General features: G+C 42.8%; 1 pseudogene; it reads left to right on the top strand.

Moving 5' to 3' along the window:
* Positions 1-13422: 13422 nt before the first annotated feature.
* Positions 13423-69784, top strand: LOC132652391 (grainyhead-like protein 2 homolog; annotated as a pseudogene).
* The last annotated feature ends 2305 nt before the right edge of the window (positions 69785-72089 follow it).

Genomic DNA, 72089 nt, shown 5'->3' with positions numbered 1-72089 from the left:
AACCCTAACGCCATAATCCTAACCCTAACCCTAACCCTAACCCTTACCCTAACCCTAACCCTAACCCTACCCTAACCCTAACCCAAACCCTAACCCTAAACCTAACCCTAACTTGTTCCTAAAAGGAAAAAGTTTCGAGGGAAAGAACAGAAAAGCAAAGCAAAACATTTTAAACTAATTCTCATACTTGTCGCCAGTTCAATTATTATAACAGGAAACCTGAAAAGTGATATAACCCTAACCCTAACCCTAACCCCCTAAACCTAACCCTAACCCTAACCCTAACACCTAACCCTAACGCTAACCTTAACCCCTAACCCTAACCCTAACACTAACCTTAACACTAACCCTAACACTACCCTAACCCTAACCATAACCATAACCCTAACCCTAACTTGTTCCTTACAGGAACAACTTTCCAATGAAAGAACGTAAACGCAAAGAACTACTTTGTAAACTGAATCACATGTGTGTCACTTGCTCAATTAGTAATACAGGAAAAGTGAAAAGTGATATATCGCACTGTACAGCACAGGAACAAGTTTCGAATGAAAGAACAGAAAATCAAAGCACTACTTTGTAAACTAAATCAGATGTGCGTAGCTCGCTCAATTAGGAATACAGGAAAACTAAAAAGTGATATATTGCACTGTACAGCACAGGAACAAGTTTCCAACGAAAGAACAGAAAAGCATAGCCCTACATTTAAACGATTTCACATGTGTATTGCTCGCTCAATTAGGAATACAGGAAAACTGAAAAGTGATATATCGCACTGTACAGCACAGGAACAGGTTTCCAAAGAAAGAACAGAAAAGAAAAGCACTACTTTAAATAGAATCACATGTGTGTTGCTCGCTCAAATAGGAATACAAGAAAACGGAAAAGTGTTATCTCACACTGTACAGCACAGAAACAAGTTTCCATTGAAAGAATAGAAACGCAAAGCACAACTTTGTAAACTAATTCAAATACGTGTCACCTGTTCAATTATTTTATCAGGAAAACTGAAAAGTGATATAACGCACTGTAAAGCACAGGAACATGCTTCGAATGAAAGAACAGAAAAGCAAAGCACTACTTTGTAAACTAAATCATATGTGCGTAGCTCGCTCAATTAGGAATACAGGAAAACTGAAAAGTGATATATTGAACTGTACAGCACAGGAACAAGATTCCAACGAAAGAACAGAAAAGAAAAGCACTACTTTTAAACTGAATCACATGTGTGTCATTCCCTCAATTAGGAATACAGGAAAACTGAAAAGTGATTATCACACTGTAAAGCACAGAAACAAGTTTCCAACATAAGAACAGAAATGCAAAGCACTACTTTGTAAACTACATCACATGTGTGTCATTCCCTCAATTAGGAATACAGGAAAAGTGAAAAGTGTTATCTCCCACTGTACAGCACAGAAACAAGTTTCCATCGAAAGAACAGAAACGCAAAGCACAACTTGGTAAAAAAATTCACATACGTGTCGCCCATTCAATTATTATAACAGGAAAACTGAAAAGTTATATATCACACTGTACAGCACAAAAACAAGTTTCCAACAGAAGAACATAAATGCAAAGCACTACTTTGTAAACTAATTCACATACGTGTCGCCTGTTCAATTATTATAACAGGAAAACTGAACAGTGATATAACCCTAACCCTAAACCTAACCCTAACCCCTAACCCTAACCCTAACCCTAACCCTAAAGCTAACCCCTAACCCTACCCCTAACCCTAACCCTAACCCTAACCCTAACCCTAACCCTAACCCTAAACCTACCCTAACCCTAACCCTAACCCTACCCCTAAACCTAACCCTAACCTTAACTTGTTCCTAACAGGAACAAGTTTCCATCGAAAGAACGTAAACGCAAAGCACTACTTTGTAAACTGAATCACATGTGTGTCACTTGCTCAATTAGGAATACAGGAAAACTGAAAAGTGATATATCGCACTATACATCACAGGAACAAGTTACCAACGAAAGAAGAGAAAAGCAAAGCACTACTTTGTAAACTAATTCACATACGTGTCGCCTGTTCAATTATTATAACAGGAAAACTGAAAAGTGATTTAACGCACTGTAAGGCACAGAAATAAGTTTCCATCGAAAGAACAGAAACGCAAAGCACAACTTTGTAAACTAATTCACATACGTGTCGCACAATAATTATTATAACAGGAAAACTGAAAAGTGATGTATCACACTGTACAGCACAGAAACAAGTTTCCAACAGAAGAACAGAAGTGCAAAGCACTACTTTGTAAACTAAATCACATGTCTGTCCCTCGCTCAACTAGGAATACAGGAAAAATGAAAAGTGATATATCGCACTGTACAGCACAGGAACAAGTTTCAAACGAAAGAACAGAAAAGAAAAGTACTACTTTTATTTTTTTTTCTTATTTTACAAATTTATTTAGATTGTAAGTTTTCCTATGATCTTTAAAACTAGCTGGATGTGGTGGCACACATTCATAATCCCAGCTCTTGTGTACCTGACTCAAGAGGGTCACTGAAAGTTCAAAGCCAGGCTGGATTATATAGTGAGTTTCAGGATGACGTGTACAATAGAGAGGGATTACTGTCTTTTTTTTAAATAATTTTTTTTATTTTTTTTATCAGTTACATTTTATTAACTCTGTATCCCAGCCGTGTCCCCATCCCTCATTCCCTCCCAGTCCCTCCCTCCCTCCCTCATCTCCACCGTGCCCCTTTTTAAGTCCACTGATGGGGGGACCTCTTCCCCATTCATCTGATCCTGTTTTATCAGGTATCTTCAGGACTGGATGCAAAGCCCTCCTCTGTGGCCTAACAGGACTGCTCCTCCCTTCGGGCGTGGTGAGACCAAAGAGCCAATCATTGAGTTACTGTTTTAAATGGAATCACATGTGTGTCGCTCGCTCAATTAGGAATACAGGAAAACTGAAATGTGTTATCTCACACTGTACAGCACAGAAAAAAGTTTCCATCAAAAGAAATGAAATGAAAACCACAACTGTGTAAACTAATTCACATACGTGTCGCCTATTCAATTATTAAAACAGGAAAACCGAAAAGTGATTTAACGCACTGTACAGCACAGGAACAAGTTTCGAACGAAAGAACAGAAGAGCAAAGCACTACTTTGTAAACTAAGTCACATGTGTGTTGCTCGCTCAATTAGGAATACAAGAAAACTGAAAGGTGTTATCTCGCACTGTATGGCACAGAAACAAGTTTCCATGGAAAGAACAGAAACGCAAAGCACAACTTTGTAAACTAATTCACATACGTGTCGCCTGTACAATTATTATAACAGGAAAACTGAAAATTGATATAACGCACTGTACACCACAGGAACAAGTTTCTAACGAAAGAACAGAAAAGCAAAGCAGTACTTTGTAAACTAAGTCACATGTGTGTGGCTCGCTCAATTAGAAATAAAGGAAAACTGAAAAGTGATATATCGGACTGTACAGCACAGGAACAAGTTTCCAACGAAAGAACAGAAAAGAAAAGCACTACTTTTAAACTGAATCACATGTGTGTCGTTCGCTCAATTAGGAATACAGGAAAACTGAAAAGTGATTATCACACTGTACAGCACAGAAACAAGTTTCCAACAGATGAACAGAAATGCAAAGCACTACTTTGTAAACTAAATCACATGTGTGTCACTCGCTCAATTAGGAATACAGGAAAACTGAAAAGTGATAAAACCATAACCCTAACCCTAACCCTAACCCTAACCCCCTAACCGTAACCCTAACCCTATCCCTAACCCTAACCCTAACACCTAACCCTAACCCTAACCCTAACCCTAACCCTACCCTAACCCTAAGCCTAACCGTAACCCTAACCCTAACCCTAATGCTAACCCTAACTCTAACCCTAACCCTAACCCTAACTTGTTCCTAACAGGAACAAAGAAAGAACATAAAGGCAAAGCACTACTTTGTAAACTAAATCACATGTGTGTCGCTCGCTCAATTAGGAACACAGGAAAACTATAAACTGCTATATCGCACTGTACAGCACAGGAACAAGTTTCCAACAAAACAACAGAAAAGTAAAGCACTACCTTGTAAACTAATTCACTTACGTGTTGAATGTTCAATTATTATAAAAAAATAAAAGTAATATATCACATTGTACAGCACAGAAACAAGTTTCCAACAGAAGAACAGACACGCAAAGCACTACTTTGTAAACTAAATCACAGGTGTATTGCTCGCTCAATTAGGAATACAGGAAAACTGAAAAGTGATATTTCGAACTGTACAGCAAAGAAAAAAGTTTTTATTGAAAGAACAGAAACTCAAAACACAACTTGTAAACTAGTTCACATACGATTCGCCCGTTCAATTATTATAACAGGAAAACTGAAAAGTGATATAACCCTAACCCTATTGCTAACCCTAACCCTAACCCCCTAACCCTAACCCTAACCCTAATCCTAACCCTAACCTCTAACCCCTAACCCTAACCCTAACCCTAACCCTAACCCTAACCCTAACCCTAACCCTAACCCTACCCTTACCCTAACCTTAACTTGTTCCTAACAGGAACAAGTTTCCAACGAAAGAACGTAAACGCAAAGCACAACTTTGTAAACTAATTCACATACATATCACCTGTTCAACCATTATAACAGGAAAACTGAAAAGTGATATATCGCACTGTACAACACAGAAACAAGTTTCCAACAGAAGAATAGAAACGCAAAGCACTACTTTTAAATGCAATCTCATGTGTGTTGCTCACTCAATTAGGAATACAGGAAAACTGAAAAGTGTTATCTCCCACTATATGGCACAGAAACAAGTTTCAAACAAAAGAACAGAAACACAAAGCACAACTTTGTAAAGTAATTCACATACGTGTCGCACCTTCAATTATTATAACAGGAAACCTGAAAAGTGATATATCGCACTGTACAGCACAGGAACAAGTTTCCAACAAAAGAACAGAAAAGCAAAACACTCCGTTGTAAACTAATTGACATACGTGTCGCCTGTTCAATTATTATAACAGGAAAACTGAAAAGTGATATAACGCACTGTAACAGGAACAAGTTTCAAAAGAAAGAACAGAAAAGCAAAGCACTACTTTGTAAACAAAATCACAAGTGTGGCGCTCACTCAATTCGGGATACAGGAAAACTGAAAACTGATATATCGAACTGTATGGCAAAAAAAAAACAAATTTTCATGGAAAGAACGAAACGCAAAGCACAACTTTGTAAAATAATTCACATACATGACGCCTGTTCAATTATCATAACAGGAAAACTGAAAACTGAAAAGTGATAGAACCCTAACCCTAACCCTAACCCTAACACTAACCCTAACCCTAACCCTAACACCCTAACCCTAAGCCTAACCACTAACCCTAACCCTAACCCTAACCCTACCCTAACCCTAACCCTAATCCTAACTTGATCGTAAAAGGAACAAGTTTCCAACGAAAGAACATAAACGAAAAGCTCTACTTTGTAAACTAAATCATATGTGTGTCACTCGCTCAATTAGGAATACAGGAAAATTGAAAAGTGATATATCGTACTGTACAGCGCAGGAACAAGTTTCCAAAAAAAGAACAGAAAAGCAATGCACTATTCTAAATGGAATCAAATGTGTGTCGCTTTCTCAATTACGAATACAGGAAAACTGAAAAGTCTTATCGCGCACTATAAGGCATAGAAACAAGTTTCCATCTAAAGAACAGAAACACAAAGCACAACTTTGTAAACTAATTCACATACATGTCGCCTGTTCAATTATTATAACAGGAAAAATGAAAACTGATAGAACCCTAACCGTAACCCTAACACTAACAATAACCCTATCTTTAAAACCCTAACCCTAACCGTAACCCTAATCCTAACCCCTAACCCTAACCCTAACCCTAACACTAACCTTACCATAAACCTAACCCTATCCCTAATCCTAACCCTAACTTGTTCTTAACAGGAACAGGTTTCCAATGAAAGAACATAAACCCAAAGCACTACTTTTAAACGGAATCACATGTGGGTCACTTGCTCATTGAGGAATACACGAAAACTGAAAAGTGTTATCTCGCACTGTATGGCACAGAAACAAGTTTCCATCGAAAGAACAGAAAGGCAAAGCACAACTTTGTAAACAAATTCACATACGTGTCAGCCGTTATATTATTATAAGAGGAAAACTGAAAAGTGATATATCACACTGTACAGCACAGGAACAAGTTTCCAACGAAAGAACAGAAAAGCAAAGCACTACTTTGTAAACTGAATCACATGTGTGTCACTCGCTCAATTAGGAATACAGGAAAACTGAAAAGTGATATATCACACTGTACAGCACAGGAACAAGTTGCGAGTGGAAGAACAGAAATTCAAAGCACTACTTTGTAAACTAAATCACATGTGTGTCGCTCGCCCCATTAGGAATATAGAAAAACTGAAAAGTGATATATCGAACTATATGGCAAAGAAACAACTTTTCATCGAATGAACAGAAAAGCAAAGCACAACTTTGTAAAATAATTCACATACGTGTCGCCTGTTCAATAATTATAACAGGAAAACTGAAAAGTGATAGAACCCTAACCATAACCATAACCCCCTAACTCTAACCCTAACCCTAACCCTAACCCTAAATTGTTCGTAACAGGAACAACTTTCTAAACTAATTCACATACGTGTCGCCCATTCAATTATTATAACAGGAAAACTGAAAAGTGATAGAAACCTAACCGTAACCCTAACGCTAACCCTAACCATAACCCTAACCCTAACCTAAACCTAACCCTAACCCTAACCCCTAACCCTAACCCTAACTTGTTCCTAACAGGAACTAGTTTCCAATGAAAGACCATAAACCCAAAGCACTACTTTGTAAACTAAATCAAATGTGTGTCACTCGCTCAATTAGGAATACAGAAAAACTGAAAAGTGATATAACGCACTGTACAGCACAGGAGGAAGTTTTGAACAAAGGAACAGAAAAGCAAAGCATTACCTTTGTAAACTAATTCACATATGTGTCGCCTGTTCAATTATTATAACAGGAAAACTGAAAAGTGATATAACACACTGTACAGCACATGAACAAGTTTCCAACGAAAGAACAGAAAAGCAAAGCACTACCTTGTAAACTAAATCACATACGTGTCGCCTGTTCAATTATTATAACAGGAAAACTGAAAGTGATATAACGCACTGTACATCACAGGAACAAGTTTCGAATAAAAGGACAGAAAAGCAAAGCACTACTTTGTTAGCAAAATCACAGGTGTGTCTCTCACTCAATTAGGAATACAGGAAAAGTGAAAAGTGATATATCGAACTATAAGGCAAAGAAACAAGTTTTCATCGAAAGAACAGAAACGCAAAGCACAACTCTGTAAATTAATTCACATACTTGTCGCCTGTTCAATTATTATAACAGGAAACCTGAAAACTGATATATCACAGTGTACAGCACAGAAACAAGTTTCCAACAGAAGAACAGAAACGCAAAGCACTACTTTGTAAACTAAATCGATGTGTGTCACTCGCTCAATTAGGAATACAGGAAAACTGAAAAGTGATATATCCCACTGTATAGCACAGGGAAAAGTTTCCAAAGAAAGAACAGGAAAGCAAAGCACTACTTTTAAAGGGAATCACATGTATGTTGCTCGCTCAATTAGGAATAAAGGAAAACTGAAAAGTGTTAGCTCTCACTGTGTGGCAGACACAAGTTTCAAACGAAAGAACAGAAACGCAAAGCACAACTTTGTAAACTAATTCACATACATGTTGCCCGTTCAATTATTATAACAGGAAAACTGAAAAGTGGTATATCACACTGTACAACACAGAAACAATTTTCCAACAGAAGAACCGACACGCAAAGCACTACTTTGTAAACTAAATCACATGTGTGTCGCTCGCTCAATTAGGAATACAGGAAAACTGAAAAGTGATATATCCCACTGTAAGGCAAAGAAAAAAGTTTTCATCGAAAGAACAGAAACGCAAAGCACAACTCTGTAAACTAATTCACGCACGTGTCGCCTGTTCAATTATTATAAAAGGAAAACTGAAAGTGATATAACCCTCACCCTAACCCTAACCCTGACCCTAACACCCTACCCCTACCCCTAACCCTAACCCCTAACACTAACCCTAATACTAAACCTAACCCTAACCCTAACCCTAACCCTACCCTAACCCTAATCCTAACTTTTTCTAACAGGAACATGTTTCCAATGAAAGAACAAATGCAAAGCACTACATTCTAAACTAAATCACATGTGTGTCACTCGCTCAATTAGGAATACATGAAAACTGAGAAGTGATATATCGCACTCTACAGCACAGGAACAAGTTTTGAACGAAGGAACAGAAAAGCCAAGCACTACTTTTAAACGGAATCACATGAGCGTCGCTCGCTCAATTAGGAATTTAGGAAAACGGAATAGAGTTACTTCGCACAGTACGGTACAGAAACAAGTTTCCATCGAAAGAACAGGAACGCAAAGCACAACGTTGTAAACTAATTCACATACATGTCGCCCGTTCAATTATTATAACAGGAAAACTGAAAAGTGATATATCACACTGTATAGCACAGAAACAAGTTTCCGACAGAAGAACAAAAACGCAAAACACTACTTTGTAAACTAAATCACACATGTGTCGCTGGCTCAATTAGGAATAAAGGAAATTGGAAATGTGGTATATCGCACTGTACAGCACAGGAACAAGTTTCCAACGAAAGAACAGAAAAGCAAAGCACTACTTTGTAAACTAATTCACATATGTGTCACCTCTTCAATTATTATAACAGGAAAACTGAAAAGTGATATAACGCACTGTACAACACAGGAACAAGTTTCCAATGAAAGAACAGAAGGGCAAAGCACTACTTTGTAAACTATTTCACATACGTGTTGCCTGTTCAATTATTTTAACAGGAAAACTGAAAAGTGATATAATGCACTGTACAGCACAGGAACAAGTTTCGAACGAAAGAACAGAAAAGCAAAGCACTACTTTGTAAACTAGATCACATGTGTGTCGCTCGCTCAATTAGGAATACAGGAAAACTGAAAAGTGATATATTGAATTGTACTGCAAAGAAACAAGTTTTCATCAAAAGAACTGAAACACAACGCACAACTCTGTAAACTAATTCACATACGTGTCGCCTGTTCAATTATTATAACAGGAAAATTGAAAAGTGATATAACCCTCACCCTAACCCTAACCCTAAATCTAACCCCCTAAACCTAACCCTAACTTGTTCCTTACAGGAACAAGTTTCCAACGAAAGAATATAAATGCAAAGCACTACTTTGTAAACTAAATCACATGTGTGTCACTCGCTCAATTGGGAATACAGGAAAACAGAAAAGTGATATATCACACTGTATAGCACAGGAACAAGTTTCCAATGAAAGAAAAGAAAAGCAATGCAGTACTTTGTAAAGTAATTCACATGTGTGTTGCTCGCTCAATTAGGAATACAGGAAAACTGTAAAGTGATATTTCGAACTGTAAGGCAAAGAAACAAGTTTTCATCGAAAGAACAGAAACTCAAAGCACAACTCTGTAAACTAGTTCATATACGTGTCGCCTTTTCAATTATTATAACAGGAAAACTGAAAAGTGATATAACCCTCACCCTAACCTTTAACCCTAACCCTAACCACCTAACCCTTATCCTAACCCTAACCTTACCCCTAACCCTAACCCCTAACCCCTAACCCTAACCCTAACCCTAACCCTTACCCTAACCCTACCCTAACCCTAACCGTAACCCTAACTTGTTCCTAACAGGAACAACTTTCCAACGAATGAACATAAAAGCAAATCATTACTTTGTAAACTAAATCACATGTGTGTCCCTCGCTCAATTGGGAATACAGGAAAACTGAAAAGTGATATATTGCACTGTACAGCACAGGAACAAGTGTCAAAGGAAAGAATAGAAAAGCAAAGCACTACTTTGTAAACTAAATCACATTTGTGTTGCTCGCTCAAGTAGGAATACAGGAAAACTGAAAAGTGTTATTTCACACTGTACGGCACAGAAACAAGTTTTCATCGAAACAAGAGAAACGCAAAACACAACTTTGTAAAGTAATTCACATACGTGTTGCCCGTTCAATCATTATAACAGGAAAACTGAAAACTAATATATCACACTGTACAGGACAGAAAGAAGTTTTCAACAGAATTACAGAAACACAAAGCACTACTTTGTAAACTAAATCACATGTGTGTCGCTCGCTCAATTAGAAATACAGGATAACTGAAAAGTGATATATCGCACTGTTCAGAACAGGAACAAGTTTCCAAAAAAGAACAGAAAAGGGAAGCACTACTTTGTAAACTGAATCACATGTGTGTCGCTTGCTCAATTAGGAATACAGGAAAACTGAAAAGTGTTATCATGCACTGTATGGCACAGGAATAAGTTTCCAAGGAAAGAACAGAAATGCAAAGCACTACTTTGTAAACTGAATCACATGTGTGTTGCTCGCTCAATTAGGAATACAGGAAAAATGAAAAGTGTTACCTCGCACTGTACGGCACAGAAACAAGTTTCCAACAGAAGAACAGAAACGCAAAGCACAACTTTGTAAAGTAATTCACATACGTGTTGCCCGTTCAATTATTATAACAGGAAAACTGAAAACTGATATATCGCACTGTACAGCACAGAAACAAGTTTCCAATAAAAGAACAGAAAAGCAAAGCACTACTTTGTAAACTATATCCCATGTGTGTCCCTCGCTCAATTAAGAATACAAGAAAACTGAAAAATGATATATCGCACTGTACAGCACAGGAACAAGTTTCGAATGAAAGAACAGAAAAGCAAAGCACTACTTTGTATACTAAATCACATGTGTTTCCCTCGCTCAATTAGGAATACAGGAAAACTGAGAAGTGTTATCTCCCACAGTAAGGCACAGAAAAAAGTTTCCATTGAAAGAAAAGTAACGCATAGCAAAACTTTGTAAAGTAATTCACATACGTGTCGCCTGTTCAATTATTATAACAGGAAAACTGAAAAGTGACATAACCCTAACCCTAATCCTGACCCTGACCATGACCCTGACCCTGACCCTGACCTTAACCCTAACCCTAACCCTAACCCCCTAACCCCCTAACCCTAACCCTAACCCTAAACCCCTAACCCTAACCCTAACCCTAACCATACCCTAACCCTTACACTATCCCTAACCCTAACCCTAACCCTAACTTGTTCCCAGGAACAAGTTTCCAATGAAAGAACAGAAACGCAAAGCACTACTTTGTAAACTAAATCACATGTGTGTCGTTCGCTCAATTAAGAATACAGGAAAACTGAAAAGTGATATATTGCACTGTACAGCACAGGAACAAGTTTCCATCAAAAGAAAAGAAAAGCAAAGCACTACTTTTAAACGGAATCACATGTGTGTCGCTCACTCAATTAGGAATACAGGAAAACTGAAAAGTGTTATCTCACAGTGTACGGCACAGAAACAAGTTTCCATCGAAAGAACAATCAGTTCCCATCATGTAGAAGTATAAATTATCACCAATGCACAATTTTTATCTTTATTCTTTCAGAAAACACTCAAAGGTACCAGGTTCTTTTGTGTGGTCCGTAGCTTAATGTTGTAGACTAGCAACAAAATAGTTATAAATTTAAAACTCTCTGAGTCTTAGAGACCAGTGGGAAGTTTTATGTCCAGCCAAGTTTAGGTGTGTTCTTGTAATCCATGGTATATAAAAGGCTCATATGTATTTGCAGTTATATGTTTGTACACAAGATGTGAACTATCACTGATGTTCAAGTTTGCAGTAAAGATATGTGTGTATGTGTGTGTGTGTGTGTGTGTGTGTGTGTGTACTCGTGTGTGCATGCATGCATGTATGATCCAAAATCAGTCTTTCTGCTTTATATACTGCGCCCACTCTCTGGCCCCAGGACTAGAGCTTCAAATGATATTAAAAAAAAGAAAGCATGGAAGATAATAATAGTCTATAATATAACATGTTTTTTCTTTTAATATTGTTATTGTCTGAAATCTGTAACTTTGTCCTACATAGTTCCTGCCCTAAAAAATGAGACCAAACACAAGATAAACATTAGGTTTAGTGCAAAGAGAATCCTAGAAAGGATGTCATTTTCAATCATACCAGGAAGGCTATTATAATAAGTTATGGAGAGTAGATAGCAATGACATAATTGATTGCTACAGTTTAAGAACACTGGGGGGTGGGCGGAAGGGGCTGGTGTGATGGCTCAGCTGTTAAAAGCATGTCTGCTCTTCCAGAGGTCCTAAGTTCAATTCCAGCAACCACATGGTGGCTCACAACCATCTATATACTGGAATTTGATGCCTTCTTCTGGCATGCCCATATACATGCAAATAGAGCACTCATATACAATAAATAAATAAAATCTTTAAAATTTAAACTTCAGAGAGTCACTCAGTGTTGGTCACATTATATATTCATAATTTTACCCATAAACAATTTGGAGTGTGTATTGAAAAGGTGCACACTTGAAAGATTTCATGTCACAAAAAGCCAAAGGGGTTTGGATTGGTGTGTAGACAGACCTTTGTAGGTGCTGGTCACAGCTTGGCTCTTTGTCACCTAGTAAGGTGGTAGTGTTTTGGGTTGTAGGCTCATGCTTTAGAAACCCAGCCTCTGACCTCTGTGCTATTGTGTTTGAGGTAGGGATAGTTAGATGAGGTCATGAGTGCTTCTCTGATGCTGTAAGACAATAAAGCCTCTGAGCTGCCTTCTTCCCTCTGTTACCATGTGTCATCCACCCTATGATGATGTAGTAAGGAGGCTCTTACAGGCTCTTCTTTTGGGCTTCTCAGCCTTGAAAGCCGCAAGCTTTTAAGCAATGTACTAAAGCATGTGGTATTTAGTTACGCTAACAGAAAACAGACTAAGACGCACACCAAGTGGTAGAATTGGAGAGGTATGTAATGTGCTTATGTGTTTCTTACTCTGAGAGGCACGGCTTACAGACAAAGGTTTAGGGGTTTCTGCAGTATTGTGTGTATTCAACCCTGGGCCTACCTCACACATGGCTTTTAAGGGACCATGAGCAAGTGATGAAATGATTCGGTGATTGTCAAGAGCCAGCTCAAGTGTCAACATACTCAAGGACACCCAAGTTACTCATGACTTGTTAGAGTGCTCTGAAGAAGATAATGAGCTTGTTGGAAAGTTCTTACATGAGTCACACAGGCTTTCAAATGCTGCTTTTTGATTTAGAAGAACAGGGAGAAAAATCTCAACACGTTTAGAAAGGTTTGTGTTTCTTCCATCTTTTTCAAATCAGAGTTGAGTGTTGCTCAGACAAGCCCCTCTCCTTTGTGAGTTGACCTGCCCAGGCTTGCAGATGTGGCACACAGAGGTTTCAGGACAGGTGGGTCAGTATGACTGTTGTCCACAATGGAGAAGCAGCTGTACATTCTTTAGATACTGTCTCTGATGTCAGAGGTAACTCACTGAGGGTCATGGAGAAGAGGTCATATGCCCAGCTAAAAGCTTCCTTCCTGTATCTATCACCCTGAGCATGGGCCTGTTGAATCATAGCTCCCAAACATATCAACCATGCCACATTCTCACAGCGTCTGATGAAGCTGATGTGGCTGTGCACAGAATTGGCACAGTTCCCAGATTCATCTCTAGCATTCCACCTTCATTATTTCACTAGTCCAGACAGAATCTACAGCTTCTAGAAGAGTGCCATCTTCTGTATTAATTATACCATACTGTTTAATCTCCAACAATATACATATAATAATTAAAAGCGGTAGTTATAATTCTCCAAGCACATGAGGCTTAATTAAGGTGCAGGAGCCTCAGCCTTCAAAAGTCTGAATTAAAACAAGACACCCAATTAACAGACCACTGATTATCTGCAAAAGATAAAAGCAAAAGATAGCAAAAGGATTCACTCACCATCACACCTCCTTCAAAATTAAAAATAGTTGCATCCCATAATTTCTATGTGAAATATAACTTGCAAGAAATGAGTAAAGAAAGCAAATATGTGGGCATACTCATCATTTTTCCACAGCACCAGTGCCTTTGGTTTTCTTAGATGGGCTAGCTTGACCTTCTCACTCAGCCTTCTCATGCTAGCAAGTTCTAAAAATATTTTCTTGTTGAAGAAAACATTTCAGCATTCCCTGCCAAAGTACCCTATTCCTGCCTTCCTTTGTAAGTAACTTCCCACAGTCCCCAAATGCCCAGTTTCCTTTCCTCCTTCACCATACATTCCCTCAGCACCTCATAAAGCAGTTGCCATTGAAGTATGTGCTTCAATATCTGCTGATGATTTATGGTTGAAATTGCAGTTAAAAATGCGGCTGTTGGTATCAGACAGAACTGAATTCAAATCATAGTTAATTCGTTACCAGATTTTTTGACTTCCATAAACAGTTTGGCTTCTTGCTATGAGAAAACATGCTGATTGCTACCTCAGGAATTATTCCAAAAACAGACCTCATCATTGGCACAAGGCCTGTCCAGCATGAACATGTATGTTCTTAACTAGACCACAGTTATCATTCCAGGAGTCTTTGGGTCTGACTGCCAAGAGATGACAGTGGTTTTATCAGAAGGAAACAATATCTTTGAGTCCACTCTAGGTACAAGGATAGACCTCTTGGAGTGAGTCTAAGTGTTCCTGGTTAGATAAGTCCTCCGCCATTGTATAGCCTTGTGTCTGTTCATCAAGAAAAAAAAGTTGTTTTTTTTTTTTTTTTTTTGGTGGGGAAGAATAGACCATTACATGGACCTCATGAATAAAGACTAATGTATATATTTTTTTTCTTTTTACTTTTTCCCAAACAGGGTTTTTCTGTGTATCGTTGGCTGTCCTGGACTCTTTGTAGACCAGGCTGGGCTTGATCGCCTAGAGATCCACCTGCTTCTGTCTCCCTGAGTGCTGGGATTATAGGCGTGCACCACCAACTAATGTGCTTTCTAAGATCATGGTGGTGAAAACCAGAAGTACCCAAAAGATCCATTCCATTTTACAACAGAGTCAAGACTTCTCAAGTGTAGGAACCCCACCAGCCCCACATGAGAGTTGGCAGAAATGTAATCTTGGCCTCACTCCATGCTCATGACTGAGAATATCTGGCAGTAGCCTATGTCTCACCAAAGCCCTATGCTGGCCTCCAACATTTGAAAATGTGCTTCTCAGATAGTCTTTAAACCCCGAGAATCCATGAATTACCATACTGCTCTGGGGCATCCTGACACACCCTGGATGATGTCTGTGGCTGTGTATTTCCATACTACTTGGCCTGACTTGAATGTTCAGGACATGATAACCTCAGACTGGAGATGTGGCTTTATGGCTGGCACCATGGCATCAATGGGATTAGTTTCATTAGAATTACTCCTCCCCGTGATTCCACTTATTTCGACATGACTTACTAGCTGATTGTCCTTTTGAGTGTAAATTATCATAATTAATAAGAACTGCCTTCATCCTATTTTTCTGCTTTTGTTGGGTAAGAAATAGAGAAAAGAACATTCAAGACTTCTTTGAAAAATCAGGCAGATTTAGAATAATTATCTTGTTTGTTTATGTTTATGTATTTAGTTGTGTTCTATTTTCTATATTGCAAGAGCTATAAGACTAGGGGCCTAGTGAGGACATTTCCTGGCACAGAATGAGCATTTTGGTTGCCATATTTATTGGTTGAGTGCCATATTAGAAGACTCTGGTGTGTTTCTATATGACAAGTGGTATGAAATTCTTTTTCTTTTTTTCAGCCCTTTTTGGGGGAAATTAAAACTGGAAAAATGAAGCCTTGTGATGTAGGACTCCACAGTGTCAATCTAAGCACCTTTCTTGTCTTAACTTCTAGATGTGACATTTCTTCTTTACAGCTGATCTTACCTGCTCTTTTCTCAAACAACTATAAGATTATCTTGCAAGGGATTAGTGAAGAAATCATGGAATTCAAATTTAAATTTGGCTTTCTTCTCTCTCTCAAAGAGGAAGCCTGCAGAAAGCACAGGTGTGCATTCGTGATCGTCCCAAACATAAAGCCTTTTTAGAAACTGTAAGGGGTAATGTTCTTTTCTTTTGATTTTCCCCTTCATTTGCCTTTGAGTATTTATTTTAAAATCATGACTACCCTAAGAGAAAAGTGTATCAAGAATAAAATTAGAAAAGCCAAAATAAATGAATGAACTTACAAAAATAAAAATAATAAGAAGAAATGCAAATAGCCAGAGAACAAGAATGACTATTCAATGCCTTTAGCAATCAAGGAATTTCAGATTAAAATAATGTTTTGAATATTAGTCTGGAAAAAAGACAATCTGAGAAGAAAAGACATAATTGCCCTAAGTGTAAATTGTTCCTCCCTGGACCAGTGTGGCAAAATTAATCAGCCTTAAAATTATAGCTGGGTCTAGTGGCTCAGATCCCTAACCTCAGCACTTGAGAGGTAGCAGCAGGCAATCTCTGTGAGTTCCAGGCTAGCCAGGAATACACAGTGAGACCTTGTTTCAACAGAACAAAACAAAGTAAGAAACAAAAAAAACTTATTTCCGGAAATATGCTTTTTTTAAAATGTCTTTTGTTTTAATGCTAGCTGTTGAACCCAAGTTCTCCTAGCCCTTGCTCTACCAGCAAGCTATACTTCTGCCCCTGAGAATTTACTTTAATAAAATATAATTAAATTTAAATGAAATTTAGCTGTAAAAAGAAGTGAAACACTGGGGTAGAGCAGCAGACTGTCAGCTGTCAGCTGAGTGACCAATAAGAATAAAGCCATGACACATGGTCTGATACAATCGTATAATTTTACAGAAGGTTTTACATATGGAAGACACCAGAGATGAGCCAAGCAAAACAATATAGCAATGAAAAAGATGTTTATTAATCACTGTATAAAAATAATCTACATATTTGGAGAAAAGGAGCTAGATGAGAGATAAGAGCACATAGATAAAGTTTAAAGGCAGTTAATTGTGGGTTAGTAGACTGTGGTTGTCCTTAATTTTTTTTTTATTTATTCATGGTCTCTGACTTTCCTATGTTGAATATACATACTTTTATGCTAAAAGTTTATGTGCTTTGTTTAAAATATAAAGGTTTGGAGTTGGATATGACAGCTCAAACCTGTAATCTCAGCATTCAGGACAAGTTTAACCAGCTTGGGTTATACTTGTGGAACTGTGTCTCAAGGCACAGAGAAACAAAACAATGCCAAAAAAGAAAAGAAACATCTTGCTTTGAGGTTTCTCTAGGCAAGACCACTGGAGTGAGTGAAAAGGAAATAAGTTAGCACTCTCCACAAGAAGATTCTAGGCTGGCTAGGTGCATGTGGGCAGATATTTGCATGTAGGGTAGATGAAATGAAGACACAGCATTCAGCAAACTGCTTTGAACCCCTCAGGGATCATAGAAAGCAGAGGTGATCCGAGAAAGAGGGGGAAATAGAATTCAGACTGAGGCTAGACCAGCCAGCCTATCCCAGGGAGTCTGGAGAGCATGAGGTGGGTTTTCCTGCACCATTCCGCTCCCAGCAATAAGGAATCTTCCTGCAGTGCTGAGGTACCAGTTTCATCATTGGAGATAAGCAAATTGGGCTTTTCTGTGTAGCCCAACATGCCCATAACAGTACACAGCACCCATGCTGATCTCTATTGACTCCATGGGGAGTCTAATGGGATGACAGGGAATAGCTACATACCATAAGGGAATAGATACCTACTCTATAAGGGAGTCACTACATACTGTATGAGGGAATAGACACATACTATAAGGGAACAGATAACATATTGTGTAAGGAGTGACCATAGGACAGAGCCCAAAGTGGTCAGGTGATGACAGCCAAGTGAGATTAACGCAACGCTCTGGAGTACTAAGATAAGTTTTAGAAATGTCCTTCTTTGGCATGGGGGTTCCTCAGTGTAGTGTGTGCTTAGTGTGTGTTTGATCTCTATCAAAATCACTGCTCATGGAAAGCCTTCACTCTACTGCAGTTCCTTTAGTGACATCACCTGACTGGCAGAATATTTTGCTTCTAAAAATTGTCCCTGTGTGTGTATTGGGGGAGCGGGGGATGGCTGTCAAAAAAGTGGGAAGTAGGAAGGTGAACAGAAAAAAAAAGACCTAATAATCAAATCAGATAAAGACATGGTTCACATAGATTTACTCTTAATAAAAAGACGTGAGTAAATTTTTTTTTCAGCCGTAGAATTCTGTAAGCAGAAATATGTAGCTTGTCACACTGCAAAATAGGCAAATCCAAAACTTTACCATTGACAAATAATGTGTCATCGAGGGACTCTTACTTTAGTGTACAAGCATGTGTGCGTGCATGGGTGCATATGTATGTGTGTGGCGTGTGAGTGTTTTGAGCCAGGGTCTCATGTACTGGCCAAGGCTGGTCTCTGTTACAAGGATGACCCGGAACTCTAGATCCTCTTGTCTTTACCTCCCAAGTGCAGGGATTAGAGGCCTGTGCCTCTCCTCCTGGCTACCACCCTGCTAAGTCCTTTTTCTCTTTCACTGTCATAGCTGACTACAAGGAGAGCTTCAACACCATTGGAAACATTGAAGAGATCGCGTACAATGCTGTTTCCTTCACCTGGGATGTGAATGAAGAGGCAAAGGTTAGTGAAACCTACCATGGCTCTTAATGAATGAAGACTCTTGTTCAAAACCCTGTGTAGTGTTTTCCTAGAAACTTGAGTCAAAAAGAAGAAAACGAGCATGGTCCCTTTCTTATTTTATTTATTTATTTAGTTATTTGTTTATCTATCATCTGTGTATCTATCTATGTATCTGTATGTATGTATGTATCTGTCTGTCTATTTTGGTTTTTAAAGACTGAGTTTCTCTGTGTAACAGCCTTGGTTCTCCTGGAACTCTCTTTGTAGACCAGGCCAGCCTTGAATTCACAAAGATTCAACTGCCTCTTCCTCCCAAGCACTGGGGCTCTGCTATATTCCCTTTTAGAGGATTCATGCCTTTGTCCTTTTGTTGTGGGGTGTGAGCTTCTGCTCTGAAAAAATGTGATGAGCTGCCATGTTGCCCCTCCTCAGTTCTTCAGGCCACATGTTCCAGTCTAGAACTTGCATCTAACACTTGGAGTCTCGTAAGCCCCCGGCTTCTCTATGCCACCATCAGGAAGCTTGTATCTTCACAGTAGCGACATACAGCTTCAGTAGGTGAAGGAGCAGAGCTCCAGAAGTAGGGCTTCCAATCACCTTCACCACGATGACTTTGAAACACTTCTTTGTTGACTGACCCTCTTCTGTTTCTTTGGGTGTAAGTGTAGCTGAGACATGCAGGGGTAAGTAATGTCTCTGACAAACAGGCATCAAGGACAGATGCCCTACCTTGGTTTGGATAAGGAAGTGTTTCCACAGATAGCCCTGTTTGCTCTCTAGCCACAGGTCTGTTTTGAAGGCCCCAAAGCTCATTCTGGGTCTCAGTGTCTTATTCTTCAGCCTCATTTTGCACTTAAAGGATGTTTCAGATAAAACCTAAGCTTGTTTTCTGCTTCAGTTGTGTACCTGTGTACCGGCTGGAGAGTGTTAGAAGACTTTGTCTTTCATCTCAGGAGGAGGTCAATGTAAACAAGGCTGTCAATGCTTCATTGTCCTCAGCGGGAAGGCTGGGTGAGAGAGGAAACTGGCTGGGAGTTTGCAAGCAGGCTTTCCAGAAGAAAATGAATTGCTCAGTGTCTCATTCCGCTCATGTATAAAACAATGTAGGTGAAACTGGCTTTAGGCCCAAGAAAGCTGACCCAAATGGGCATTCAGTGACAAGTCAGCCGTGCAGCCTGGAGAATGTTCCAGAGAAGGGAACAGGCCCTACTACAAGATGCTTCACACAGAACTTCAGGCAAAATGTGTCTCTGGCATGCCTGCACACACCATGTGCTCTTGGCTGCCTGAGACCTCTCCAACTCTCTCCCTACTCCTGAGACTGTCACAGCTTACTGAGGTTGTCTGCGCCATTCCACGGCTCCTGCCACCTATCTTTCTTTAGCCTGTGCTGGCCCCTGCTCTTTATGTTTCTCTTTGAGGCTAGACTATTGCACAAAAGGGGTTTGTGTTAGGGCACAGTACTGGGATGTGCTGGAATCTCTGGCAGTCAAAACAAATGTCTCTACAGGCATCTTACTAGGCTTTGGGGGATATCGATCCAGCAAGGGATCCAGTAACCAATCAGCAGTGTGACCAGGGGGAGGCCATATCCACTTCATGGTTACTGAGAAGAAAAATGGGATTTTGCCACAGAAGATGTCCTAGAGTGTTAAAGCTAGCTCTAAACATGCACCACAGTCCTCTCCGTATTTTCAGTATTACAGTCTGCTGTAATGGATGGTAGAGACAAGTGAGTTAAGGGCTGTTTCAGTAGGGACCTTTGAAAGAGAAGTGGACATCCCAAGAGACAGGCTCCATGGAAGCTGATGGAATAGTTGATTTGGGGCTACACTAGCTGATCTTGCAGCCAGTTCATTCTACACCACTCACTTGCCATATACAAGTGCTCACTTTATGTATGCATGGATGGATACATGTATGTCTGTGTGCATGAGTGTGCACATGTGTGCCTGTCTGTATGTGAGTTTGCACATATGTGCACAGGTATACTTCTAGGCACACATACTGGTTTTCTGTAGACATTGGCAAATGGTCTTGGACAATATTTTATGATACTTCCTGCAGTAGTGTTTGTTTTATTTCCTTAATACCTATTTTTAGTGAATGTCTTTTGTTTTAAGTGATAAGTAAGCTTTTTAATGTTACAAATGGTTATTACTGATTTTATAGTAAGTAGACTGCAAAAGAAACACTAGGATAGCAGTTGTGGGAAAGACTGTCAGCTAAACAGGGAGGATTGGTGATATCATACAGAAAATGTTTTCTTTTCGGGGGTTGCTGTTACGTTTATACCCAACAGATATCTGCAGGCTTCAGGAGGGGGTCTCAGCAGCTCAGTCTATATCACAGGATGTTTGGGATTTTTTTTTTTTTGGTGGCCAGAAAACACAGACCTATGGTCCACAAAGCACATGTGTTAATATTGTGCATTTATGAATTATTCTAAATTTTAACATTTTCACCCATGTTTAAAAATAAAGAGTTTTTAGTTTGTTTGTAACATTTTTTTTGGAGATAGGGTCTCCCTGTGCTACCTTCTGGGGTGTGGGATTATAGGCCTAAACTATAATACCAGGCTTCATCATTATCATCATCATCACTATTGTTGTTGTTATCATTATTATTATTGTTATTATTATTATTATTATTAGATGCAGGTTTTTGAATTATTTTGATAATTAAGAATTCTAGAGGCACTGGGCCTAAGTTTGCAAGGTTGTAAGTGGCTTTCATGATGAGTGACATTATCCTAGTGCTATTCTGTTCTGGAACTTTCTCTGCCCAGCCCTGGGTATACATTTGAATTTTTACGCACTATGGCATCCACCCGAGGTTCAGGTCTTTGCTAGCTACCACTGTTGTGAGGTAGCAACACAATGAGAGTTAAAATGTTTCTCATGTGTATGTGCCAAGTACTTTACCCACTGGGCCTTCTCCTTAGCCCCTCTTCTAATGTTGTGTTTATTGTTTGTGTGTGCGCACACTCCTGTGTGGTCCTTAAAATTGACCCCAGGACTTCCCATGTGCTAGGCAAGTGCTCTGCTTCTGAGGACCTTACGCAGCCCTGCCTCTTAGCCCTGCATCTATCTTTCCTCTGGAGCAAGCAGGAGAAAGGAGAGGACACCAACACTGAGTTATTTAGCTTCCTTTAGTAATGAACAACATTTGGCCAGGAATGTGCTCAAGTTCTGTGGTGGTCCCAGGCTCTGGCCATGGTCCCAAGCTGGCTGCCTGCTTCAGGCCTAGTGGCTGCAAGGTTCCACCTCTCAGAGCCGGTTTTTCCGGTTGTGCCACAGTGGCTTTCTGTTAGGTGACTCAAGCAGGCTAAACAGTCTTGGACAGGACCTGTTCCCCTCGGGGTCTGTGCAGTCTGGAGGACCATGCACTGTGCATTGTCTCAGGTTCTTGGTGTGTAGATGGTGGAGTTCTGAGTGTCCCCACTGTCCCCACAGGTGGGCATGGGTCCTGGCCAGTGCAGCAGAAGGCACCTGCAGTGAGGTACAGCTGTGGCCTAGACCTGGCACCAGAGTTTCCAGCATTTGTGTTTATTTTTTCTGGGGACAGGGGTGGTTTTTAAGCCAAGCTGTGTGGCCCAGACTGGCTCAGAACTCACAGCAATCCTCCTGTCTCAGCCTTCCAAATGCTGGTATTACAGGCATTGCCGGCTTCCAGCATCTCATGTCCCCTTCCTCAGTTTTATTTGCTGAGCTGTGGAATGGTGGGGAGTCAGGGTAAACACTCCACAGATGCCTGAGGTCCCACCCAGAGGGTTATGATGGGGCAGCTTCTGAGCCTTACTTTCTCACATGACTCTCACCTGCAGGGCATTCCGATTTTAAGTTTCTCTTTAAAGTCAAACACTGGTACTAGAAAGCAGGTTTGCCAAGCACAAATCTCCAAGATGGTGATTTTTCACACAAGACTGTTGAGTCATTCAAGAGTAGTGAGCTTGGAGTACTGGTTCAGAGCATCTCTGCGACGGTGACATCACCCACACGGTGCAGCCCTAACTGCAGCTCTTTCTCAGGTTTCCAGGGAGAGTTCAAATGCCCCATGCTTCTTCAGTGTTGCTCTCTCTTCCATAGTGATTCCAAGGTTAACCTAGTCCCTGAGTGCTAGGATGTCTGTCATGGAGACCATACAGGAGACCAGCGTGAGCATTAGAGTGCTGCAGAATTCCTTGCACTCTTTGCCTTGTTACCATATTAGGAGACCAGCACACTACACCCTTTGTTTTGTGTTTGCGCCTTCCTACTCTAGCAAATGCTAGGATGAGGGAGGTCACCCCCTCCCCAGTCTTTAAAAAAAATCCCTCTTCAGCCAATATTTTAATTCAGTAAAAAATATTTCTCAATAGGGATTGAGCATAGCAAAAGTCCTCCCTCTTGATTAGTTTCTTTAGGTGTACAGATTTTAGTAGGTTTATCCTATATTATATGTCTATATGAGTGCAATCCCTATCCAGAAAGGCAAAGAGGATGAACATCAGAAGAAGGAGAAAAGAGACCTCTGAAAGGCTCTGCCCTGTACACTATCAAAGCAGATACTGAGACTTATTGCCAACCTTTGGGCAGAGTGCAGGGAATCTTATGAAGGAAGTGGGAGACAGTAAGATCTGGAGAGGACAGGAGCTCCACAAGGAGAGCAACAGAACCAAAAAATCTGAGCACAGAGGTCTTTCCTGAGACATACTCCAACCAAGGACCATGCATGGAGATTACCTAAGACCCCTACACAGATAATAGCCCATGGCAGTTCAGTGTCCAAGTGGAGTTCCATAGTAATAGGAACAGGGACTGTCTCTGACATGAACTGATTGGCCTGCTCTTTGATCATCTCCTCCTGAGTGGGGAGCAGCCTTACCAGGTCACAGAAGAAGACAATGCAGTCACTCCTGATGAGACCTAATAGAATAGGATCAGAAGGAAGGAAAAGAAGACCTCCCCTAAGAGTGGACTTGGGGAGGGGCATGCATGCAAAGGGGGGAGGAAGGGAGGGATTGGGACAGAAGGAGGGAGGGAACCACAGGGGGGATACAAAATAAATAAAGTGTAATTAATAAAGAATTAAAAAATATTTCTCCTTCACCACCACTAAAGACGAGTCTATTACATCTTTCTTTAGAAAAATTTTTGTTTACTGTCTATTATTATTATTAATGTGTCTCTCTGTGTGAGCCTGGGTGCACAGGAGTGAGGACATGCATATAGAGCTCAGAGGACACTTTCCCAGAGTTGTATCTCTCTTTGTACCTTGCTCTGAGTCAGGGTCTCTTGTCTCTGTCACCCTCCACAGTCCAGGCAGGAGGACATAAACTTCCTGTCTCTGCGTCCCATCTCTCTCTCAGGAGGACTGTGGGATTACAGACACTCCAGCATCCCTAACTCCCTATCTAGGTTGTGGGAACAGGTCTCAGATTGCCAAGCTTGTGTGGCAAGTACTTTTGCCCACTAAGACATCTTGTTGGCCTTTCTTTTGACAAGTCTTAAAGAAAAACCTGCCAGGCTGTGGTGGTACATGCCTTTAATCCCAGTACTGGGGAGGTAGAGGCAGACCGATATATTTATGAGTTTGAGGACAGAGCTAGTTCCAGGAGAGCCAGGGCTAAATGGTGAAACCCCATCTTGAAACAAACAAACAAAAGCAACCTAAAATAATTCAGTAATATTAAGCTGGCATAGTAGGGTATTCTTTGCTGCCTTTGGATTTAGCGTCTCTGCCTGTCAGGGTAGAACAAGGCTTCCTGTTTGATGCTGTCTGTCCTGTTTGCCTGAATACCTTCCACTAGCTGCAATTAAGGACTTGATGTGTCCCATTCATCCCTTTATTATTAGATTACCAGTGAATGTTCTTCCAGTCTCAGGAAGAGAGTTTCAGAAACATGTCTGTATCAACAGATGTTTAGGATGCAACTGGATGTACAGGGCTAAGAGATGTCATGGAAGACATTTCTCTGCATCTCAACTTCCAATTTGCATCCCAGTCCTGCAAGATTAGGTAGATGGAAGGGCGGATGCTACCCTCAGGCTCCTGTCCTACCCATCCTCATGGAAGCAAATCATCCATTACAATGAGACCAAAAAAAAAGTGCTATAATTTTCCTTTTCCAATAATTGCAGAGTGCAACTTACATGGGCCCAGGAGGGAAGATGGGCATCAGCTTCGCCTCCTCAGCAAAGCGGATTAAATGACTCTTCCTGCTTGGCCACAGGCCCCATGTTTAACATCCTCAGCCCCACAGCAGCTGGCCCCCAGAAAAGCTGGTGTGCTGTTTTAACACTTCAGAGCCCAGAGCTTTCCTTATCCTTATGCCCTGGAGCATTACTTGTTTGTATCAGAAAAACCATTGTTAATCCCATCACTCAGGAGGCAGAGGCCAGGTGGATCTCTGTGGTTTGAGTCCAGCCTGGTCCACATAGTGAGTTTCAGGATAGCCAGGACTACACAGAGAAACCCTGTCTTGAAAAACCAAAAAGAACTACCACCACCAACAATAACAAAACCCCAAACCATTGACCAGAATGGACGTAGCTACTACTTCAGATATTTTGCTCTCTTCAGCTGAGTGCTTGTATGTGTGTAGACTAACTTGACATCAACAATCTCTGCTGAATGTGTGTGTACGTGCCCACTCACACATGCGTGCTCTGAATAGCCTAACATTAGCAGGTCTTTCTACTCTGTACACACTAAAGAGCAGCATTTCCCAAGACTGCAGTTCTGAGGTATTTAACTGGGTTCTTTCTACCTTTACACATTTATTCTCTATCTACTCACCTCTCTAGCTCTTTCTCTGGTATCCTGAAATTTATTTTCACATTTATGGGCTTGTGTTTTTCTTTTATACTTTTTTCCTGTCATGAATAGTAGAGACTTTTTGTTCTTTTCCTTTTGTTCAAAACCATGCAAGAGGCCCAGCATGTAACACACAAACAAAACTAAGATGGAGATTATTTTCAGAGAAGATGAAGGTATGTGCAACTTAAGCAATCAAATAAGCAAACACACTGCAAGTTGTTCTGACCTTCACACACACCCCACAGGAGAGAGAGGAGGAGGAGGAATGGAGAGAGAGAGAGGATTTAGAATAAAAAGTTGTCTGTAAGCTTGTACCTGTAGAAACCCATCAGGTGATTATGGCCATGGCGTGCTGACATTTCCCCTGAGCCCTGCTTCCTTACTAGTCTACTTCTAATTAATGTTAAGTATCTGTGTTTGCTCTAATATTTAAAAGATGTCATCTAAAGCTGAGGCTGTTTTTTGAGGAGTGGTTGTTGAGATGGCTGGCTGATGACAACTGAAGATAAGAGGTCTTCATCCATCTGTAAATCTGTCTCTGAGGAAGACAAAAGCCAATGGGAAGCAGTGCCTAGCAGCACCTGTACTATAGGGCAAGTAGGCAGAGTCAGTGTGTAGAGATCTGAGGACCTGTGTCCTGTAGAGCAACTTCCCTTGTCTCTCCTCCTGTGTGTTGGTTTCTTCCTTCAGGTGCTCCTCTCTCAAGGTGCAGCTAGTGGTGAGCAAGCCCCGCCCAGTCCCTGCATGTGAGCCAGGAATGGACAGTACAGTCCCTCTGAGTTTAAGAGACAGCTTGTTAACAGAGCAGGTCTGTGATGGCAGTGACATTTCACTACAAGAAAGCAGTGAATTGGGGAGAACAGAATTTTTTAATCTTGTACAACTTTATAGTTACTTTAGGTGAGTGAGATTATGCTAATTAAAAGCTATCCTTAAACTCAGTACCTATCATGTCTCAGGTTTGCTATTTCTTTTCTTCCTCCTCCTCTTTCACTTTTTCATTTTAATTTTTATTTGGGTGTGTGTGTTTGTATGCATTTCCCATAGAGGCCAAAAGAGGCTGTCAGATTCCCCTTGAACTGGAGTTATAGGCAGTTGTAAACTTCCAAACATGGGTGCTAGGAACCAAGTTTGGATCCTCTGGAAGAGCACTGAATGCACTTACTTGCTGAATCATTTTTCCAGCCTCATCTAGCTGTCTCTTTTCCAGTATTTCTTTTTTCATCTGAGATGTCTAACAGGTGCTGTTGTTGAGTCAAGCTTTCATGTAGCAGAGGCTGGCTGTGATCTTTTGATAATCCTGCCACCATTGCCCAGTGCTGGAATTACAGGCTTGTGCAATCACACCCTGCTTTATTGGTGCTCTGTGTCAAGTACAGCGCTCTTAGAAAGCTAAACTTCTGGGTCTGGAGATGACTTAGTGGTTAAGAGCACTAGTCTTGTAGAGGACCCAAGTTCTATTTCCAGCACTCACATGGTGGCTCACAACCATCTGTGACTCCAGCTTTGAAGGGTCTGATGCTTCTAAACTCATAGAGCCTGGGCCATGCAAATGGTATACATACATACATACATACACACACACACCACGCACACACATGCAAAACACTTCTGTTCATAGAATAAAATGCATAAATCTGAAAAGTAATTTACAAAAATATAAATTTGGTAGTCATGGTGTACCTTCCTAGGGCATGCTTCTAAATGGACTCTCCCTTGAACTCTTCCTTGAACTCCTGGACACCAGAGGAGGGGACAAGATGTGCAAACATTGGTTTTTAGAATGCACAGAGAGAGCGAATGGACTGCCTAAAGGATGCCATAGTTCCGGGTGAGCAAGGTTCATAACTTTGCTGGTTCCCTACCCCACAGCATCAACAGGAAGTTGATGCCTTTTCTTAGGGAGCTTCTACGGCAGTTAAAAGATAAAGCCGTTTGTGCAGAAGTTACCATTCACTTAGACTAAGTTAGTATTTTGCTTAACTTAGGCCGATTTTAAGCAGGTTATCTGATAGAGAATATTATAGGGCATCCCATGGTCTCAAAAGTAAAGAGAGCACTGGGAGAGGCTCCTGGGAGAGGTCTCAGAAGGATTGAGTTACACACAGCCGAGCAGGGCAAATGGCGTTTTTCTGTGTTTGCTGGGGCGTGGTGTGGGCAGAGGGAGCTTTAAAAGGGAAAGACAAACATTTGCTGGAGTCTGTGGTATTGAACTTAAACAAAGCCTTGCCTTTGTTCCTCTTTTATAAGGTAAGGGCTGACAGGAAAACTGGAGCTAATGCTTGTGAACAAGGAGTAATCTTTGGATGGCATCTCACCGAAGATATCAGTTGATCTTTTGTTAGTGTGGAGCAGCCATGGTCTCTGCCCTGCATTCTACTTACGGCTCTGAACTTCACAGCTATAAGCTATTGTGTTGTGCAGAGAATTGGATTACACACTTGGATTTCATGACATAATGGTGTGTGCCTGTGTGCACAATGACTAATATTTGTTCAGCAATTACTATATATCAGGCACCCTGCTAGGCCTTTATACGTATTATCCAATTATTCGTGTTTCTAAGCAGGTGACAGCTTTCATCTGAGGAGTGAGTTGAAGTTAGTAGCTTACCTCAGTAATACAGCAAATGCACAACAGAGCCAAGCAAGTCTAGGCTGAGCACAGTCCTTCCATAGTGCTGGTCTATGTTGGAAGGACTGTGAAGGAACATCTCCACTCTCACGGCCAGGGAGACAAGGGTGTATTTGAGGCAGCAGATGAGATACCAGTTTTGAGAGATGGGATTCCTGGCCAGGCACAGGTCCTGCTCTCAGAGAAGCTAAGACAGGCCTGGAACTAAGGTGAACTTCCAAGACTCTTGCCTCCACCTCCCAGCACTGGTATCACAGGCAGGAACCACTGAGGCATGGCTTTTTCTTCTCCACTTTCAGCTGGAGAAAACAACTTAAGCAGCAAATTTATGTTCCTGTGTACAGTTGTATACAAAAACCACACAGACATTCACAGTGGCATTGGTTATAAACTAAAAGCTGGAAACAGCCTAATTGGGGGGCGGGATTTCTCATTCTATATGTAAGCATTTTTTTTTTTCCAATGCAGTTTATTCAGGAACATTGAACAATCCTCGGACCCCGGGGAAAGCCAGCCCCCACAGCTTAAATAGCCTCTAGGTAGCCAACCCAGGCGTGCCACGGGGGCAATGCAGATAGGTCCACATACATGGAAGCAAGCCAGATCCTCGGCCTTAGCCAAATGTGGAGTTGTTCGTGACAGAGAGCACTCACCATCGGGAAGGTGGAAGGCGGAAACCAGCTCCATCTTTAAGGCATAGCATTCCGCAGCTCTCTACAGTTCCCCCTTTTTGTTTTAGACGCATCAGGCAAGAGTAGAGGTCTGATCTCTGATATTAGAAATAAATTGGGACTTTGTACAGATGTTCATTTAGGTGTCATCCACCCAAAGAGCATCAGACCCGTCCAATACCTTTTTCTCAGAGGCGGGACCTGGGGCATCAACCCACATGCAATCAGACATGCTCTTCTCTGGGTCCAAAGCGGCTGACCCTGAGTGCAGTGCTTAGCCTCGCATCCTGAGCTTATCATTTTAGCTTTTTATGGTATCCAACCATGCTTGGGGAGAATGTCCTGCTTCAATGGCTGTAAAGGCCTGAATGATCATGGCTGCATCACACTGTTGTGAGACTCTAATCTTGCATATATACCACAGGCAAACCAAGGAGACCAACACCAGAAGGCCTGCTAACACTCCCATGCCCGCCCATTCCTTCAGATGATTCATGGCTGCAGCAATCCATGTTGATAATCCATATGTAAGCATTTTTAAAGAGACACAGCTATCAGATTTCATCATTATGTGGGAAAAGTGAGAATTGGGAATATGTGTTCTCTTCTGCCCTTTGCAGAATAGGACAGAACTCACATTTCCATAGTACACTGAGGTACTTGACTGGGGAGCAAGGGTGGGAGAGTGTTTGCAGTTTTGCTTTTGGTGCCTTTTGAGTTTTGTATTGGATTAGAGCATTACAAAGTTTTTAGATCTGGGGATGTGGCTAAGTTGCTAGGCTGCTCACCTAGTATGTGCAAAGCCCAGGTTTTGATCACCAGCCACACACATACCAGGAATATATGAGGCCCTATCCAGAGAGGGTGTGATAGAGAGAAAGAGAGGACAAGAAAGCAAAACCACCAAAAAGTTGACTGAATTTACACTTAAATTCCCACAACAGGGAGCTTGTCAATGTGTGAAACAGTCACTGTTAGGCAGTGTCCAAGGCCCTCCTCATCCTAGTATGCTGCTGTGTAAGATCCAATGGGGTGGCAGAGCTCAACAGTGAAAATTGGAGATGAATGGAGTCTCTGGCCTAGACATCCCTCCTCCTAAGTTCTGTGGAGAAGTAGACTTAATCATTTTCTTTTTTTTTTTTTTTTTTTTTTTTTTTTTTTTTTGGTGAGACAGGGTTTCTCTGTGTTGTTCTGGCTGTCTTGGAACTCACTATTTAGACTGGGATGTACTTGAACTAAAAATCCCACCTTCCTCTGCGTCCCAGTGCTGGGATTAAAGGCATGCACCACCAGTCAGCCGATTTGATATTTTAAAAATAAATTTACCTTGATTTAATGTTTGTTTAATCATTGAGGCTTATAAACTGGAGTCATCTGAGGTTGGCTTTACAAACTCCCTGAGGAAAAATCTGGCCAGGATAGGGTAGTGTCCCCCTGAAAGAGCAGGGTTGGGGACCCCTGTGGTGCAGTAGAGCTACCTGAGCAGTGCACAGGGGTGGCCTGCTTGACTGCTCTGGCTCTGAGGAAGAACAGTTACAAAGATGAGCATCATGGAGGTTGGCTGGGGCTGTGTGGTGGGTGGCGAGGTTGGGGAAGCTCCTTACTTTTGCTTGTATGGCTCCTTTCCGGTTGAAAAGTATGGCCTCATTTAAATACCATAGCACCAAAGTGGGGATTATTAGAGCTTCTCAAAAGACAGGGTCTGCAAGAAGGAGGGCTGGCTGAAGGAGCTTCCTTCTGCTCCTTCCTTCCTTCCTTCCTTCCCTCCCTCCCTCTCCCCTTCTCTTTCTTTCTTTTTTCATTCTTTCATTCTCTCTCTCTGTTTTTGTTCAAGACTTTCACCCTGCTCTCAGCTGTAGAGAAAGCTGGCATCTTCTAACCCCCTCACTGCAGGTGACCCCACTTACCACTTGCATTGGAGGCTGTAGCCGAAGCCTCTGGCTCCCTGGGGAGCCCTGTGCCCTTTCACTACCAGCCTGCCTGGCCCAGGTTCATCTTACATTTTTAATGTTTCTCTCACCTACTCTGGAAGGGTGTGAACCCTGCCACTCCGGAGCCCCACTGCTTTTCTCAGGTCTCACTGGGCCTCTTACTGGGTACTGTGGCCCACACCTACTTGTCCCACTTGACGCATGACACGCGGGCCCCAGGGCAGCTTCAACGCTGATTCCAGGGATCTCTGCATCCCGCAGCCTTTGTTCTCACCCCTGATTCCTACAGGAAGCCTTCCCAGTTAAGCTCTTTACTTCTTTGCAAGTTCTCATAGCAAGTATGGTTTGTATTGTTCAACTAATTATGCTTGTTCCACAACATTGACTAGAACTGGGCATGAGCAGTGCTCTTGTCCCGGGAGCAGGGCCTGCTGTTAGAGAGCCTCTGTGCTTCTCATCTGTAGCCCTTCCAAGGGTGTGAGCATGTGTGGATAGGGAGGTGGTTAGCTGGATGGACAGACAGACAATCATGCTGAGTATGTTGTTGGTCTTATCGTAGCTATACTGCTACCTCAGTCACTAGGTAGGTAAATGGGCAAGCAGACACGCTGTCAGGTAGCTTCAGAGGGTATATCCGGTCAGCAGTGACCCACTGTGTTGTCTTGACAACTTCAGCTACTCTGTCAGTCTCAGCTTCTAGGTACTATTATGAAAGCATGATTGTGCATAAAGGAAAAATGCATATTTGGAAAAAAATTATGTTTCTTAACTCATTGAGTAAATACTTGATGAGGAACCTGATGAGGAACTTGATGAGGAACTTGATGAGGAATACTTGATGAGGAGCCTGGCAGAATGAAGCTGACCTGAGACAGAGAAATGGCCTTTTGGGCTTTTGCCCTCATGGAACAGGTAACTAAACACATTAAATTCAAATACTATTCAGTGTATGAAGAAAACAGAAAAGAGAAATGCAGTCAAGTATGCCTCTGGATGGGAAGGAGAGAAAAGTAACTCTGGCTTGTGTGTCTGAAGAGTTAGTATTGAACTGAAGTCTCAAAGGGGGCGGGGTAGTCGTCCAGTCGTCCAGCGTGGATCTGCAGAGACAGCAGACCGAAGTGCCCTGAAATGGACCAGATTTGACGTGCTCTGAAAACAACAACAAAAAACACACTGGTGGTGGAAAAACAGAAAAACCATGGCAGGGTAGAATGTGAGAGCAACTCAAATGTTCATCTGTGTGTATTCAGACGCACTTGTAGCATGTGTAAAAAATAAATACATTGTAAGAATGAAAGATAAAACAAAATAAAAGAAATACAGTAATCATATCTACAAGTGCTGTATAATCGGAGGCTTCAGGAAATCCTGAACAAAACAGCAAAGGGGCCTGAGAGCAGGTGTGGGGGCTGGTCTTGCCTTGCTATCCTCACCTCTGAGCACACTGCCAGCACAGGAGGATGCTTGTCACTGCTGGGTGAGTCACAGCGTGAAGTGAGCGATAGCTCACATTTTATTATGTTCTTGCTTGGCTAGAGTTTACTCTTACTTTTTTTGCCTGTTTCATTTGTCATTCCATCTGCACTCATGTGGAAGAAAAATGACAAAATGTAAGGAAGCTATCTAAAGGTCTTTAATAAGAACCAAGAACTAATCCCAGCACCTGGGAGGCAGAGGCAGAGGCAGAGGCAGAGGCAGAGGCAGAGGCAGAGGCAGAGGCAGAGGCAGGGGCAGAGGCAGAGGCAGAGGCAGAGGCAGAGGCAGAGGCAGAGGCAGAGGCAGAGGCAGAGGCAGAGGCAGAGGCAGAGGCAGAGGCAGAGGCAGGAGGATCTCTGAGTTCAGGACAGCTAGAGCCACATAGTGAGATCCTGTCTAAGGAAGGAGAAGGGGAGAGAAGAAGGAGGAGGGGTGGGAGGAGGAGAGAGGGAGAAAGGGAAAGAAGGAGGGGGAGGAGAGGGAGGAAGAAGAAAAAAGAGGAGAGAAATTGGCACCAACACACTTACTTATTTATATAATATTTATGAAGGGAGAATGGGTTCTAGTGTTAAACTTATTTCTTGGTGCACACCCTACCTGTGGTTATTGCAATAAACCTGTGTGATTCTTTAGATGAGTTCTTTAGGATCCTGAGTATTAGGAAATACATTAATATATAAATAGCCTTTAGCCAGAAAGATAGTACAAGTACAAAATTCAATTTGTATGAAGTCAAATAAATCCATGACACTGAATCATGGTTGTGAGGATTTAGTTTTAAATCTTAAATTGCTTTCTAAATTAAATCAATTAAAGATAGGGTTGACTGTTTCTATTGGAAAGCCCAAGGAACAGTGGAAATTAACAATGAGATCATGGGTTGGCTCTGAAGCTCCCTGCTGTGTTCATTTTAATAAACTGTCTTATTTGCCTGGTGTGCAGCTGGGGTTGAGACCTCAGCAAAGTCACTTTTATGTTCGAAGCCACAAAAGGGGAATTGTCACTCACATGTAACAAGTGATTTTATTTTTAAAAAGTCACATGCTTTAGACTGCTTTTTCTGGGGAAGGTGTCTAAAAAATTATCTGCTTCACTCTGAACATGTAAGGAAATTGAAATGGTGTCTATTATTTGCCTGACTGCACAAGATTTAATTAGTCTTCCTGAAGAAGGAAAAGTGTGCTTCTAGAATTAGAGGAATCCACCTGAGGTTTGGGAAGGATGTAAGCAGAGGCCGCACAATTGTGTGTAACTCAGGGACAGGTCAGCTATGTACCGAGTCCATCTGCTCTTTGCATAGCCTGAGCTCCTGTTGAAGCTAGAAATAACTTTCTGTGCTTGACATTTAGATGAACATTCAGGGGGTGAAATCATGCTTTGTCCTCAGATCTGCAACACATTTACGTTGGGTTCTTTGTAGGTCAACTTAGGGGAAAGTTGCTCTTGTGTTTGCCTACTGCTGGTGGAGCTGTGGGACATGGTTGGGTTTGCAAAAAGAAGCAAATGCTTATCAGCTCCTCGGCCAAGGTTTCAGTTAACAGCCTTCTGTGCCGCCCCACCCCCACTTCCGTTAAAGTTCAACCATTTGGATTTTGAGTGTGGCACAGCCAGGCTGTGATTGATGCCATCAGACCCTGAAACTGCTTTCCAGGAGGTGGCCAGGAGAAGGAAGCGCTGCTGAGCCCAGCACAGCACCCTGCATGCTGGGCTGACCCAAGAGATGCCAGCACAGAAGGCAGGCTCCTGAGGTTTACCTTTTATGGGATCAGGCTGCCTTGAGTCTGAGCCACTCTGGGCCTTCTGTGGAGACCTTTCTCTTTTAAGAGCATTAAATCTAAATATCTCCCTGTTGAACTCTATTGGCTTTTAAGGACCTTGTGTACAGGGTGATTGACTTTTATGGCTCCTCCAAGGATGACTGAGTCTATTTATTGCCAGTGAGCATCCGTTATCTCATTGGCTCTAGATGACTAGGCTACTTAAGTGGTCCTTGTAAATAGTCATGATCTGTTGCTCTAGCTCTCTTAGGTCAGACTTGTAGATGACAGACCATAATTAGCTTTTCTTCCTAGCTATCATTGACCCTCAGTGAATGACATGCAAATTAGCAAGCCAGTCATGTAGGAAATATCCACCAGAACATTGTCTTCTCTTCTACTAGGCAGACCTATAGATGGAGTCTGGAGTGATGGTGGATTACATCAGGGAGATCTTTGTGAAATGCAGGGCCAGAATTAGGGACAACCACTAGTTCAGCAGAGTGAGCATTTTGTTTGCTGATACAAAACTGCATTCTGGCCTAGATCATCCCATTGGCAGCAATAGAACAAGTCAAGTGTGCCTAGAAAAGGACGCCTCCTTCCTGACCATCACATCAGTGGTCATGTTGCTACTGTAATCTTTAAGACACCAGCACGTATCTCTCACCCCATCTCACCCCTGCCTTCTGTGGTTGCAGGGCACAGAGCTTGCATATTTGTGTTGCTGCAGCCTCAGGAAACTTAAGATGTTTGAAAACATTTGCTGCTTAAGTGAATGTTAAATAAAATTTCTCTGTCATTTAGGGACTCTCCAAGGTAGCATTTTCTGTTACTGTGACTGTTATGGACAGAATATTTCTACACTGGAAGTTTGGAAGATGCATCCTGCCTGCCATAGTCTTCATTACTCAGGCATTTGCATCTTCAGTTGATCTCACCCCCCTGCCCCCAGGCTTCTTTAGATTCTGTGAGGCCCCTGCTCAAATCTAGAGTATCTGTGGCTTATGTTTCACTAGTTTCCTCCAGGCTGAGGACTTTGTTCTGCGGGACCTCTGCTCACACCTCTCTTGTACTCGACCACTGTATGATGGTCATTGCTGAACACTGGTTGCATTCTCCTTGAATTGTTAGCTTCTGTCTCTTTCTAAGATCCTACACCATTTAATGCATTGTGTGCTTCACTGTGTGCTTCCATGGATACTTATAGACTGAATAAATGAATGAAAAGAATGAATGAGTGAAATGAATGTATATATTTAAAAAGTATCTTTTCTTTATTTTTATAATATATAACATGATATTACAGGGTATATAAAGAGCAAAGTAGGGAAATTAAACTATGTATTATACAGTTATTCTTTCCCTTCCTGTGCGCACGCACCTATGCCTGTGTCTGTGTACAAAGCCGCTAAAATTTATTGTACACCATGCCTGTAATTCCAGCTCTAGAGAGCCTTAATCAGGAGGATCACCACAAGTTTAATACTAGCCTGGGCTAAAGAGGGAGCTTCAAGTTTCAGGTGACCTTGAGCTGCCAAGGGGACCCTGTCTCAAAGACAAACAGATGGGAAAACATTTCTTTAACACAAATCCAATGTCTCTCAGAGTACCCACACATTAGATCTCTAGACGTACAGTGAGACAGAGTACCTTTAGTATTTGTTTTCGGGTTTTGGCTAGAAAGGTGGGAGCTAGTGGCACAGCTGGCAAAGTTGTTGTAATTAGTACATCATTGAAACTTGTCAAATGTCCTTAGACACCCCTGATGGGCATAAGGAGGAGCTCACAGGTAAAAGGATGTGTGAAGAGGTGAAGCACTGACAATTAGATGCCTGGTGGTGTAAATTACTAAAAGTCTACAGGGTATCAAACAGATCAGCCCGGTACCTAGGAAGAACTCTGTGGCCTTCATTTTCCTTCAGGGCAACTCTAGGCACTTTCACAGAGGCACAAAGGTTTTGACATCCATCAAAAGCCCACTTTTGATGGGATAACACTTTTGAAACTTTGTGTTACACATAATAATATATGTCCCAGTCCACCCCTGTCCCTGCTACCCTTCCTCCTAGTTCTTGTCAGTGTTCTTTGCTCATTCCAATAAAAATCACTATTACATAGTGTCTATATTAGTTTGTGTCACAATGACCAGAGCACCTGTTAGAAACAGCTTAGTGGAAGAAAGGTGTTTTGTTTTTCTTTCTTTTCCCAGAGTTTCAGAAGGTCCCAGTGCATTGTGGGTGGGAGGCATCATGGTAGGAGTGTGTGGCAGAGGCTGTTCAGATCAAGGTGGACCTGAAGGCAGAGAGCATGCCAAGAGCCAGGGGCTGGCTATATAACATAGGACCCAGAGACAGAGTTCCCAGCCAGGCCACTTCCTAAAGCTTTCATAGCCTCTAACAGCACTCATCTCTGGGGGAATTGTAGATGCAAACTATGAAAATGCCATCTTTTGGCTGTGACCCACCATTATGTAGAACAGGGTCATTTTTAGCTCATTTACACTCATCCTCTGTCTTTACCAATCCTTTACAGTGAAACTTGTTTTTTATTCTGTTAATCAAATAGAACTCTCAAAAACTGATTAGAGTTTCTGTCCTGTTGGCATCATGTCATTTCTATTGTATATTTTTTGTTTGTTTGTTTGTTTTTTAGCTTGAAGTTTTTAAAAGTTTTTCTATTGCATTTCCTGATGCCACATGTTATAAGATGAGGATTTAGTTTGTTCAGAATCTTGCTATAATTCCCAGGTTGCACTGGTCCTCATGATCCTCCTGACTCAGTTCCCTGACTGCTGGATTATAGGTGTGTGCCACCACTTCCTGTTAACAGGAGGAGGTTTATGCTGCTATTTAATCCCTCCTGTTTCGTTTCTTGCCTTTGCCAGCTCCTCTTCTTCACTAATGTGGAGTAGGTTAGCATTTAGATTTTCTTTTTCAGAAAGGAGAGGGCTTGCAGGCACTTTAACGGGACCATTGAACATGGCAAGTATTGAGTGACATGTATGAGGCCCCTTAGCTGGTTAATGCTACTAGAGGCTGAAGTCGGGGATTTTGACTTGCAATCTAGTGGGATTCCTGTAAGTTCAGTTATCTAATGCTTAGTGAGTTCTTTGCTAGGCATTGTATTAGGTGCCAGGTCATATTAAATAATAAGAAATTATTCCAGACAGACCTCACACTCCACAGTCAAGGAAGGAAGTTTTACAAAACATAACTGGGTTTCAATGCTATTCTAGTAAAAAAGAATAGTTATCTAATTATTATTATTTTTTATCCTGCAGGTCAGAAGTTAGGGAAAGTTATAATTAGAAGTGTCAACTTCTTAGATTAATTGACTAATTTAGTATGTGGGTGTGCCTGAGTGTATGTATGTGTGCCACGTGCATCCAGGAGCATATAGAAGCCAGAAGACGGTGTCAGATCCCCTGGAACTGGAGTTACAACAGTTGTGCACCACCGTGTGGGTCCCGGAAATCAAACCCTAGTCCTCTGCAAGAGTAGCAAGTGCTCTTAACTGCTGACACATTTCTGTAGCCCCAGAAGTGGCGATTTTAATATACCAAGAAAATAACCTAGTTAACTCATTTATAGTGATGTGCTTTCTAGACAGTCATTTAAATTGTCTATTTCAAGTTCAAATATCAAAGCAAATTGTTTAGAAGTTTACAGCCATATAATGTTTTGTGCATCTGGCAGGATTCTATGGGAGAGTATTGAACAGTTATCAGTTGTCCTTATAGGTTTGTGTAGGATTTTCACTTCACATGCCTGCCTGCCTCCCTCTTTGAAGGTCCTCTGCATGGCAGTTTGTGAACTTTCTTCTTTTTCTGCCTCCTTCAGATTTTCATCACAGTGAATTGATTGAGTACAGATTTCTCCTCCCAGAAGGGCGTGAAAGGACTTCCTTTGATGATTCAGATTGACACATACAGTTACAATAACCGCAGCAATAAACCCATCCACAGAGCGTACTGCCAGATCAAGGTCTTCTGCGACAAGGTGAGTAAAGACAAATTTGTCAGAAAGGTTCTGTTATGGCTAGATGTTCTTTTTAATGACATTTCTCCCTTGTCGCTGTTCTCGGCCAACCACAGAGACATGGCAGTCTTTTATTCTCAAGTCCTGTTAGATATTTAGGGAGTCACCAATCCACTGTCCTTTGTCTTGGCTCTTGCTGTTTTCAGTATTTTTACCATTAATTTAATGACTGGCATTGCCCTGGGGCTTAGTTCTCTCAGGCTGATAAAACAAAATACCTGAGGCTAGGTGGTGTGAACAATAGAAATGTACTTTCTACGGAAACCTCAGCGCTATGAGTTCAGTCCCTGTGAGGGACTTCCTGGCTGCCGGTAGGCATGTTCTTTCCTTATGCTCACATGGAAGAAAAAGAGAAGAGCTCTCCTGTGTCTTTTCACGGGACACTGTCACATCAGGGATCAGCCTCATCACCTCACCAGCGTTAAGGGCTTCGCTTCAGCACATGACGGGTGAAATGAGGGAACCTTCAGTTTGTAGCATACTGTGCTTTGGTCCGAGCGTGCAGCTGAGATGACAGATCTGGAATATCCGCTGGGTGTAGACACTACTGTAGAACACACATTGCAATCTTGGCCATTTGTTGAGTTGCATGGGGCCTCACCTAGAACTTTCAGGACTAAAAACCTTGCCTACAAAATAAGTTCATCATTTCTTACACAGCACACAGTGCTTTCATCTCCATGATTGCTACTATAAACTTTAACAGAATAGTTAGAATAAGAAAGCTTCAACCCTGAAGGTCAGGTACAAGAGATGGTCACAGGTGTGAGCACGTGTACTGATCATTTGACAGCCTGTGTGAGGTCAGCCTCTGTGAGGGCAAGTAACGGAGCCTAAGGTACTCATTGGAAAGCACCAAGGGGCCTTCTGAGGACAGGGTGTGAGGTGGGCTGGGGGAAAAAATTCTAAAGACCCTAGCTGGCTGGTGTGTGCAAAGGGACTGACATTGCTATGTTGTTTTGCATGAGAAGTTACAATGTAAAGCCCTGATCTAAGGGGAAAACCCTGTTCTGGGCAAAACTGGTAAGAGTAAAATCAGCTACTGGAGTGGGCAAACAGGTGGCCGGGAAAGAAAAGCACAAAAGAAAATTAAGATAGGAAGGGACACTCTCCTGGTTAGTTTTTGCCACACAGCTGGAGAGTTTTCTCGTAAGAGAAGGGCCAACCGAGAAAATTCCTCTAGCAGATTAGCATGTGTGTAAGTCTAAGGAGCAGTTTCTTGATTGATGGGTGATGTGGAAGGGCTTAGCTTACTAAGGGCTTAGTTTGCTAGCCCTGGGCAGGAGATCCTGGGTATATAAGAAAGCAAACTGAGCAAATCTTGAAGAGCAAGCCAGTACGAGACATTTCTTCATGGTCTCTGATTCTGTTCCTGCCTCCAGGTTCCTGCCTTGAGTTTTTCTCCCTCAGTGATGGCCTGCACCTGTAAGAGGAAGTAAGCCCTTTGCTCTCCAGGTTGCTTTTGCCATGGTCTTTATTGTAACAATAGAAAGCACACAGAAATGTCTATCTATACTCTGTATTTATATACAGAGTAGGCCATCTTATAAAACAGAAGACCAGGGGCTGGCTCAGTCCTAAAGAACACTTGCTGCTCTTGAAAAGGACTCAGATTCAGTTTCCAGTAACTGACAGCTTTACAGTTGGCAACTCCAGTTTCAAGGGATCTGGTACCCTCTTCTGGCCTCTGTGGGCACCAGGCACTCATGTGGTGCATGTACACATGTGCAAACAAAACACTCCCCAAAATAAAATGAATAAACCTTAAAGCAACAATAACAGTGCGCTTCTTTGTATTACTGTGTGAACATTTAAGAAGAGGGATTGTAGGTTACAAGCCTCAGGGGAGAACTGTCCTGGCTTCTCATGTTGCCCAAAGTGACTCCGAAAATAGCCCCCCCAAAAAAAAAACGCATTTCATTAAAAACAAGATTAAGGTCAGACCAACTTCCTTATGAACAGTGAATGAACATCATGAAGCTACTACCACCCAGCAGATGAAAAACAGCCCAATATCTCAAAGTGAGCCAATGAATCTCGCTAACAGGAAGCTTGAAAACCATGTATATGAAGAATAGACCTATGCTTGAGCTCACGCAAGAACTTGCAATAGAAGCAGAAGTATTCCATAATGTACGAGAAGCAGCTAGTGGCTAGGCCAGTGACAGGTCATAAGGAGGTGCAGGTGGGAAAACAGCGCAGAATAGAAGGAAATTATAAAAGAGAGGAGTGAACATACCACATACAAGAGCTAGAAATGACTGAATATTTGTAGAACAGTGGTCATTGAGAAGAACAAACCAAGAAAAAAAAAACAATAAACTCCCAAGCAACAGAATACAACAAATGCAAAAATGGTACATCAGAACCATGGGAGAGTGTTTATACCGTGCTGGGGGAACTGGCTCAGGAAAACAATATGAAACAACAGCTATCAGATGGGCAGAGTGGCACACACCTTTTAACCCAGCACTAGGGAGGCAGAGGCAGGTGTGTGTCTGTAAGTTTGACCAGCCGTGTCTATGTAGTGTGTTCCAAGACAGCCAGTGAGACTCTGTCTCAGGGGGTTAAAAAAAGAAAGCATAGCTATCAGACTTTGAAAAGATGAAAACTATTCTTTGGGCATTTAATTAAAGGAAAATAAATAATTAGAAGTGAATAGGGATATTTTTATCATCAAAAATTTCAACAGTAATACTATATCAGGAGAAAATAGTTATCTGAATAGAATAAAGTAAACCAAGGACTTTTTTTCTACCCAATTAACTCCAATGTAAAGAATATAGAAAAACACAAACTTCAAATAAAACATAAACGACAATATAACATCCCAATTCTGGTGAATATTCCTTCTCCCTAAATCTAGTAGAGAATAAACTCTAGACATGGAATGTGAAAGCACAGGTGATATGCTGATGGAGGGCACACAGTTATCTGTAAATCGGAGAGTGCAGACATGTAGCCATCATGTAGCCATCAGTGTGGCCTACTACTACTACTTAGTCATAGGATGACTACTGAAAAGCTCAATAAACTGCAGGGAAATGGCTCAGTGGATAAGAGTACTTTTTATGTAAGCACAAGGCCCTAAATTTGAATCCTTACCACTAGTATAAAAATCTGGGCGTATTGCATGTGCCTGTAACATTGGGATTGTTTCTGAGGCATGTGGGTGTCCAGCCACTCACTGTAGCTTAAATGTCAAACTTTAGGTTCAATGAGAGACCTGTCTCAAGGCAATAAGTCAGGGCATAATAGAGGAGGACATTCCAAATGCTTCTCTGGCCTCAGAACACACTGAAGGACACTTGCACACAACACACATACATACAAGTGAGGTAACAAAGACAGTGTAATCTCACTGGCTGCTTATAGGTATACACTGGTGACTACTTCAGATTAGATGATGGAGAAGAGAAATGAAAAGAGGCCCGTAGCTAATTCCATGCTACCCTTCATTCTTAAAGCTACACCAGTCTGTTTTAAATTGCCTGTTATAGCAATGAAATAGCACAGGGAGGAATGTGTCCCTGTGAGCCAAGAGAAGTGACAGCAGAGAGGAAATGGTTAAGAGAAGATAATAAAAGCCACTGGAATTGCACTGTAGGCACAGCTGTATAGCCCTTATAGAACCGAGGGACAGTTAGGTAGCCTCCAGAGCCCAGAGGCCATTTGACGCAACACTCAGTGAGTACATACACATGGGTCAAAGGCACTTGGCTGGACTCACGCAGCAGAGGAGCTGGGTCCAGACATAGATCTGTCTCAGTTCAGACTCCTTGAATCAATAGCTAACTTTATACACTGAATGTGAGAGTGACTACTGATCATTCAAAAAACCCAAAACTAAACAAACACACACACAAAACCCCAAACTTGTAGGGAGGAGAGTATTGCACTGTGGTTGTGAGCCTATGTCATAGAGGAAAAGAGGCTTTAAGGGATAAAATGGGCTCATTATACCAGTTGTTTGCCAATTAAAAAAAAAAAAACAAACCTATTTTCATTCAGTTATTTTTCCTTTCAGTGAGAAAGGAAGAGAAGGGGAATGTGTACGTTCCCTACCTGCCCCAAAGCTTTGTTTTTGAAGTCACATGGCGGGGCCTTAGGCTAGGAAAAGGTGGTTGGAAAAACCATTTACTTGTATGGCTATGATTTTAAACATTGAAAACCCAGAATGGATCACTCTCGTGTACGCTTTGCCAATAAGAAAGGTCACATTCCTAATAGTTCCTGTTTTAAATGCCCTAATGAAGCATGATGGATTGGCTTTTTTTTTTCAAGCAGTGAGTGATGACATAGGTTTCTGTATATTGCAGTGTTAAGGAGTGGGGAATGTCAAGAAACTCACATGAAGAAGAGTCTTAGGACCTTGTGGATGGGTTAACTGTAATTGCATCAGCTGCATCAAATTTGCCCTCTTAAATGAAATGGACTTCTTCCCTAAGTGTAGAAGTAATGTTTTCTGGAAGTTTTGGCGACAAGTACTCCTAGGAAATAAAGTGATGCAAGATCTTGGTGGAGGCAGATCTGTCTGTACTGAATGTGTAGTGCTTTTTTGGGTCTTACTGAAATCACAGCTTTATTTAGAAATGAGAATGACAGTTCCCCAAGAGTGTATAATGTGTTTCTAGTTCCTGAAAACTATACTGCACATATATAATTTTTTCCAAAAATACGCTTAATTCATTTTATGATCTTGTATAAAACCCCATATGTGGTAGCCACAGCTGGAGCCTAGGTCCTCTGAACTCTGGTGAGGGTTTTCTCAAGGTGGTCCATGAATTCCTGATGAGGTTATTTGATGAACACAGTCTTTCCCAGAGGTTCCAGGATCAAGAAGCTGTAGGACTTGGAGATGGCATGAAAGGTGGCCTTGATGGAGTTTCCCAGGGTGGCAGTGCAGCCCTGTCTTATGTTGGCGGTCATTAATACTGGCCATACTTAGCAGCTTTCTGGACACAGGAGCAGAGATGATGCCAGTGCCTCTCAGTTGGGGGGGACTCAGCAGTGTGGAACCACAGCTTCCTGTCACTCTGCATGGAACAATGTGGGGCTTGCCAATCTTGTTCCCCAACTAGCCTTTCCATACAGAAAGAGTGGAAAGCTTGGCCAAGATGATAGCCCCTCGGGTTTTGATTGGCTATATCCTTGGACCACTTAATACCAGGGCCAACATAACTATTCTAGTCCCCAATAGCAATTAAAGCCTTGAACTGGGTCCTCATTGCAGCATCTACCCTGGCAAGATCTTCAGAATCTCATCTTTTGGGGATGCTCTCAGGAAAAAGCTGATGGTCTAGGATTCCTTAATGGGTGGGGAGAAGAGGTAAATTGTCTCCAGAAATTCTATTTTCAAGTCCTTGACCAGGTGGCCCAGCTTGGTGACAGGGATCCACTCCGTGTCTTTGGCTTTACCTCCAGAAGCCTCACAGCTTCTATTATAACCTCAGTCCCCAAGGCTACTGCCAAGTCCTCTGCAGAAGCTGTTGTGGCCTTCCAAGCCTGGACCAGAGGTATTCTGCATCATCCACTGTTTGCTGTTTTCCTGAAGAGGAGGTTGATATAGATAATTCTTAAACAATTCTTTCTTGGCTATTCTCAGAAATAGCACAAATAAAACCATTCTTTAAAAGTAAAATTTCTTGGGCTGTACCCATTTTTATTGGTTACTTTTCTCGTGCTAAGATAAAATGCTATATGGGTCCAGAGGGTTGAGTTTATCATGGCAGGTGAGGCATAGCAGTGTGAAAGTAAGCATGAAAGTAGGAGCAGGAAGATGAGATGCAGGCATAGTGCAGAGAGAGAAAGTGGAGTGAGGTTTTAAACTCTCTTAAGCCCACCCCCAGTGATGCACTTTCTCCAATGAGCCTTTCTCCAATGATGCCAGCTTCCCAGGAATCACCACCAACTGGGGACCAAGTGTTTGCATACTAGGCTCTGGAGAATGTTCTCATTCAGGTCATTGCACTATCTGTCTGAGTTAGCCGTCTAGCACTGGGATAAAGCCCATGACCAAAAGCAGCAGGTGGGAGAGTGGGCTTGTTTCGTCTTATTCTTCCAGGGCACATCACAGAGTGAAGGCAGGGAAGGAGCTCACAGCAGGAACCTGGAGGCAGGAACTGAGGCAGTGGTTATGGAGGAGAGCTGCTTACTGACTTGCCCTGCTCCTGCACACCCCCTCTCCCCGGCTTGCTCAGCTTGCTTTCTTAGATCCAGGAGCCTGTGCCATGGCCGACACCACTGCCAGCAGGCTGGGCCTTTTCTCATCCATCAAGAAAATGCTCCACAGGCATTTTCTCAGTTGAGATTCTCTCCTATAACTTTAGCTTGTGTCAAGTTGATCAACAAACAAATAAAACAAAACAAAAACACAGCAAACTAACCAGGGCAATATTCAGCATGATGAGTGTTTTTCACATGACACTAATACTTAAAAATAACACAAAATTTGACAATGAAAAAATAATTTGTATAATTTTGGGATGTGTCTTGAGTGAACTATAATTTATAGGGGTAGATAATACATATTTGTATGGAATACTGAATTACACATAGCTTCCAACACATGGCAAAGTGCTCTGTATGTATCTAAGAAAAAATGTTGCCATTTCCCACTCCAAACTTGAAGTTGGTTTGAGCAAGGTGTTACTGGGGGCATTTAGAATTGATTTCTCTTTGTTTAAACACAAAGGCTCTACAAAAATCTGTGTTATTTTGATGAGTTTTTTTGTAGCCGGTGTATCTATATTTCTCTATGTTGTCCCTCTTGCTGTGGATTTCCATGACCTGTAAGTATCAGTGACACCTCAAAATTTAATGTAAAATAGCATAAGAACCACTAGTTCTTTGGTAGTTTTTGGTATGAAAGATGCATTGTGATTATCTGAGTCCCATCTATGGAAAACAGCAGTGGCCCATCCTTCAAGAACTCCCTCCAAAGCCATGGTGCTCTTGCTGAACCCAAGTCCCCACTGTATCCTAGTCTTGTCTGGCTTTCTGCTCTAAGTCAGTAAGACCAGTAAGAGTCAGTGTGACCAAAAGTGTATTTGGTTTGTCTGAAGGGTGCAGATTACTGGGTGCTTTATGTGGTGTGTGTCACTGTTTCCTAAACAGACTGCAAGGAAAGAGACTGTTAACATGGACCTAGGTAGCAGGTTTGGCTTGGTGTCCTGTGAATGTCACCTGTGAATTGTGAATTCATGGTGTACTTGAATTCTGCTGAAGCCAGAATGGAGGAAGCTGTGCTGGATGCCTTTCTGGGATCAGGAGAGGAAAACAGGTTAAGAAATGGCCCAAAAGAAATATGAACAGCAAATGATGCTGACACCAGGGGCAGCTGATCAGGTAGTGGAGCAGGAGAAGGCCTTGAATTTGGCTAATAAGAAGTCAAATTACAAAGAACAGGAGCACAGAAGTGAGTGAATGCATGTTTCTCCTACGTGGTAGAGTGAGCACCATCTCTAAGCATACAGGGAAATACGATAATTTCATGTGCAGAGTGATCCCGCATCTTTGTGTGGCTACAAAAATGCCCCCTTTATTTCTTCCTGTGATGATTTTTGAAAAAATTCATAACCATAGGCAGAGGAAAACTTGCCCTGGGAAGTGGCACTTGCCTGAAAGCTGTCTGTGCCTAGGAGCGGACGCCATGGGCCAGTGCTTAGGCTGTTCTATTAATAGCACTGAGCTACCCAGCAGGTGACACTGGGCCAGAGAACTCAGCCTGTTCTTTCCCCATGGATTCAAAAGCCAAGTTCATGGAGTAGGCATGAGACAGGAAGAGGCAGCAATCCGATGAGCTGGCCTTACAGGTCAGAATGTAGCATGAAGATCTGTGAGTGTTCTCATTTTGCTGAGGCAGGAGGCTTCCTGGCTTCCTCTTCCCATCTTCATGCTGTGTGTGAGAGAGAGAAAGAAAATGAGAATATTCTTTTATGCTCTGAAAACATACCTTGCTTGGTCTCTGTTTTCCCCATCAGGGAGCAGAAAGAAAAATCCGAGATGAAGAGAGAAAGCAGAATAGGAAGAAAGGGAAGGGCCAGGCCTCCCAAACCCTGTAAGTCAACAACTGTAAGTCAACCCCTCCCCAATGCTGATTGTAGCCAGCAGGGTCCTTTGAAGAGACAGAAGAAGCTGGCTACAGGGGAAGGTACGAAGGCTCCAGGTGTGGCCTGCTTTGCCCCTACAGTGCAGACAGGGGCAGCGTTGACATGGAAAGCAAACAGAAGTCCTCCGCGGTACACACAGGACAGCTGGAAGTGGAGGAGCCTTCCACCCTCATTGTACTTCCCAGAATCCCATGCTCTTTTTGTTTATTTGGGCCTGGGGAAGGGCATTTGAAGCATAATCTAGGCTGCTGGGAAAGCTTTGGGGGAGGATCATGAACTTGGCTGACAGTGTTCATGTGTGCATAGCCCTGTTCTGTGGTTGTTGTGGTTTCGTGCAGCCTCTGACGGGAAGCTGGCCGCCATACCTTTACAGAAGAAAAGTGACATCACGTACTTCAAAACCATGCCTGACCTGCACTCGCAGCCCGTGCTCTTCATACCAGATGTTCACTTTGCCAACCTGCAGAGGACTGGACAGGTACTACTTTTGCTCACAGCCTCCTACTGCCCTCCTCAGGGTGTGCTGGTGTGTACGCAGAACAGGCCACAAAAATAAACTCAAGCAGCAGGGGAATGGCAACACAAAAAGTAGGTTTTTACAGAAAACATTGTCTTGGGTGGAAATACTGGCATGCTAAGGCAAAGAAAGGTGTGAGCTGTTATTAGAGCATTGTTGACAACAGGACAGGAGAAAGCTCCTCATCTGCCTGTTCAAGTTGTGGTGTCTGTGAAGCAGACTCGGTCAGTGCACATATCGCCACCTAGTGGTGAGAGGTAAAACTGTTTCATACACTTCATACATACATTTGCCCAGAGGAGAGAAATTAAGATCTTGTCAACAATTTTTTCCTTAGCAAATTAGTAGTTCTCATTGAGTGGATAAATCATTAGTCATCTGAGGGAAAAAGAGTGTTAGATCTTCCTTCAAAAACACAATAGCCAAGTCCTATGGTTATATCTACAAATGAAATGAAGGATTGGAAATCAAATAAATATTCAATAATTAAATCATTATGACAGCTTAGTTTTGTGGAAGATTATGCAGACACTGAAATTTAATGATGAAAACTATGCATCCACAGGAGAATTAATTATGATTTTGTTCAATAAAAACTAAAAGTAGGGTACTGGTGTGCAGGGTCTAGCACTCCAGTGCTGACGGAGCTGAACTGGAGCTTGCTCAGGGTTTTTCCTGTGCTAACTGAAGACTGGTCCTCTATAAGGGAAGGTTTACAGAATTCTCGGGTGATGCTGATGTTATTTCCTTTACTCTTTAAGGTTACTTCTCCCAAGGGAGAAATGAAAACTGGAGAAGAAAGAAAAGATGTTTCTTAGCATCAGCCCGAGTTTGTTTTGGCCATACTAATTGGGACTTTAATTTTGCCTCGTTTTGTTTTCTTTTGAATCCAGAATCCTTAGCTGAAAGGATTGTTTTGAGAAATAGGAGCATTATGACAAACTCAAGTCCCCTCGCATTCTAAGTGCTGGGACTTGACATCAGCCTGATTTCTCAATCTTGCAGCTTCTCCTTTTTCTGGAGAATGTTTTATATAGTGACAAGGCAGCTGTACAAGCAGAGGATCATGGTGTGTGGGGGGGTTGCATGTGTGCATATGCATGAGTGTGTGTGTTTATTTGTTTCTCGGTTCATGATATAATATGATAATAAATATATTCATACTTTTTGCATGGAGTACATTTCTACTAAAATTCATTTTAACATTTCTATCTTGTCTTATTACATAGGAACCAATATATAAGAGGAAAGAATATGAATATTGTATCTTTTCCAGAAAAGACAGCCAGCAAGGCTGTGTGTGAGAGAGAGAGATGGTTGCCTGCATGTGGCACCACTGTCTGGCACTGTCTGCAGGATACTTCAGTTTCTCTAATTCTGATTGTGCTTGCCACTGCTCGTTCCTAATGACACTTGTCCTTGGAGATCTTCCTTTTGCCACATGACCTTTAGAGCATGAAGAGAGTTAATGAATGAAAAACTGAAATAAAAAGAGGAAGATGTGGCTCCCCTTAAAGTGTGGAGATTTTTATTGTATATGTAAAGGACAAAGCAGGCAGAGGGAGGAGTCCAGGCTGAACATGGCCAGCTGACTAAACGGGCAAGGAGAGAGAAGTAAGAGAGAAGCCAAGAGCTGCCACCAGGTTCAAGAGGCAAAGAAAGCCAAAATGGCTGAGTTACATGCTGTTGGAACAGGAAGTCCAGCCAAGAGAGGAGTGTAGGGGAGGGGTTGGGGTGAGGTATGTTGAGAGGAGCCACAGGTCCTGAGGGATGCTGGCCCGATTTGATATGTGAAATAGGCATCCCAGTTAAATATTTGTCCACCAGTTTCTTTGCTGACAGTTTACCCTTACATTTCTGTGGTGATGGGAAACCAGGGTAAGCCCCCTTTGACGAACAAACACCCGGGAGCCAGCACAGCCTTTCTAAAGAATGTGTTTAGATCTTACCAACAGATTTTCTTATTGTCAGGAGCAACATTTGGCAGAGAGCCAGAGTAACCTGATCAGATCAGACCAGCTTAAGCTAGAAATAGTCACATTTCTGAATTTACTTTATAAAATCTAACACACACACCATTGCTAATCAAATGTATCTTTTTTCCTCTTCACAGATAGTTTGTACAGTCAGACAACTCATTCAGATTTCTGTTTTATCCTGTCTGACATGAGCCTCTTGTTTTCCCCACAGGTGTATTACAACACAGATGACAAACTAGAAGGGTAAGAGCAGTCCTTCATTCTAAGCACATAATGTTTGTTTGTGGGGTGGCAATGCACCTTCCCAGCCTGGGCCACCCTGGGCAGGAGATGGGACCTTCCCGTGTGCTGTGACCTAGAACGGAGAGAGGGGCAACAGGTGGTCACCTTTTCCTGCAAGCCCATCTTCTGTGCCTTCCCTTTCTCCCTGTGATCTGCCTTTGACTAAATGGTAATTTTGCAAATGTGGCCCATCCCTTCTAGTGCACTGTTTGTTGAAATCTTTCTGATAGGTCTTGCTTCCCATCGTTTCATCTCAGCACAAGATCTGGTTGAGAGTGTAAAAGCCTTTCCTGCTTTCAAAGCTGCCCGAGACACAAACAGCTCCTGAAGCCTTACTCAAGGTGTTGAATGGGGCCTGAGTAGCTTGAGAACCTGTTCACTGCCCTGTGGGTTTGGGGTAGGAAGTTGTCTTCTGTATCTTCCAGATGTGTCTCTCTGGCCCCATCTTTGCAGAGAATATATGCCCACCTATAAATGTTTAGGGGCAGCTAACTCTTCAGTGTAGTTTCTTTCCTTAACTCATTTTATATACTCAGAAGCTTGCAGGTATGAAAGGGCTGTTTTAAGGTCACGAGATGACTCTTCTCGGACACAGTAATGTTGGTAGAACATTCTCACGGGGTAGGTGTTGAGCTGCCTTCTATTTGAATATTGCCAGTGACGAATGCTCTCTGCATATGAGGAAGCTCATTATATTATTTCTAAGAGCTGGGTGGTTTCAGCTTTTAGAGTTTAAAGGAGGAAAACTGTACTTTGGCTTATTCTTTTGGAACAACATAGGGCAGAGGCAGGGGCAGATGCCAGAGCTGTTCCTCTGTGGCCTCTACCAGTTAGAGAATGTCATTTAGGCTTCCAGTCTCTTGAATGACACTGCCTATGTTTAGTATGATCTTCTCTGGTTAATTAATTCTTTTTGGAAACATCCTGACAAACATACCCAAGAGTGTGTTTTACAAATCTTCTTAGGGTCTCTCATTTCATATTGGTTAACAGTTGAGATTATCATAGCACGTTCTCTCTGATAACAGTGTTCAACTTCTGTCCATTCACTCCTGCTCTGTTCTCTGGATAAGCCTTTTCCACCCTCAACATTCAAACTTCTATTCTTCCCTGAAACTGTTCTTAGTTAAAATATAATTTTATCTTTTAATATCTTAATTTCTCTCATGGGAGACTACTAAATTTATACAACAACAGCAAAAAAGGAGCATTTTGCCTCTGTGTAGGTTTGTGTACCAGTTGCATGCCTATTGCCCATGAAGGCCAGAAAATGGCATTGAATCCCTGGACCTGGAGTTACAGATGATTATGAACTGTGCTATGGATGCTGGAAATTAAACCCAGGTCCTCTGGAAGAGCAGCCAGTGCTTTTAACCTCATAGTTCTCCAGCCTGACCACTAAGTTGGTTTTGTTTTCTTTTTATTTGCTTTTGTTTTCTGAATACATGTGTTTAGAACCTCCTGAATTGCAGATTATGTTGGGAACTCTCTTATAATCCAAAGGCTATATTTTTCTCTTAAAGCAGGCTAAAACCACATTCATTCCTTAATACATATTTTATGCTTATTGTTTGCATTAGTTGTGTATACCTAACATCCCAAGATAAATTTCCTACAAACCATAGTCAAACTTTCCCATTCCTATGTAAAACACTTCATAATTGGTGAAGGAAGTATAGCTGATATTGCTGGCTTTATTCCTGAAGCAGAAGTTTTCAAGTGACAGACCAAGGGCCAGATCTTCTTTTGGTGGGGGTGGGGGTGGGCAGGGTCTCAGTCTGTAGCCCTAGCTGCCTGGAACACACCATGTAGGTCAGGCTGGCCTTGAGCTCACAGAGATCTTCCTCCTGAGTGCTGGGATTAAAGGTGTGTATGCCACACAGCCTCAATCACCCATTTTGAATGGTCTACAGACTAAGATGGTTTCAATAGTTTAAAAACCTCCAGCATTACATGATCAGTGATATGAAGTACACCCGAGCCTCTGCAAGGAATGTTTTTCTGGAACACAGCTGTATTAGTTCCTTCATGTGTTCTCTATGGTTTCTTTGGTGATACAGCAGCAGAATTGAGTGTTACAGTAAGAATCTGAAAAACCTTTGCTGCTGGGCCCTTTTTAGACAAAGTTTGCCACCTTCCGTCTCAGAGGAAGACACTCTCAAAGGAATTAAATTAAATAACCCCCAGGCTGCTTAGGACTGGAACTTGTCCAGGACCAAATCTCTAAAATCAGTTGTAAATCCTTTAAGTATTGATTAGAAAGACAAGCATAGTGGCTCATGCCTCTAGTCCCAGAAATCAGGGATCTGAGGCAGGAGGATCAAACGTTTTGGCTAGCCCAGTCTGTCTAGAAAATAAAAACTCCCATTTCAAAAACAGAAATGGGTAGTTTGTTCTTTTTATCTTGGGACAGAAATAATCAAATTTCAGTTGGTTGGAACAAACAAGTGATTAGACCTATGAATTCTAATCTTTAAATCACATATTTTATAAAGAGACAGCATGGCGTCATGAAAAGAATGTTGGCTTGAGCTCAGGAAGCCAAGCCCATCCTCTGGACTGTTGTTTATCCACATGAAGCCTCATCCAGCCTAACCTTCCTGTCCCTAACCTCCATGTCCTCAGGTCTATACTGAGGGTGCTGTAGAAGGCTCTCTCTCTTACATCCCCAGCATTTGGCATTTTGCTTAGTGGTATTCCTGAGATAAAGTTCACAGGGAGTGTTATAAAGGGGAACTTTAGGAGAGTGTGAAGTGATTGTGCAGACCCATCAGCCTGTCTTTTGCAAGCTAAGTGGCCAGTGACCTACCTGTAACTCCACTGGTCTCTCCATAAGAATTGCCTGTGTTGTTGCGTAGTCATCTATTCCAAGGACAGCCATGTCCTGTACTTCCATACATCTATGGTTGAGCAATGTGGGCAGGTTAGTGCCTCTGTGTTAATGCATGCTGGGTCCTTGGCTATTGCTATATGTTAAAGTAATAGCACTCCCTGGATACCTTGGCTAGGTTCTGAATGCTTTTATGTGTATTCTTTTCATAATAGGAAATCTGGGAGATTTCCTATTATCTCCCAGATTTCCTATTATCTGCCATTAACAGTGAGGAAAAAGGCCTTGAGAAATTTGGAAACTTCTTCAAAGCTGTCTAGCTGGTACATGATAGAAGCACAGGTTGAGCCAGTGCCTACCCATAATTCCCAGCACTCACCAATGTGCCTCCATTGCCCCATTTCCTCAATTCTAGACCCATGCATGGCTGAGGGGAAGGCACAGGGGTGGGGGCTGGGCATATCCTATTGTGTAAGCTTTCTGGTCTTTACCAAGGTCTAACCTTGTTTCATCTCATGAGCTCTCCTGGCAGGGCAGACAGATCTCAGAGCTCTGAGGACACCGTGTGTGCTCATCTAGCCCTGAGGAGGTACTAACATCAGTGGCATTGTCACAGCAGCCATCAGGACGATGGATCAGGCCAAGCTTGTGATTTTGAGTTAGCTTCACTGTTTGCAGTAGTTAAAGAGGCTGGAGAATAACCCGCAGAGCGTGTCTGTGCCTTGTGCTCTCGAGAAGTTTCACCATAAGTCCTGGTAGCTTTGTAGCCCTCTCCATCCTTGCTCTTGTATCAGACCTAACATTTCTCAGGATTTTTTGGATGAATCTTAATATTGTTTGTTGCTTCCAAGGGTCTTGTTTTCCTTGTGATTAACCCCACAAGCCTATGGCTGAGTATGCTGCTGGCCCTGGGTTTTTCTAACTGATGGCCTCGTGATGGAGATGATGTCAGGGAAAGCTCTGCTCTGTTGCTCTCTGATCCTTTGAAAATGATTATATAGTGTCACTGAGCTGGGCACAAGAAGGCCTTCAGCCTGCATTCTTCTCATTAGAATGCGGGCAAGTCATAGCTGCCTTGTTTGGTTTTGCTTTGAAAAATAAATGAAACTACTGGATTCATAACATATAAAACTTACTGACTCCTACTGGGTTTATAGATTTGAAAGTGTTTGGCCTCCCAAGAGAAATGTGGTTTATCTGAGATACTATTTTAATGACAAAGCCTGCTGTGGCTTGGATTAAGTTGTTCTCAAAAGTCAACTGAACTGGAAAAAATATAAATGAATCTTACTTTGTGAAGCAGCTTGACTCACACAGCATGAGAAGGTATCTGATAACATTTCAGGCAATTTACCAGTTATTAACCTAATAGTGCCTGGCTGCTATGTGTATGGATTTTTTTTTAATCTTCTAGTTCTAAGTTCATGGTCACTAGTTCATGGTCACTACTATTACAGTTCTAAGTTCTTGGTCAGTTCTAAGAGGAGACAGTATCATGCCTGCTTTTATGACAAAGCAGCAAGGGCAAAGCAGTGTTCTAAAAGTTCTTTACTGCCTTCAGGTGAGACCTGAGTCGTAGTTTTTTCCTTAGCTGTTTCTACTGTTTGACATAGAGGAAATAAAATAAGATGGCTCTTGATAGGCTATCCTCAAAAGCATCTCAGATTTCTTGGGTAGCTCTTTCATGAGATGGTTCCCTTGAAGGTGGCACATGCGAATAGCCTTTTTTCCTATTAGCTGAATCACAGTGTGGAAGGCTGATAACACATTTGAGCCTTCTGTCATTGTGGACACAAGGGCTAAGATTGTTCTTATTCAGCTGCCTCAGAGTGCTCGGGACGTAAGTGAGCAAGGCGGAGATGTGTGTTAAGAAACTCAGTTGACTGATGCTCCCTTTGGAGGTAAATTAAGTACCGTTGGTTTTAGTGATATAAGCTTCCAACATGGATAGGAATGTTTTCAGACTGTCCCAGGTAGTGTGCATGTGCTTTTATAAGCTGGGTCCCTACCAACCCGACTTGGGAAGTGTTGAATGGCTCTCTGGTGGCAGGAAGCTCACTCAGGCAGGAGTCACAGTTTTGTGTTACCCACAGGACTGGGGTTAATTACTGTGTCCATCTCCTATGTGAGACCAGGAGGTAGTGAGCTGTTTGCTCTGGGTGGAAAATCTAGTCTTCTCTGTTCTTGCCCTCAGCCTGTGATCATCAGCATCTTCATTGTCTTCATCTAGCACTTTGGTGGTGCTTCCCCTCAGTCCCCAACACTCATGGAATTCTCCCGGGAGCCTCCTGTAAATTTAGCATTTTTATTATTTTTTAAACCATGTGTGCATTGCATGTGGGTATGTACACGTATGTGCAGGTGTTAGTGGAGGTCAGATGCATTGGATCCCTCGGAGCTGGAGGACAGAAAGCTTAGCCCCCTGCCATGGTGCTAGGAACCTAACTCTGGTCCTCTACAAGAGCAGTGTACAGCCTTTATTGCTGAACCACCTCCCCAGCCTCCTTTTAAATTGTATTAAAGTAATTAATTTTTATTTGCACATAATATTTGTACTTATTTATCTGGTGTGGTACGATCACTTGACAGTGTAAATAGTGTATACTGATCAATTTGGTGTAATTAATACTTCTAGTTCCTCAAATATTATCATTTCTAAGTCAACAGCCTCCTTTTAGGAGACTGAGGAGCAGGGAAGTTGAGCAACATGCCAAATTTGTACAGTAATAAACTACAAAGCAGGGATTTTAAATCCATAGAGGTGGTCTGACTGCTGAAGTCCTGTCCTAACCATTCTGCTAAGTGATTGCTAGACACTGCCTCATGGGCTAGTCTTCAGAGAAATGATCATTTTCTACAAGTCTGCATCTACGCCTGAGACTAAAGAATTGTAAATCTCCACTTTTCTGATTTCTCTTCTAATTCCCTTAGTCTGTCTGGAAAGCATAAGAACTTTGAAAGCAAATGCAGAACTGACTCCAGAGAGAATGTTCTGGTCTCAGTGGAGTGGGTTGAACCTTCACTGTGGCAACCAGGAAAGGGAGAACTGTAGGAAGCCAGGACAGTCTTCAAGAGAGGTCTGTTGAAGTGGCCTGTGTTGTCTCCTGTCGGGAGCTCACCGTGGATGTGAGAGGCTGCTGCAACTTGGGTGCCATCAGCTTTTCCGTGGTCCTGACCTTCTGAACAGAAAAGGAGAGGCAGGCTCAGCAACCTCCCTTTTGTGGCTCCATCTTTCTCCCTCAGTGGGGATGGTGGTGTAGAGCCTGCAGGGGAGGACAGGTTAGTACCCTGTGGTGTGACACTCTCTGATGTATTTAACCATTTCTGCCTGTCTTCTCCAGCAGCAGCGTCCTTGTTAAACGGATGTTCAGGCCCATGGAAGAGGAGTTTGGTCCGACACCGTCTAAACAGATTAAAGAAGAAAACGTAAAGCGAGGTATCTCTCCTTCCTGTGTGCCACTGGTGTGAAGGTTAGGGAGTGTCTTGTCAAGAACTCACTCCCTGAGACTGAACCATTCCCAATCCTGGTGGGCTTTCCCTCATATGGGAGGTTACAGGCTTTTCCATTACAGGCCTTGGAGGAACGGTTATGTGGCTCCCAACTCCTCCAGCAGGGAAATACATAGTTCAGAGGACATTGGCTCTGTGAGTGCGTCTCATGAACCAGTGATTCAGAGATATTCAATAGATAAAACAATTAACAACAAAAGGTTGGGCACGGCCATATGAGATGGTGGCTCCCAGTTCACCATCACTTGTTTTCACCTCCATTCCTTGGTGTCTTTTCCTCCCTGACTTTACTTAGGAATAGGGCAGAGTCATAGGGAAACCAGGAGTCACACTGGTGTGTGGAATTATATTTACAGCCTGGTAGCTGGTCCAATAACTATTTTTCAAAGCTTGTGAAACTGCCACCAAAATTGCCACTACAAATTGTATTGGCCTATAAGTAAAAGTTAAGGTATGGCTTCTGAAACTTTGAATTCAGACACAGAGGGCGCTGTAACCTACCAGCGGTAAGAACCACCTCCACGCTACCTCCAAGAGCTTCTCTTTGGAGAAGGATGGAGACATCACTGGGCCCTTGCTCTTAGCAGGGGCTTGGCTCTGGTATTGAGGGTTAGTGGCAGCTCCTACTTGTCAGAAGTCGCTCAAGAAGAATGGTGACAGTTAACAGCAAAGCCATCGTTACAGGTTGTTTTTCCTTTGCAGCCACTTGTCAGGGTAACTGGGTCAGAGTCATTTTGGGGCTCCACAAGAGGCTGCCTGCCTTTGGCTGTGTGATGTCTGGGATGTTCAGTGCTGGTTCCTGTTGTGGTTGGCAGGATTGTTGCCATTGGTACATCCCAGAATAAATCTAATGAAAACTGGCTCTGTGGGCAAGCCCTCTAACAGTCTGGAGCCCAGTATGGCCTCTAGGCTAGCTGTCAGCAAGCCTGACAGGGGAAGGCTGAGACTGCCCCACCTGCTCAACAAAACAGAACAAAATGAAGCACCCGAGCTCTTACCAGCCACCCCTGAGCAACAGGAAGAGCAATGGTTCAAGCTGAGGCTATTTATTAGTAGTGCTAATTTTAATAGAATGTAATCTCTCTAGGGTCATCCTGATGGAAGTTGCTCTTTCCCTCTCTTTCTGTTGTTGAGAGCTTCAAGAAGTTACAGAATTTCCATCAAGTAATAGCTACCAGTATGTCTTCCTCTTGAATTTACTCTTCCTTATCTGGATGTAGCCAGGGTCCGCATTCTAAGTATTTTTCTCACACTGTTCACATTGCCTCCTTTTCTGATAGCCTTTGGGTTCTAGGCAGCTTAACTGACATGGAAGTGATGCAGGATTGCTTCAAGGGACTAAAGTTGTAAACTTGTAGGAAATGCAGTCAGTCTGCATATTTACTCGGCACTTCTGTTTTGATGTTTGATAAAGAAGGCACCAGTGCCCAAGTCTGCCTCTCTCCTTCCTCTGCCTCTCCTCCCGTTACCACAGTCACCGCAATCTAGCTGAACATTCACAGGCCACAGAAGGGACTTTGGGCAGAACCCCTGTCAATGTGGCCTTTATATGCACAGCTTTAAGAAAGCCTTTGGGACTGAGGGGGAGGGGAGACATGGAGTTTGGATTTGGCTGATTTCATTTCCCAGTCCTGCCTTTGTTTTTCTGCCGATGGTGATGGTAGCTAGGTGGATTTAAGATGATAGTTGAGATGTAGGCTCACCAGTGTTTTGCTGTTATTGTTTTAACCTGGGGCAGTTTTCCCTAGTGTGGACAGATGAGGGGTTTCAGCTTTTTCTTCCCTTGGGTGGGAAGTTATGCTGCTGCCAGAGGATAAAAAGAGTAGCCCTCTGGAATGCCGGACTGCACCTGAATGACAGTGGCCAGTTTTTTGTTTGTTTGTTTGTTTGTTTGTTTGTTTGTTTTGTTTGTTTTTGTTTTCTGGAAGCTGCCCTTTCAGCATGATTGCTGGAGTGGTGGGCACAGGAGGAGGACTCAGTGGTCAGGGGAAGCAGAAGCAAGGGTGACCATGTTTGTGGGACCCCACAGGTGCATCTTAGCCTCCCGAGGTCCATTTACATTGCTGAGATCGGCAGTGCCTGCCCATCTTAGCCTGCACACTCCCCAGTTCAGAGCTCTTACAGAGAAGTGAAAGGAAAAGCTATGCCCTCACTGGAGGGCACAGGGGCCACACCTACTTCCTGGTTGCTTCTGTAGGTTGAAGACTGAGCCTCTCTGTGTGCTGGGCCTAGATGAAGCCTACCACATGGACCTTATTTCCCAGAACTGGCAGCAGGCACCTATGTGCTGGATGCTAGTGTCCTACTTCACAGATTATCCAGACAGGGAAAGATTAAGTCATTAGGGTCACAGCAGGGGCTGAGCTGGACTTGCACCCAAATCTGTGATTCTCTGCATCCTAAGTTCTTCCTGGACTGTCCTAGGTGCTACCCTGGTACCCTTCCAAGCCTGTGCAGGAGAATGTCTGCCTGACCTTCTCTTCTCCTGGTGTCATTCCTTTCTAGATTTGGTGCTTCTATGCTCTTCACAACTCAGAGATACTCGAGTATCTTAGTCTTCTCCCTCACCTCACCATGGTAGGAGCTGTCTGGGAAGCATCCTCTTTTTGGCTCTTTCTTTATGACTCTCACAATGGTGTCTAGGTCATCTGGTACCTGCCTGTCTCTCCTAATGGACCATAAACTCCCTAAAGGCAGAGAATGGGGTCTATTAGCTCTCTGCCTCAACCTCAGCTCTTGGTATATACAGCCTATGGCACCCAGGAGCCTTCAGTGGTATTCACTGAATGAGCACAGGGAACAGTAGTCATGAGGAGACTGTGTGCCTTTCTTGAGAAACTAAAGTGTGGATCTAGGTGGCAGAGCTGGTACATCCCAGTAGTCATTGGCCTTTTGGCAGAGCAGGTGGTGTCAGCTTGAGACTCCCATGTGACAGGAGTCACGCTGGCTGTCCCCTTCTCTTGCAGTGCTTTTGTACGTGCGGAAGGAGAGTGATGACGTGTTGGACGCCCTGATGCTGAGATCGCCCACAGTGAAGGGCCTGATGGAAGCGGTAAGCCACAGCCCCCTCAGCCTCCAGAGTCCCTGCCCTGCCACCTGCGCAGAACTTAGGTGGCTCCAGAATCAGAAAGAAAGTGAAGAGTCGAGTTCTTTGTAAATATCCATGTCTGTGTCAGCCTATCAGCGTGTTAAGACAGACTTTTGGAATAACAGCCAAATTCCTATTGGTTCCAGACTAATCATCCCAGTCAGATGCTTTGGAGGAAGGATAACATGGGGCTTTTGTTTATCTGTTTTAATAAAACCAAATTAGGTGCATATAGTGTACAAATAAACACAAACCAAAAAATGTATGGTGCCTTGTTGGCTTGGGTAGCGTATTCCAAAGTGGAGAGAGGACATGTTGGTTATGGGGAAAGATCTGCTGCAGAACTGCAGTGGTTTGAGATGATTCTCCCCTTCTCTCCGCTGCCCTAGGCCAGGGTTAGCAGCACGACCTAGGGAAAGCTGTGTTTTATTCACACGCTGTTCACCTAGCTTTGACTGTGCCTCAGTATGAGCAGTTTCAGAGACAGCTGTGCAGTAGGGGATAGGCTGTGGCAGTGATGGGGGCCAGCGCTGCCTCTCACCTCTCCTGGGGGCTGCTGGTCTGAGAAATGCATCGGATGGGATATTTGGGCTTATGGCTGAACACTGCAGTACGTGAGGAAGTTCCTATGTGTAGACCACACAACACAGTGGCCTGAGATCACTTTCATTTGTACTTTTCCCTGGTGTATGTCCATGCTAGAACATGCTACAAACCAGCGCTTCCTTCTCTTTACTGGCAGAGTAATCATTCACTGTATGAACACAACATACTTCATTTTTTTTTCATTCATTCAGCTGACAGGTCCATGTGCTTTTCCTTCTTGGGGTGCTCCTGAGAATGCCCTGCTGTGAATGCTCATGGGCTACTTTCTGTTTGGACATCTGTTTCCAATTCTTTAGGAGTATATACAGAGTAAAACTGGCAGGAAGACACAAAATGCCCTCTATTACACGATTCAATTTATCAGTAATGTCCAGAATCAATGACTTCTGGGAGAGAGAAAGCAGGCAAGTTTGCCATGGGTTGGGGAGCAGAAGGAAGATCTACACTAGTGCATTTCCTGTGGAAGTGATGAGAATGTTTTGGAACTTGAGAGAACAGCTGTGTGATATTGTAAATGTATTGTGAGTGTCTATCTACAGTTCTGAGTAGTAATCAGAAAAAAATTAGAAGAATGTGGCCACGGTGGGTTTCATACTGCTCCCACTCTGGCATTTCATGACCCTGGTCATTCTGAGCAGAGCAGCACTGTCACTCTCCAGAAAGCGCAGGAGGAGGCTTGGCAGCTTTTTATTTGTCGTGACTTGTGGGGACTATTGATTTCTATTCTACTCAGAGCAGAAACAAATCCAGAAGCAAATGCAAGAAAGACTATGAAACTTCTAATGAACTATGATTTTTGTTGTTTGTTTTGTTTTGAGACAGGGTCTTACTGTGTAGCCCCAGCTGACCTGCAATTCACTGACTGTATAAGCAAGGCTGGCCTATATAATTCAGAGATCCACCTGCTTCTGCCCCGGTAGTGCCAGGACTAAAGGCTGTGTCACCACCATCATGGGCTCTGAATTTTAAACTGATTAGAAAGAACAGATACTACAAAAGGCCTAGAAGGGATGGACCAAGATTTTTTTTAATGACCTTGAAATTGCTGAAGGATGGATAAATGGTCTACAAAATAATGTAAAATAGTCAGATTTCTCTGAACATCATTGTCCACTTCCATACCTTAGTCTGGTTTTTAAGAGCAGATAAAATAATTGTTTATAGGAGTATCTAGAGGTTATTTCAATGCACATTCTTAGTCCTTCCTGCTGAAGAGGCAATGTTGCTGAAGATTCAGGCTGACCTGGATTCTTGCCTCACCTTTCTGAGCACAGGGATTATGGGACTGTAAGCATATACCACGAGGCCTTGTAGGAATCCATATTTAACCAACTCCTAGAACAGCCTGAGGGATGGATACCACAGATCTAGAACAGGTTTGAACTGCTGTGCTATGCTGGGATCCTGCTTTGGTCCTTGGTGTTTTTTTTTTTCCTTCTGTAACCTCTGTCTACTTTCATAAGTACCCTGAAGATGTGTTCACACTGGACCACTGTGGAACAAAAGGTCACTTCACCTACTCAACAGCAACTTTTCTAACTTTTCAGCCTCCCTTCAACTCCTGTGTTGTTTTGGTAGATGGTAAATGGGGGTGAGGCAGGGGAATGGGTAGAGAGATCTGCAAGCCTTGGAAACTTCAGGTTCCCTCCATGGCTTTAGTCATAGTCTTCAGGCAATTCTGGCTTCATCTTCCTTTCAACTTGGAACAAAAAAGTTTCCTTAACGTTTAACACAAACTACCTGCTTGCTTCTGGAGTGTTACAAGTGGGAAAGGTGGTCAGGAAGAGCCTTTTCAGGGTCCACAAGTGGACTGGTAGTGATCTACAAACCAAGTTCATTGACCTTAGGGGTGTCAAGACCACAGGCTCTGTCGAAGGGGACCATCAGCGTGTGATGGAGATGGTGTCTTTTGAAGAACACTAGAGCTTACTAATGTCGTTCTCTTTTTAAAAATGATTTATTTGTTTTATGTGCATTGGTGTTTTGCCTGTATATATGTCTGTGTAAGTGTGTCAAGTCACTTGGAGCTGGATTACAGTCAGTTGTAAACTGCCATGTGGGTGTTGGGAATTGAACTCAGGTCCTCTGGAAGAACAGGCAGTGCTCTTAACCACTGAGCCATTTCTCCAGCTAATGTAATTCTATCCTGAGTTGATTTGTGTCTCTGTGTGAGGTAGGAAAACTGACTGGAATGTGGATCCGCCGAGAACCAGGATATTTTATTATACTCACATTTACCAGTACATGTTTGTATGTTATAATAAATATGTACATGGGTGTATAATATGCATGTGTAATGTATGTGTATTCCTATATATTGTAATATGTATGCATAAAATGAATACATAAATTTATACATCATCTCTCCATATCTAGAATTTGTTTCACAACTTTCCATAATACTAAACTTCATGAGTACTCAAGTCCATGTATTTTATATAAAATAGCATATTCCTACGCAACTTCGGCAATCCTCCATCTGCTTTAAACCATCCCTAGTTACACTACCTGATGAATGTAAAAGCTATGTAGATAGCATTGTTTAAGAAGTAATGGCAAAAAATGTCTATACATATTCAGCACAAGCACAACTTTTATAAAATACTTTTGATCTTTAGTCACTTAACCCTGTGGGTGCTGCCTGCAGTTATCGAGGGCAGACTGTATAGATGTCCGTATTGTTAGTGGCATAAATATGGGTGATATGTGCTTGTGTGAAATGAATCCACATATGTAAACGTGTCAAGAGTACAGTAGAGTGGTCAGTATTCCCTGTCTTCAGCCATGACTCTGTTACTTGGATATATGTTCCCTTTTACTTATTTTATTGCAGTTTTGTCATTAGCATACAAGACATTAGATTAAAACATTTTTGAACGAAGTGAGTTTTAGTACACTCTCCTCCCTCAGTCTTCCCACCTCTTGTCCCCAACCTCTGGCAACCTCCTTCAGTCTCTTTTCTTCTTTCATGTCATACGTTTTTTCTGGTTTTGTTTTTAAAGTAGTCTTTTACTTTTTAAAAAAGAAAATAATTATTGACAGTGATGAAATGTGACTCTGTCACCTAAAAAAAATACAACTGTGTTTCCACCCTTCCTTCAGGTGTGAACTGGTATTTGAATCAGAAGGTACCATATCAGACATATTCATGAACAGTCCCGAGGTGGTGACTTTCTGTAGCCCACATGGATGTCCTACAGCCTGTGAGCCAGGCCACATGATGGGTGCAGTAGCTCGGTTAGCTAGAAGGTGGTATGCTCACTTTAAAAAAAACTGGTGTTTGTGTGTATGTGTGTGCACATGTGTTTTCATCAGTGAGCATGGGCTGTGTCATGTGTGGAGGTCAGAGGACAACACTGAGGTCACTTCAGCTTCCCCCTGATTGAGACAGGCTCAGTCTCTGCTGTAGCACCTGCTGCAAGTCCATGGGAGCTCGGCCATTGCAGGTGTGCACTGCAGCATCTGGCTAAACGTGCAGTTTGGACATCCAGACTCAGGTCCCCATGCTGTGTGGCAGGCACTTTAACCACTTAACCACTGAGGTGTGTGGGCTTGCTGTTTCTTGAGACTGTTTCAGAGCTTGCCTGGCTCTTACCACAAGCATACACAGCAGCAAGCAAAAGATCATACCTCCTAACTGTGCTACTTCCTGTGGGCCAAGCATTCATACACACTAGTCTAGGGGGGCCATTCCTGAAACCACCACATAGTAACCTTATGAAGAGTGAACTTTGACCACAGAACCTCGGAGCTTGTTCTGGAGGTCAGTGAAGCCACTCAGACCTCAGGGCTCTTGCACATGCTGTCCCCTCTGCCAGGATGCTCTTCTTTCATATCACGATGTTGGGGCTGCTCACCCCCAGCTCGTGGGGCCTGTCAGACCACTCACATAAATAACACCTCTTCTCTGTGTGCCTCCACCTGCTTTATTTTATTTCAACCTGGTGTCTTGATCAGTTTTTATTGTCAACTTGACATGACCTAGAGTCACCTAGGACAAGGGACCCTCAGTTGAAGAATTGCCTGAGACAGACTGGCTTTTGGCCATTTCTGTGAAAAATTGTCTTGACTGATGAATGATATGGGAAGACCCAGCCTGCTGAGTCAGCACTGTCTCTAGACGGCTGAGCAAGAGCCAGTCAGAAAACCAGTAAGCAGCTTTCCTTTCTGCCTTTCTGCTTTACTTCCTGCTTGAGTTTTTTAGCTTCTCAGTAACAGACTGGTATTTGAGGTATAAGAGGAAATAAACTTTGTCCTCAAGTTGCTGATGGTCAGAATGTTTTGCTACTGCAAGAGGAAAGAAGCCAGACCACCTGGCATACCTAATATTGGTTGGGTGTTCCTTCCTTCTTTTCTCCAGTAGAATATACAGTCCCGAGGGGTTTGTCTCTTGCTGTCAGTTGCATATCCTCAGGCCTTGGGCACAATGTTTGTTGCAAATGTTTGCTATTTGCAGAGTATGTCCCACCATGCTGAGTGCTACAGGCTCCTTTTAATTATTGTCATACTCCTATGAACATGGCATGGAAATAGCATCATCACCATTTTACAGATAGGGAAAATGAGGCTGGAAGACATAGGTGCCTCTTTTACCAAGCTCTACCCCAAATGGTGGCACCACCCTAAGCTCTCCATCAACTCAAGTCTAGGTAGGCAGATGTCCATATGTTTACATAAAAGAAGAATAAACAATGCCAGTCACACAAAGAGTAAAGGGAAAGCAAGAATCAATAATAAGCATCTGGGAAAGAGGCGGGATAGACAGTTGATTGATCAGCCCTTTGCCAAGTACATGCTTTGGAGAGTGGAGAGCCTAATTACTGAAAAGAGGAGCCAGGAATCGATTCCTTTTTCTTTTAGAAAAAAGGGCGACTGAACAGACATGAGACTACTGCTGTTGAGTAAGCAAACTTTTTCACTTGAAAATTAAAAAGAAATTGCAAGTGACACTAACCAAAGCCAAATCTTAGAAGGCAACTGAGTGAGAATAATTAGGTGAAAATACTGGGGACTCCATCCTCCCCCTCCCCCTACCCCCAGCACACGTACACATGCAGCAAGCACTATGCACAGAAAGGAATGCTATCCAGGGCTTCCTACTTTTTTGTGCCATGGGTGCCTTTTGCAATTTCAAATCCATTGACTCTTTGAGAGTGCTTTTAAGTATCTAAACTAAAACAGAATTACAAAGAAAAGCAATGGCATTATGAAAGGCAGTCACCAAGATGGTAGAAAGTGTCTGTGATGTAGGATAGTGCATCAGATATGATGTAGGGATAAGATGAGTAGCACCCAGTGCGGTGGGTGAGTGCAGCCCATACTGTGAAATGCATACAGAAATTTTTAAAGATTCATTATTTTGTGTGTATGTCTGTGCACATCTGTCCCTACTGATGAGGAAGTAGTGAACATCCTTGTGGAAATAGAACCCGAGTCCTTTGCAAGAAGAACAAGTGCTCTTGGCCGCTGAGCCAGCTTTCCACCCTGCAGGCCGAATGCTAATGCACCACAAAATATCCGTGATCCCCACCACCAAAAAACAAGCTAGTTGCTGTGTGGGAAAGGCATAGAAAGGTTCTGGTTTGAGGCTAATTTAAGTATGGGTGTATGTATGTTGTCCTATCCGAGTTCTGTGCATCGTCTTGCTGTGGCTCTGGCCAGCTATGCTGAGGAAGTAATCAGGAAATAATGTGGAAGCAGGCTGCTCTCAAGGAGTTTCTGAGAACTAGTTCTGTTCACTGAGTGGTTCTAGATCCCCAGGGAATGAGTAAGGAAGTGAGGTCACTCTTGAGAGCCTTGCCATTTCAGCAAGAACTGAATTCAGTTCAGAGCTCAAAAGACAGAGCTAGCTCACCATACCGGGTTCCTCTCTCTCTCCCTCCTCCCTCTCCCTTCTTCCATCTCTTTCTGGGTCTCAGGCTGCCTTCAAAACTTGCTATGCAGGGGAGGTTGACCTTGAACATATGCTCCACCTGCAGTGCTGAGATTGTACAGATACCCTTCACACCCAGTTTATGTGGTCTTGGGGCTCAAACCTAGCCTTGTGTATACTAGGAAAGCACTCTTATCAACCTGTCTAAAATGGAAGTGGCTCCCTTTTATTTGCATATGCAAATAGGACACCAAGGGGCTTGCTAAATAGTGTAGGGGCCTCAATGGGAGGAAGAGAGAAGAGAGTAGAGGCAATGTAAAGTATTCCTGAGAGGCTTAACATTTTTTATTAACTTCTCAACTTTTTATTTCTCATTTTATTGAATTATGGTTCAATTGTCTTTGTTACACATTATATGACAGAGTATCTTTGGGAAATTCAGTATGTATGTGTATATGCATTTACTATTATATAAACTAGACCAACTGTGTCATTGTAATTTATCTGCTAAATTTCTCCAATTCTGAATTAAGTCTTCCACCATGCGTGTGTGTTTTTGAGACTTCCTGTGTCCATTCATTTCCCTTAGCTTTTGCCTCTCCAGCTGCTACTCATCTGCTTCTCATTTTATCTGCCTATTTGTTTGTTTACATTTTCTGCAAACAGGCCCTTCTAACACAAGGCCTGTTTTCTTTGCTGCCTCCAGGCTCTTGTGAGAAATGTTGCCTTTTCTATTTATTTGCACGTTCATGTGGAAGTCAGTAAACAACTTGCAAGAGTCAAGGTTCTTGCCTTCCACCTTGTGTTTCTGGAGTTGAGCTCACCTGGCCAGCCTTGGTGGTGAGGGCCTTTACCCACTGAGCCATCCCACTGGCCAACAAGTGTGTTGTTTTGTTTTGTTAACTTTTGTTCATTGGGCCTTATTGTGGCTGTGGGGAAACCTCATCAGGACCACCAGTGATGTGCCCCACGCAGGCAAGAGGATACTTGTCTAGTCTGTCTTTATCACCCTGCCTCTCTGTCTTGCTTCTGAGTGTACATATGGTGAAGAGGTCTTTCTGCCCTGTGGTAGGGATGGAAAGGCAGGAACCTAGGGTTCTCTGGAACAAACTTTTCTCAGGATCTCAGCTCTCCCCTAGGGTTCTGCAGCCCTTTTCTAGCCTGTGCTGCACTTCCTAAGTCTGGGTCCCAACCTTACCTGTGAGCCACTAGCGAGGGGATGGCACATAGTTGGAGTAGATCTTTCTCAAATACATCTTGCCACTTTGTACTTACAAAAATGACACAATCATAAAAATAAGCACTGTGGAATTATACAAAGTAAAAGGGAGCTTGAATCTGACCATTTATCAATGTAGCTATCATTAATAGATTGCTATGTCATTTAAATATTTTATATACATTTAAATATATGTAAACATTAAAAATTCAGATAAGATTATACTATATTGACAAATTTTCACTTATTTTCCCCTCTAATATGCTAGCAATTTTTAAAGTGTAAGTGAAGAAAATGTCAAGATATTTAATGCATATTTGTTATGACTTTCCTCTGTTATGAACAGGTATGTTCCAAACATGTTTGAGCATGAGAGTATTTCTGTATGTCCGATTACTAGACATGATGTCAATGGCTCATATTCATTTTTAAAAACTATGCTTCTGTCAAACTTCTTTTCCAGGAGGCTGAGGGTCACTATTCCTTATATAGAATCTGAACACTGCTGTTTCCTCATGCTCTGACCAACATTAGATTATGACTTCAGTTTTGTTTCGTTTTAGATTTTTTAGATTAATTTTTAATGTGTCATTTGTCTGCCGTGTGTGCAGGTACATTTGGAGGCCAAAAGAGGGCATCAGATCCATCAGAGCTGTAAACCAAAAGCAGAAAATGTTTAAACCTGCTGGATCTCTCATTCCCTTCCTTCCCCCTGCCCCCCGCTTGGTTTTCCAAGACAGGATTTCTGTCCTGGACTCACTTTGTAGACCAGGCTGGCCTCCAACTCACAGATCCACCTGCCTCTGCCTTCCAGAGTGCTGGGATTATAGGGGTGTGCCATGGCACCTGGCTCATTTGCATTTTTGATAGTTAAATTAAAAGTACTATCCTATCATTATTTTCATTTGAAATTTTTAAGTAAAAGTTCAGTGCAGTTTTCATATGCTTATTGCCTGATTATATTCTTCTTGTATATAATTTTTCTGTTTTTTTTTCTTTCTTCTCTGCCCTGTTCCCCATCGAGTTCTTTTTAACGAAGCAGTTTGCTCTGTATATATTGTTTGTATTTTAAAATGCTTCCGAGCATATTATTTTTCTTTGTGGTATGTTTGAGCTACTGATATTTCAGAATTCCACAGTTATTACTATTCAGGCTTGTTTTGCAGGTGTCATGTCTCCCGGAAAAACTGTACTTAGGATGATGGCTATCTGAAGAATGAACTCATGTTTATCTTTTCCTGTGCTTTCATGGTCTCAGTGGTCTCATCTTTCATATATAAATCTTTTATCCACCTGAACTTTTTCTCTCACTACCTCTTGAGGTTGGTCTGGAGAGCACTCCATCGCTCATGCTGACCTCAGGGCTGGGCTCACAGGGGTGAACCACTGCAAGTGGCTCAGTTGAAATGTGTTTTGATGCATGGCTACCTATTTAATCCAACATTGTGAGTAGATGTTTTTTTTTTTTCCAAGGGATTGGAAATGCCACTTTTATCAAGATTGTTTTGCTGAGTGATTTAAGATCTATCCAAAGGGAGAATCAAAATTGGGATGGCACTAGACATGGGCTCTGACACACTGCGAAGCATGAGCTGCATTTCTCTTCCTTCTAAGGGCAGAGGAAATAATGACTTGGTGAAACTAGTCAGGGCCATAGTTAGTGAGCTGTGACCCTGTGGCTGCTAACGTGGATTGGGGCTCCATTCACTTCTCTACACCTTATTTTGTTAATCTATAAAGCCAGTGGCTTGGGCTGAATGGTCTCAGCAGTTAGTGCAGGGAAAGTGTTCATCATGAGATTTCCTGACGTGTCTCATTAGGGGACTGTGCTGTGCTCAGATGTGAGGTCTGAGCTGGAATGCTGTGCTTCCCAGTGTGTCCCTGCTCTCTGCTGACCACTTTCCTGTTATTCATGTTTCAGCTGTCTGAGAAGTATGGGCTGCCAGTGGAGAAAATCACAAAGCTTTATCAGAAGAGCAAAAATGGGTAAGAAAAAAGCTAACTCAGCTAGCTGCCCTGTCTGCAAGGTACATTTTTAATATAGCTTCACCTGTTGTCACATCCGTGGCCCACGATGCTAGCAGTTCAGGCAGGGAGACCCACAATGCATTTCTAACATGTCACCCGAGGTGCTTTCATCTACTGACAGCCTCACATGGGCGGGAGTAGTCTAGAGGTGGTGGGACATCGGGGAAAATGACGTTGCAGAACTACATGTAGCTCTTCACATTGGCTTCTGAGTGACACAGTACGGACAAAAATTAGCTGAGGCTAAAGGAAATTATTTCAAGGTAATCATTAATGAAATCTCAAATGGGCGTCAGGCTGCTCGCCCACATGGTAAGGAACAGTGAACAGTTAGTCCTTCCTGGTTGGGTGGTGAGGAGCCTCTGGGTTCCCTGCTCCATTTCCTCCTCACAGGCTCACTGAGGAGGAATGAAGCCCAGGGCCTGCTTAAGTATTTGCCCCAGGTCTCACTTTCAGTAAACAGAAAGCATATTCAATGCCTGCAGGGCGGTGGGCCGCTTCAATGGCCTCAAGGATCAAGTGCTTCCCTCTCCTCTGCCCCTCTTAAGACCTTTCTAAGGCTTCCTCTTTGGGAGTAGGTACCATAAAACTCTTCTGGACCCTTTTCATAAAGAAAATGTGACCTGGGTTCTCGGGCTTTCTGATTTTGCAGTCTTTGGCTGACGGAGCATCAAACTTGAACTCCTGTTAGACACTCGGTGAATGTGTGCTGCAGTTCTTTCCAAGATCAGTGCAGTAGGCTGGGGATACCACTTTGAGTGAAGCCTCAAGTCTTGCTGGCTAGAGAGCTTCAGTGTGGACAAACACACTGCTGATAGCACTGCCTTCAGCACTGGGCCTGTGAAGGCCTATGCATAAGGCTTTTATCCCAACATCAGCCCACTAAGCGTGGGTGCCTTTTAATTCCATAAAAGAACAAACTGAAGGTATGGCAGCATCCCTGATGACACCACTATAAAGTGATTCAGGGAGTCATTCTTTCTCAAATGGAAATCTCTTTGGCTAACAAGAGTGAGACAGGCTCAGGCACTTCTCAGTCACAGATAGAGGTGCTGGAGGGACACTTTACTGGTTAAGAGCGTGTGTGGCTCTTCCACAGGACCCTGGTTTCATTCTCAGCACCTACATGGCATCTCACAACTACCTGCAATTCTAGTCCAGGGGATTAAATTGGTCTTCAGAACTCTGAGGGTACCATGCACAATGCACACATACCGTACACAGAGATGCATTCAGGCAAAACACTCAAATATAAGACAAAAACAAAATTTATATAAAAAAATCACAGATAGACTCTGGAAGTTGGTTTTCTTGAAACCAAACCACCATGGAGTAGGCAGCCAGGAAGAGGTGAAGTAGCTTGGGGTGAGGCAAAGCCAGCTTTAGACCCAGCTCAGGCGTTCATTGGCTGGGTGAAGTTGGAGAGCCATTGACCTTACTGAGTTGTTTCTTACTTGCAAAGCGCTGCTGATAAAACTTGCCTTTATAGTTGCTGTAGAGTCATATGTAACTTTTACTGTACATGTGTGTTCAGCCAAGGGCAGTTGAGGTTTGTAATGAAAATACAGAGGGGCCTAAGAATGTGATTAGTCAGTAGCTTGAAGGCTGCTCTTGCATAAAGCCCTCTGTTCACTGGCTTTGTTTCTTACCCCACCCCATCTCACCCAATTTCGGCAGCATCCTGGTGAACATGGATGACAACATCATTGAACACTATTCAAATGAGGACACCTTCATCCTCAACATGGAGAGCATGGTGGAAGGCTTCAAGATCACGCTTATGGAGATCTGAGCACTGGGCCCAAGTCCCCTTGACAGGAGCTTCCGGTGCACTCCTTCCTGGGAGAGGTGGGCTCGCTGCCCTACAACCTGGAGACCCATCTCACCCATCTCTAGTGACTGTTACAAGACTGCTTGGAAGGGGGCAGGGCCCAAGGCCCACCAACAGACCAACAGTCAACTCTTCTACTTGCTTGGAGCTGAAGCCTGTATCCCTCGGCTAAGTTCTTTAAGCCTGTCAGGCCCTTATTTATTGTCCATTTTTTCCCCAAGAGCCTGGAGTCCAGGCCCTCCAGGACTCTACAAGTTAATGATAGCTCCACCTGAGACCTCCAGAGTTCCCCCTTCAAGGGAAACACAGCTAGTCCATTCATCTCGAAGAGCCTGGGGAACTGCGATGCCTTTTTTCTTACCTCTCCACATTTCTTGAGTGGATGGACAAGATGAGCTGCTTCTTGGCACAGTCGTCATGGGTGGGGTAAAGAGGACACCCATTTTCTGGCCTGGAACCTTCAGGTTGCTCTGAGGAAGGTCATTTTGCTTAAATACCTCCAGGGGATCTCAGCAAATAGCCACTGGGCCTTGTTCAGGAAGACATTCCGCTACCATGTCAGTAATAAGGAGCACAAAGTATGATTGACAGCCATGTACATAATTTGTACCTAATATTGCAATAATATATTTTACCTGTGGTGTGTGGGCATGTTTACTGCCATTGCCCTGGAGGGGACATACTTGGAGACTCAGAGCATTCTGCTCTATCTGAGAGGAGGCTAGGAAAGAGGCCTTTAAGGTATCATGTGACTGGTGAATGCCAAGATGGACTCTCCACTGAGCCATGCTGAGGACTTGTTTCCCCAAATGGAGCCCTCTCCCCTCAGACATGACTCTCCCTTGAGGCCATCACATTTTGTCTCATGGTGATCTGTTGTCTAAGAGTGTCCTTTGAGCTGTTCAGGAAAGATCATGCTGTCAGCGCCTTCTTTAGCACTGGAGTGAGACACCTTGAAGCTTATGCAAAGTTTCCGCAAGGGTTTGCACTGGGGTCCTATCCCTGGGGCCTGCTGCAGAACTGCTTGGCTTACAAGGGATGGACACAGTAGTGGCTCATAGTTTACAAGCATGTCCTTCATCTCAAGTGGCCCCTTTGCGAAGCGAGCCAGCAGCTCAGCTGGGCTGTGACCAGCAGACATTGCTTCCTCTGGCTTCTGAAGATGGGAAGAGGTGAGGCTGTCCACCCTGGCTGTGGAAAGCGTGGGATTTCTGGAACTTCTGAGACTGGCTTTGAGAGGCACACTGGAGAGCTAAGGCTGTTTCCTCCTCTCCTGGCCCTTGGGAGGGCAAGAGAAAAAGGCTTTCCTGAACAGCATGCCCCATGGTGGGCCTCAGTTCTCTTTGAGAGGACAGGTTGGTAGTTTGGGGATTTTTTTGTTACACTGTGGGCTGAGCACTAGTTCGGATAGTCAGGCACATCCCACCCCAAAGCCTGGATAATGGGGCAGCTTCCATGGAAAGGTCCAAATTTGTCTTGAAGCACTTTGATGTCTTACCTGGAGGCTCTGTTCTCCAGCTCCTGCCTTCTTGCCCCACCTTCCCCTGAGAGCCCGAGCAGCCGAGGCTGACTCTAGCCTAGCTACCCAAAGCTGCAGAGGAATGGGCTGGAGAGTAGGTGCTATGACCAAGAGGATCCAAAGAATAGCAGGGGCACCTTTCTGAGAGCCCACTGGGCTCCGAATCCCTCTGTGTTGCCAAAGGTTTGTATCCTGGGCTCAGCTCTGCTTAGTCCTCTGCTCCACCCCACATCACTTGCTGAACCAGCAGCTTGGGGACCCTCTAGGGCACTAGCAGGGCTCTGATCTAAGGCAGACAAACTCAGTGTTGGAAATATATGCTCTATGCACTTCCCATGCTACAGCACTTGGGGTTAGCTCCAAACATGAATGGCAGACCTTAGGGTGGCTCAGGATTCCAGGGAGACAGATCTGTAGTGATCTGACAGGCTCCCAGCTCTTCTCTCCAGTTTCTGGAAAACTGACCATCTCCCCCGAGGCAGAGGACCAGCTGGAGATGGCTTTGCCTTTGTCCTGAGTCACTACAGTCCTTGTGGTAGCCAGAACAAGGGACATGAAGCCAGGACCACAAATAGGGGTACAGCGGCAGGTCCAGGAGTGTCTGTTGGTGGACTTCTCTGCATCCATCCCTCGCTGCATTAGCAGAGCTTTGCTGAGCATCATTTCCTGAACAAAAATAGCAAGATAGAAAAGCTTGTCTTTCCTTTGTCCCCGAATTAACCGCACCCAAACTTTTTTTTTTTTTTT

Source organism: Meriones unguiculatus, chromosome 1, assembly GCF_030254825.1.
Source record: "Meriones unguiculatus strain TT.TT164.6M chromosome 1, Bangor_MerUng_6.1, whole genome shotgun sequence".
Classification (NCBI taxonomy): Eukaryota; Metazoa; Chordata; class Mammalia; order Rodentia; family Muridae; genus Meriones; species Meriones unguiculatus.
Note: the sequence above shows the minus strand (reverse complement) of the source record. Positions and strands in the feature narration are given on the sequence as shown.